Source organism: Bombus flavifrons, chromosome 16, assembly GCF_040668555.2.
Source record: "Bombus flavifrons isolate JBK064 chromosome 16, iyBomFlav1_principal, whole genome shotgun sequence".
In the NCBI taxonomy this organism is placed as follows: Eukaryota; Metazoa; Arthropoda; class Insecta; order Hymenoptera; family Apidae; genus Bombus; species Bombus flavifrons.
The window spans coordinates 1,254,019-1,326,107 of record NC_138457.1 but is presented as its reverse complement, the minus strand read 5'-3'; the positions used below and the strand labels follow the sequence as shown (position 1 = coordinate 1,326,107).

The 72,089-nt window shown below is 34.9% G+C and overlaps 1 protein-coding gene, 1 long non-coding RNA gene and 1 other non-coding gene across 3 annotated transcripts; 2 read left to right on the top strand and 1 right to left on the bottom strand.

Moving 5' to 3' along the window:
• Nucleotides 1-21,050: 21,050 nt before the first annotated feature.
• LOC138188565 (U2 spliceosomal RNA) lies at nt 21,051-21,241 on the top strand. The gene has a single exon (XR_011175554.1). It is a non-coding gene; the product is annotated as a U2 spliceosomal RNA (small nuclear RNA).
• A 17,522-nt stretch (nt 21,242-38,763) lies between these two features.
• LOC138188047 (B1 protein-like) lies at nt 38,764-40,731 on the top strand. The gene is made up of 5 exons (XM_069129448.1): nt 38,764-38,891; nt 39,446-39,521; nt 39,595-39,686; nt 40,304-40,412; nt 40,533-40,731. Exons 1-5 carry the CDS (start codon nt 38,844-38,846, stop codon nt 40,616-40,618), a joined length of 411 nt encoding a protein of 136 aa, XP_068985549.1. The 5' UTR covers nt 38,764-38,843; the 3' UTR covers nt 40,619-40,731.
• Nucleotides 40,732-56,752: 16,021 nt separating this feature from the next.
• Nucleotides 56,753-57,859, bottom strand: LOC138188048 (uncharacterized). Its single transcript, XR_011175334.1, has 2 exons — nt 57,707-57,859; nt 56,753-57,664 (listed from the first exon to the last, which is right to left on the bottom strand). It is a non-coding gene; the product is annotated as an uncharacterized LOC138188048 (long non-coding RNA).
• Between the last annotated feature and the right edge of the window lie 14,230 nt (nt 57,860-72,089).

Sequence of the window (72,089 nt, the reverse complement as noted above, 5' to 3'; positions counted from 1 at the left end):
ATATTTACTTATTGATATGTATTTAATTATCATTTATTCAGTAAGCAAATATGTTCCAAATTATATCGTGTTTGGTCTCATCTGAATCAGAAAAGTGTAACAAATATGTTGGTAAATGATTTCATTTACTACAATGAATCAAAAATAAAAAGAGTTTGATTTATGAGTTTAAGGTCTCAGCAGCGTCAAAGTAAACAAGCACTCACAAATAGGAAAAGGATAAAGTGACAAAAAGTGTCAAAAAGCGAAAAACATTGCAGTGACATCATCGTCATAAATAAAAATAAAAATTAAGTTTATAAAATAAAACAAAATTAAAGTATATAAAAAAATAGGAGTCATCGCTAATGAAGCAAAAAGCAAGGAAACGGAACCCGCCAGACTTAATAAAAAAACAACAAAAAGAAAAATTAACGCGCAAAAAGCAGTCATAGATCAACAATAGCTTAAGACTTTCCGCGCAAAAGATGCGGAAACTCAACCCACAACCAAATCTGGTTGCCAGGACGAAAAGACTAGTAAACACAAACGAGGAATTTCACTCTACACAAGAAGAAAAGGCTGTAGAAATAAAAATCATGAGGGGAAATCATAATCAATTAACAGGGACCATCAAACTACTCAACGCCGAGCTCAACGTTAGAGCAAATAAAAAAAAACGATACATTACGAGGCAAAATGGGTAAACACAGTCCCACCATATCGCCAAAACATTCGTCACCGGAGGGGCGATAGGCCCCATCAAACAACCCTGGAGGCCCAGCGCCACCATCATCGCCACGGGGGGTGGGGGGGGGGGGCACCGGACGGACACCCCACCAGACACGCCGCGGAGGAGCGTACGAACGCCCCTACCACTACAAGGGAAATGAAACCGCCGCCCATCTTCATAACAATACAAGACCCAAAGGACACGGTAACACTCATAGAGAAAGTATCAGACATCAAACAATTCCACATTAAAAGAATACACACAGGTAAACATGCGCTCTACCTCCGAAACATACCCGATTTTCACAAAGCTAAAGAAACACTCCTTGCAGCAAACACAACCTTCTATACCTATACACCCAAAACAGAAACACACCACACATACTTGTTAAAAGGCTTAGACAATAGTTACTCTGAAACAGAAATACTCACAGACCTACAAACCTTACAAATAAACGACGTCCAATTTACAAAAGTCTCACGGTTTACGACAAAAAGATCAAGGGAGAACAATATATTACTCCCAATTTATATAATACAATTGTCCCCCACAGCAATATAAGTAATCTGTTAAAAATTAACCATTTTAACTACTTTAAGATAAAATGGGAAAAAATAATAAAAAGAAATGATGACATAACTCAATGCCATAAATGCCAGCGACTAGGTCACACTGCACAAAACTGCAACCTAAACTATCGCTGTGTAAAATGCACAGAGCCCCATGGTCCAGGCGGCTGCAAAATAAAAAAAGAAGACGCAGTTACTAAGGACAAAATATTCTGCGTAAACTGCAGAAACTACGGACACCTCGAGTCATACAAGGGGTGCCCCAAACTCGTAGAACTACGCAAAAAGCTAGCCGAAAAAATAAAAAAAGGCAAAGAAACAAAGACAAAACGAATTGCCCAAATTAGCCGTAAATACGTCTCAGAACTAATGTTTTCTGACGTAGTGAAACAGCAAACAAAAATAAATCAAATAATGGAAAACACACCACAAATAACAAACTTAGATCCGCGCTCAGGCCAAAGCTCAATTACAACCGATAACACCCCCCAACTAAACATAATAAACGTTATTGAAGACTTTAAAAAAAGCATACTCCAAGCGTTAAAAGAACATCAAATACAATTAAATGATATAAAAACAACACTATCAACGCACAAAGAAAGGATCGACGCCATCTTCACCACTTTCAATAGTATAGATGGCAAATAACCAAAATCCACTAAACCAACAATTACAGCAAAAAATTAAACTTAAAACATCTGAAAATAATTGCAATAAATGCCAACTCTCTAATTTCAAACCAAAAAAGATACAGTATGCTAACCCTAATAAGTAAAGAAACCCCCGACATCGTACTCATCTCAGAAACAAAACTAAATAAAAGACACAAAGTACACTTCAAAAACTACTCCATGATAAGACAAGACAGACCGAACGCCAGCCAAGGAGGAGGAACAGCAATCCTCATAAAAAACCCTATAAAACACAAAACATTTCTAAATGACAAAATAACAAGTTTCAAAATCCTAGAAACAACGATCATAAAAATAAAAATAAGCAATAAGGAAAACTTATTTATCACTGCAGCCTACGCAACCTACGGAAACCGGAAAGAATTGAGAACCGGAACGAATTCAATAAACTTTTCGAACTCTTACAGCTCAACAAACCGGAAAACTACTATATAATAGCAGGCGACCTTAGCGCAAAACATACAAGCTGGAAGAACGAAATAAACAACACGAGAGGCAACTTCATTAGAAACTGGCTAGACAATAGAAGCATTCACTTAAAAACAAACTTATACAGCTCCGAGCTACCCTCTTACCCAGAAGGAGGCTCATACCTGGACATATGCTTAGCAGATGCGCGACTAAAATTTGAAAACCTACGTCCAAATAACACCCTTAAAACCTTAGCCTATGACAGTGACCATAACGCCCTAGTATTTCACATAAACAAGAATACATCGGACCTCCTAACACTCGAAACACAGACCGAGGCACCCAGGTACAATCACAAAACGACAGACTGGAAGAAATTACAAAACATACTCGAACAGAACTGCGACCTAAAGATCTACAACAACGTCAACCTAACAAATAGTCAAATCGACTCATTCATAGACGAAATAGAAAAACATACACAAATCGCTCTCCAGAAATCCGTGCCAAACATAAAACAAAAAAATTCATGTGAGCCCTATATCAACAATAAAATAAAAGAACTACAACGAGACAAAAGCTACATACTCTCCAAAATAAACAATATAAAATACAACTATTCTTACGACAAAAGAGAAGAATTAGAATTCCTAAAGTACAAAATTCCTTCTATACAAAATAAGAGAACATATGAAACAAGAATTCGCAAGCTCCATAAACCATTACTGGACAAACAAAATAAGAAACATCTCCAAAAACGACCCAGCCAACATGTTTCCACAAAAAAATCAAATCTTCTGGCCAAAAGGACAAAACCCCGTCCCACCTCTCAAATTGCCCCCAGAAAAAGCCTCCCTCATCCAAGAAGCAGGTATAACGACACACAACACCACCAAAGACACCGAGGGTAACTTCATAATAGCTAAAACAACAGAAAAACTAGACATTATCGGCACCCACTTTTCCAAAACACACACACAAAACGAACACCTAGGCCGAGAACAACTAAACAGAATTATCATCGCCGAAACAAACAAACTCAAAAATGAAATGGAACAAGACATAACGCTAAACAAAACAGTCTGCACATTCTCAAACGAAAACACCGCAGACAATCCCAAACAACCGGAACCAGAAATAAACTACTTCACAAACTACAATCAACTAAACAAAATCTTCTCCAAACTAAACGACAAAAAATCCTCCAGCTTCGACGGCATCCCAAACATTTTACTCAAGCGCCTCCCAAACAAAATAAAATGGTACTACACAGTACTCTTCAACAATGCACTAAACAACACATATTTCCCCAGAAAATGGAAAAAAGCCAAATTGATAGCTATAACAAAAAAAGATAAAGACGGCTCATCACCCGCAAACCTACGACCCATAAGTCTCCTCCCCAACATAAGCAATGTATTTGAAATAATCATAAACAACCCCCTCACCTCCTTCTGCTAAAAAAATGACATAATCCCAGAAAATCAATTTGGCTTCCGACACAAACACTCCACAATTCACGCAATAAACAAACTTACGTCGGACATCTGCTGGGCGCTAAACGCAAAACAACGAGTAGCCGCCTGCTTAATAGACCTCGAAAAAGATTTCGACACAGTCTGGATCCCAGGTCTCGTATACAAATTAATCAAGAAAAACTTTCCCAAATACCTAATCAAAATAGTCTGATACATGATCACAAACAGAACATTCGTAATGATTGAAGCTTCACACGCATCAAGCAAAGAATTCTCCATAAAAAACGGTCTGCAACAAGGTACAGTAAATTCCCCGTTACTTTTCAGTATTTACAATAGTGACTTACTAAACCTCTTTAATCTCAATACATCCAACCATAAACGCTCCATAGCCTTCGCAGATGACCTAATCATCTACGTAACAGGCCGCAAAACCAAAACAATAAAAACGGAACTGCAAGAACTTTTTGAGAAAATTAACGATTACTACAACACCTGGAAACCAAAAACCAACGCAAGCAAATGCGAAACCATACTGTTTAGACCCAAATCAAGCAAAATCGATCCAATAGAAAGAGAACACTGTAGAAAATTTCAGCTAAGGGAGAAAGCAAACGAAGGGGAGCTCATTCCACACAAAAACTGTGTAAAATACCTAGGCATAAATATAGATGAAAAATTAAACTATAAGCAGCACATCGCAATACAACTCTCCAAAGCCCTCAAAGCATTCTGGCACACAAAAAGATTATTCTACTCCAAACATCTCAATAGCAAAGTAAAAATCCTGTGCTACCAAGCACTAATCAGACCGATCATAACCTACGGCTGCCCAATCTGGTACAACATATCAGCCTCCCTAATGGAAAAAATTCGCATATTGGAAAGAAAATGCGTCAGAGCTTGCTTGAGTACTTACAGATACGAACACAGCGGATTCAAAAAATATGTTAAAAACAAAATAATCTACGACCTAGTCAACATTCACCGCATAGACTGTCACATCTTAAAATTAATAAGAAACCACTTCGCGCAAGCGGCAAAGATACAAGAAAATAGCTTAATCTTCAGTTGCTTATTCCCAAATGACGCATATTACAAAAACACTCTGGCAACAGGCTATGTAGCTTTCCTGGCTATTCCATAAATATAAATATGGAACCTCTTGATGGCAAGAATAACAGCTAAACATTCCAGGTCGAAGCTGCAATATTTTGACTCTACAATAGTGGTTCGTTTACTAAAATAAAATATAGATCGAAAGAAACCGTTCGTTTGTCTTTGAATTAATACCGCGCCGAAACCACTTGCGATGGCATCACAATGCAACTCTGTTTCAAAATGGGGGGAATAGATAACCAAAACCGGTTTATCAACTAATTTACCTTTTAAACAAGCTGGAAATTCGTACCCTTCCTTAATAATTCATATAGGAATTTCGCTAAAATAGAAAAATTTGGAATAAAATGCCTAAAATAACTTGCGGGGTCCACAAAATGCAGTACGTCTTTCGCCGTTCGTGGCATTGGATAGTCTCGGACAGATTCAATGCCGTCTCGACCGGGGCGAATACTAGATTTATTAAAATTAGGTAGCCAAGATATGTAACTTCGCGGTATAAAACAGAAAATCTGTCTTAATGGAATTGTAAATTGTTTCGTACAGCTAAATGAAAAATTTCTTCAAACATTCAAAAAACCAAAATATGTTTTTCAATCGTTTCTGTAGCGACTAAAATATCATCTAAATATAATACGACTTTATTCTTTTTACCAAGATTGATAAATAGAGAATTAATATATTATTGAAAAACACGCGGAGCATTAATAAGCCCAAAAGGTATTTTCAGGTATTCGAACTGTACAAAAGATGTATATTTAATAGATGATTTTGAAACCCTCATGTGATGAAAACCATTCTTTAAATTGAGTTTAGTGAAATACTTTTACTTCGCAACTGATCCAAGCAGTCGTTGACAAGAGGCGCCGGAAAATTGTCTTTAACGGTGATTTTATTTAATTCCCTGTAGATGAAGCAGAGATGCATTTTCTATTCTTTTTCCGCACTAAGACAATAGGGATTGTGTATGGCGAATTGCTTGGTCTGATAATCTCTTTCTCGTACAAATCGCTCAAAATATTGCGGAACTGTTCTTTTCCGGTAAAAGCTCAACATCACGGACGAAATCATACTGACTGATAATTTTTAAGCGTAATTACATGTTAGGTATCGCTCGACCAAGAATTCGAATTACGAGATGCAAACATCTCGTCGTGAAAAATTCTCTTAACCGTCGATAACATGTCAACATCCACTTCGGGATTGACATCTGAATTTTCGGCTACGCTCTTCGCTTTCTCTACGTACTCGATTTGCATAATTTCGTCTATGACAGAATCCGAACTAGCCTTCTCAATCTTAATCGAACGTCCGCGTCGACGATCACTCGGACAATCTTACGGTATAACTCAAGGCGCATATCCACAGGCACATCTTTGCCTCCTTGGTAAGTGTGTGCTTAGTGTTTTGTAGTTCTAATATAATTAATTCATTATAGAATATTTATTTTCCTTCCTCTTTCTTTCTTATATATATGAGTGTATATATGCTTATATATATGTAGTATCGGGAAAAGGGCCTAATAAACATCGAGTTAACCATGAACAATGTCACGAAAGCCGAGGCGCCGTCGGGTCCATAAATGTGTCATCGGTCTTTTCAAGTGCATAGTTTCGTAGAAAAGGCCTACGTGACCCTGGCCACGAGCGTCTGCGGAACACGCGGGTGGTGGGCCTAGGAAAAGACAAAGGGATGCTAGAACGGCCAGAATGCGAGTGGAGAAGTGCAGTTTGAGTTGAGAAGTCACGGAGTGTGAATCGGGAAGTCAAGGCGTGTGTGATAATGATACACGTACGACGATATTGTAATCGGTTTTTGTTACTGAGTATTGCTTATTAAACTACACTAAACCCTAATTAAATCATCATTATTTGTCCTTACTCTAAGATCCATAAGTTACTACATATATGACGGCTCCGCGATAGCCCTCATCGCAATACCAAACTCCTTGGCTACCGAGGAATGCATAAGGCTACACGCACTTCCGTCCCTTTTTTTTCTTTTCGCGAGGAGGTGAAAATGCTATTACGCATACCCAGTGACTCGTGTTACTGGGTTCTGTGGGACTCGGCAGGTGGAACACCATACCTACTAAAAATCCCTCCTCTATCCTCTTCTCTTGAGATACGAACCAACCTCCGGACCACCTTTCTGCATTACCTCAAGGTTGGCCCTAGCACGTACCCTTCATTCGTTAGTTCCTCTCAATTATTACTACTAGCTCCAATTCTTCTTCTTCTACTTCTCTCAATGTTCATCTCTTGTATTCGCCTTGCAAACATGATATTCTTACAGAAAGCCTGGAACTTCGTTCAGTTGTCATCCTTCTTGATTACTAGGTTAATAATATTCTCCGTCGTCAATGGCATGCCGATGAAATTCTCCAATATAGTCCTCTCGTGGATCCACTTCAGGCAGTAGAACAACCTATGCTCTACGTCGTCACCTTCTTCGCCGCAATCCTACGGTACACATTAAACATTCGTGTCCGGTCCAATAGTTGCATCGTCCAGTTGTCAATATTTCTTTTGTACTTTTTAAAAGTACAAGCGCCAGGTATTATCTTTCTCGTTCAATTATCCTCCCTGTACAAATCCCATTCTTCCCTCCACTTGTCGTCGATACGTTCTTCCACTGCGCTTGTCACGTAAACTTGAGGGTTGGATAATGAAATAAAATAGCTGGGTCGTAACACAACTATTAATTTTGTTTTAGTTAAACTTTATTACGAATTCAGCGATCACACCGGAATACACACTGAATTAACATAAATCACAATTCACTCCAACCACGTTACGTAAAACTTAGTTACAATGATACGTTAAGTACGCGACTGTTATAAGGGTAAAGACCGGTGAAGATATGTTGACTATTCTAAGGATACAGAATAAGTGAAGTTTTACTGACGATACTGTGTCTGAGGAAAGCTAGGGATGGGTGTGTCTAAGGACACGGGACTATCGGATTTGTTGATGATAGTTTTGGTTAAGGAAGTGAGGGCAGTAGACACCGTCTCCGATTGGATAATAAGACAGTTAGTGGACCAGGAAGGGTTTTAGCCACCTTCGCGAGAAAGTTGCTAACGGAACATACCAGATGTGAAGAAAACCAACTTTCTATGCTAACACGTGGTAGACAATAAACGTAAAGCAAATCTAAGACAAGAAATACTCGCTTGGTCCGAAGGACCTTAAGAGTGAAAATTCCAAGACCTCTGGTGGGTACTTAAGACTATTGAGGGTACGCGCCAAGGATGTGCAGACATCTGGGTGCCATCCCGCCCGCGGTGTGTGGCCTGGTATCTGATGTGAATTGACGTTACACCCTCATCCTCTTCACGAAAATTGAGGCTGCTCCTACTCTAGACCGTGTGTCGTAATGATTTTGTTGGTATTAGGTTGTCCGAAAAGTTTGTTTCGTTTTATGAGGAAATAATAGACGCACAACGTTTTTTGTTTTATATTATTTTTTCGAATTACGTACGTCCATTTTGTTCTGTTGAGATAAACACCGCGACATTTCATAGACTTGATTTCACATTTGTATGAAGGTGCACTATTGTAAAAAACACGTTTGCGAAAGAAAGACACTTTTCGGACAACTTAATAGTTTTTGTTTAGTTCATAATTCTCGGCCCGGAGCTCCGCTTTATAGTATATCGGCATTGTGTCCGTCAATACGCACAGCGCTGCATGCGACATATTTCTATAGGCCATAATCTTATGAATGCGGCCTCTTCAAGAAGTTTCTGTTTTTCTTAATTGACAAAGCTTTCGCCCATACAGGGGACAGATACAGCACCACCGACTCCCATACTCCATAGTACGGCTTGCTGACTGAGCTGGTGGGCTCGTTAACGTTAGGTAACAACGTCCTCAGCGCCCCCATAAGTGCATCGGCCTTACCGCAGACTTTCTCAAAGTGAGCCCCGAACTTCCTGCAGTTATGCAACTGCATCCCAAGGTATCTAATCTCTTTCTTGGTTCTCACTGGATTACCCTCAATCTGGATGTCCATTACTTGTTTTTTTTTCTTTTTTAATCGAGGAGGAGAAAATACTACTACGCATTAGCTTTATTCGCAAGCTTAAGTCGCAACTTAAATGTAAAAAAATTTCAGAAATTTTATCCTTGCATGTAATGCTGTAAGACCATATTTATAATTTTGTTTCATATTTTCTCCAGTATTACCGAAATCTTTCGAATTTTTATGACAAATTATATACATTGAACTGGAGTTGGGACTTGTTAGATATTGAGCATCTTTCCCATCTAATATCGTTAAGTGCATCTTGTGGAACACTAATGATAAGTAATGTTTCCTTTCCATGAACTATATATTCTATAGGCACTAAGGAACTAATTTGATTTTTTATAGTCGCGACTTCGGTTTGAATTAACTCTTTTGTTTCTTGCTAATATTGAAAGTTTATCATTCTACAAAAGTATGCTGACGATGGACGTGAATTTTTCTATAAAAGTTTGTCCGTGCCACTGTCTCTAAGCGAAGAACTGACGATATTACGAAGAAGTCACTATGTTGCTGTCGAATCTAAACTGTTGTCGTTAATCTTCTACTTATATTTATTCACTTTATTCTGAGGAACCATCGCACAGTGGTCGATTTTCATCTTTTTGTGGATAAAATCAATGTTGTCCAAAATCTTACAAACAGATTAAATTTATTACCAGCCAATGAAGTTCGATCTGTATCGAGTAGTAATTTTATATTTGCATTGATTGTAATCGGCTTCTATCGGCAACCTAATAAAGCATGTTATAGCAGGATCTGATGTTACATATGAAATAAATTCTCTATATTTATTTTTCTTGGAAATTTTCGAGTATTATATTTTCGAAACCTTTTACAGCCTTTGTGCCGCGATTCAAGTGCTTTCTCGGACAATTGTTCAATTGGAACAATGAATGATTTTATAATTTTTGCATCACGGATAAGTACTTGATGTATTGACTTGATTGTCTTAGGCATACAATACCGATTATAATGTTGCACATATATGACGTTTACCCGGAAACTATCCTTTCTTATGCTGTAGCAGAAGAAAGACTCAATTTTGATCAATAAGGACGATGCCCCGTTCAATGTGCTTAGACAGTATATTCCTGATTTCTTAACATTTTTTCTAGCTGCTTGTCTATCTAAGGACTGCCAACTTTTAACAATGTACAACATTGTAACAATGGACGCACATCCTTTTGATTGTTCTCCCTCTTACATCTTTTTCTGTAAGTAAGCTGTGTATTTTATTTGTTTGTTTTTCACTGCCTCTCTTATTTGGAAAACACAGCAGTTCAGTTGCCAACAATTCTCAACAGCTTGATATTTTTATTCTTTTTGTTATTTATAATGTGATATATTATATGTCTATTCAGACATATCGGAAACATTTAGGCTTCGAATGAATAAATTCATGCTGATCACTGCTCGCATCACCTGCAATCACATTCCTTTTTGATTTTACAAGCATCGTAATGACATTGACCAACATAACTGCAAGCACTACACTGTTTGAGCATAGACAATACTGTCGCTGACCTGCCAATGAATATCAGTGATATTTTGAAACGCAAACATTAATTGGCGTAACGGTGTAATGCCAATCTCATACGTCGATACGTAAACATTAGCCCCCATACACATTCAATATCGATAGGTGATCAACATGTTAATTTATAAAAATTATGTCTATTCTTCCATTTTTCCAAAGCAAGGCATAGCTCACTTGAATTGTGCATTCAAAGAAGTTAAGTTCTTCTTCGTCTTGCTCTTTTACTAGCAACCACATTATCCATCATCGGTTTTCCTATTTTTATAGCTTTGATAGTGCTGGTAGTTGGCTAAGTATTAACTACATCTAAGATGTGACGAAAGTCGAAAGAGCCTTTGCTCGGCATTTGTCAACAAAAATGTCCGCAAAATGCAATGTGAATTATCGTTATTTTCATTTTGATTTATATCAAGTTTTTCTAATAAGGCAGTTACAAATAAAATTCTGCTTTTTCTTTAAAGTCGTAGAGCGATTTGGTCGTTGCAGAAGGGCTTCGACGTGATAATACATACGATAAAACGATTGCTGAGACAGCGTACCAATGATTTTATGTTCTTGCACTTCCGAACCTTCGAAGCAAGCAAACACATCTGATTTTTCCCCACATATAGCAAATTTCTTTTTACGATTAGTATTTTGGTTCATACATACCTGAAATATAATTACGATGTAATTTTGTTAAATTGAAAATCGCGCTAGCCTGCCACAGATATTGGTGAATTATAATACAATTATTCAATTTTTCTACAAACATTGTGGCCTTTTTCCTACTTAGTTCGGTAATTTTCAATTTTAAGGTATTGAACAATTTCGCTTCGTTGTAATTTAAGATTTGTTAACGATCACTTTTCACAAATTGACCGCTATTACTTGTCTTTGGATCGTTGGTTTGTAAATACAGTGAATGTAGGAATAAGGAACAAGAGAAGCAATTGAGATACAGCACGATACCTTACAGATTTTATATCTAGACAAATAAAGTTCAAAAAAATAGAATTTAACCAGTGTCTGGATCCATTCGGTGCTAGTCAGCAAATAACGGAAGTTGTGTAGCTTAGTGTCATAAGAAGCCGAAGGTATCTCTAAACGACAGATTTAGTATCAACATTCATTGTAAATTCAAAGAGCTGTGTTAGGCCTAGGCATCGTCTTCTGTGCAGTTGACCGAACCTTGCGCATTTCGAGAGTTTAGCTATGGTCCAATATCATTTTGATTGTAAGATTCTCCAAAATCCAATTAAATCGTTTTATAACAATAAAATAAAAAGAATATAAAAACTTCGTTTTTCTCATTTTGGCAATTTATGAGTAATTGCGTTATCATTGGAACAGATCAAAGAAAACACCGGAAACTGCTTCCAGTGATCAGTTCCGCGAAGTAGTGGGGATAACTCGTATCCGCTTAAAATTTGAAGAGACAAATTCTCGACCTTCTGAGCGACATCTATTTCGACGGGACTATCAATTGTCGTCTGCACGTTCCATTAATTTCTCTAATGTAATTACGCGTACCTTTAACTGTAACTCAATTCTTTCGGCACTTACCGATAAGCCGAAAATTTCGATGTTTTAAAGTTTGGCGATCTCGATAATGGTTTATTGCGTAATTTGGTGGTCCTGATAAGGATCGATTACTTACAATTAATATGCATAAAGATAAATATAAATATTGTTAAATATGCCCGCCTTGATATTTAGTACATGTATTATTTCTTCGCAACATGTTTCTAAAGAAGCTTAATATCTCTTAATATCTCTTAATATCTCTTCACTTATTTGTAACACATGTCTTTCGATATTCTCCTCAGCGGCTTCAATTTACACACATCAATCTCTAACATCCAGCAGAGGAAGAAATTCGGAGATGTTAAATCAGTATACCAATCATATAGGCCAGACTACCATTTGAAATGTTTCTTCGCCAAAAAATTCTTCCATCATCGTTGCCCACGCCGTATATGTCGATTTGGGAAGGTTTATATGGTAAAGCTTGGTCCCTCTGGAGGGATTATCATCGGATGCCTATTATATGTGGCTATTCTGTTATTATCTCGTTATTGCTTCGATGGCTGTGGTACGCAGGATGTTTGTCAGACGTGGTTACCCCATTACTACTTTCCCAATCTACACCAATCTTAGTCGTATGCATTGGTATCTCCCAAATTTCTCCAAGATTAGTAGTGGTAAATGTTCGGCTATTCTACGAGTTGATATGTCCATCTAGATGGAACCAAATCTTGTCGCTGAAAAATAACATATCTAAAACATGGTCATTTTTTTCTTAAGAAATATTGGGAATCATCGATAATAGCGAATATGTTGCTTTTTAGTTGTTTCGCACTATCGGCGTTTAGTTTCTCCATTGCTGGATCTCTCTTGACTGAGGTTTCTATTTTCTTCATAATCCTTGCTGTATTTAACATAACAACTTCCAAAATTTTAACGAAGCCCTTAATATTCACAGGGCTTATTGCCTGAAGATAATAAATCTTCTTCTTCCGAGAAGGAGGATATTTCCTCCGCATACTCTTCGGATTTCCCATTATCGTACCTCAGTTTTCTAACAGGGTAACTTTTCGTTGATACCTCTGTTGTTAAGTATTTCGTATTTCTTTCTGCGTATGGAGTAAGGTAACTAGTCTGGTTCGTTATCTCAGCCGGTAAGTCAACGTCCATTTCGTTCTCGTGTCCCATTTTAATTTTTCGAACTAGACTTTGTGCCAGTCTCCGACTCGGCCTGAACGAGTCCACCTCCTTTACGTTGCCCTTTCTAGTTATGGGAGTAATCGGTATCTCCTCCAACGTATTATCCGTTTGAAGGCCTATCCTATTCTCCCCTTTCTCCGCTTTTTTGTCTGACGTGTTTTCAGCGAATCTAATTACTCTGGGGCGAGTACTCCCCGCATCTACGTTACTCTCGCTAAGTGAATGATCCCCGACTACTGAAGATTGTGTATTGATAAGGAACGATACGGATGTATGTGCCAGAGTCATTCGCGTTGACCGGCTTCTAAAAGATGTGCGCATCGGTCTTCTCGGAGCTTCAGAAAAGATCCAAAAAACGACCCTTCTTCTCCAGTTAAACTTTATCGGCTATCGAAAAATGGTCTTTCACGAAATATTTGTACTTCTTTACTTTCTTGGAGACAAAGATGACTGGGATCATATGCTACTGCTCAGAGGATCTCGATTCGAGAGCTTTCAGCCTGGCACGCACCGTACCTAGAGTGGTCTTGGCGGAAACCAGCTTTCTGAAATTCTCGTACATGCGCGAAATACGATGTAACAAGACGCTTTGTTGTGCGATAATGTCGGTAATGATGACGCGTACTCGATTGTCGTGTCGCAGAGATCTAGAAGACTCGATTTTATTGTATGTACAGACCGGAGACCCGTCTCGAAGAAACATTAATATTCAAAACATATCGTTGGTGCATTAAGCGAGAGTTAGAAAGGAGAGTACGATATGAAAAGGGCATGATACGAAGACGAAACTGAACGTGATCAAAACTTCTGTTTATTGTCACACATGTACAGTCACAAAAATAAACTTTAAAAAATTAAGAAGAACAGAAATTATCTTAACTTTTAGGCTCCACAAATTTTCACTCGAAATACCAAAAGCGACAAGGTAAAGGCGTATACGAGCATGTGTAATTAATTTCGATGACCAAACCTTAAATGCTGAGCACGTCTGTGTGAAAAAAACTGAGTGACGCGCAGTATAATCACTAGCTATCAGAATTTTCATTTTTAAGGTATTGAACAATTTCTTCCACATTGTAATTTAAGATTTGTCTATCAACTATCGTTCGAGCTGTGGGACGCACAGTGATCCACAAACTAAACGACGTATGGCCGGTAGCTTATCTCGTACAAGTCGTAGATGACTATGATATTCAGAGATGTAAATGGCTCTGCGCAACGTTTTGCAAGTGAAAACATAGATTGAACGTTAAAGCAACTTACGGAAATCCGTAATGGCATATCGAAAACCGGCCTATGAAATTTCCAAATAGAGACGATTAATATTGCTTTCAATCCTTTGATTCTATAATTCATAAATAATTCATAAATAAAGATATGTATTGCTAATATTCATACATGGTTCACATACCGCGATTGTCCCGGCTGCGAATGTCCATAGCAAAATTATACAGACACCACGATTGTCCTGACTGCGAGTGTTCGCTGAAAATACAATAAATTACAGTAAGTTTTCAATATGACTTTCGTTTCCCTACGAACATAATTCGACTCTTCTTTTAAAATTTTGTCGTATAGTGTGGAAATTGTCTATCGCATTCTGTGCTACATCCACTGCAGAGCAAATACGGTGTTGTAATTTCTAGCTCTGCAAGACCTATTGTCGTCATTCACCGGTGATGCGTACACACTTCTTCATGTCTCGCCAAAAGTAAAAATCAAGAGGATTTAGATTTGAAGACCAAGCACGTGTCACGTCGATTCGGGGTAATTTCACGTTCCGCACGTAAGGTGAGATATTCGTACTTCAATTATGATCGTTTTTACAAAATTTATTAGGAACTGACAGAGTAACGATACAGAACGTTATAACAGAACAGAATAGACTATCGGATACTGACTTTGGAGGTATTTTTATATCAAGGGTTTGGTTCCTGTGGAGGGGTCATCGCTGGATGCCGGTCACGTAGGGATCCTATTACTGCTTAGTTACTGTTTTGATGGCTAAGGTATGTGAGATATAATTATCCTTTCGCTGCAATTCTCAGGGCCACCGTGACATTCCCCCCTCCTTAGCTTCGCTTTGCTCCGCTAAAGCGTAAGGCTCTGGTGGGGCTTCTAAGTCGAATGATCCCTTCATCTTTGTCTTCGGTGATATTTTGGAAGGTAACCGTCCTTGGTACTGTTGATGTTTGATCGATTCTGTTTACGCGAGCGGTAGGGCAGAGTATTTTGATACATTTTGATACATTTTTAGGAAGTGATCGGCGTAGACATTCGAAAAGTTTACATTTGTACATTACATATATTGTTCCTAATCCTAGGGCTACGATTCCTAATATTTGTAGTGTAGATATACCATATTCCTTCAGTGAATTTATGCGTCGCTCAAATTGCAGGGTACTGATTTGTGTTTGTAATGTATCGAGGTTGGCTTTATATCGGTTAAAATTGTGAGTTACCTTTGGAGCTGTTTCTAATATTTTCTCTAATATTGGAACATCTGTTTCTTCGAAGCTGTATATACTATTCTTAAATTTGGTTTCGTAAGAGATATTTTTATGTGATCCTCCTATTTTCATGATATTATGATCGTATGTGATTATACACCCGATTTTACTGCTAATTAAGCTTGGTTGTCTAATTTCTAAGATTTTATGTGTCTTACATAACGCGTCGATTTGTACATTTTTCGCAGGAATAATAATATAATGGTTTTCCGTCTGCAAAGGTACGAACGTCAATTCTTCCAGCTTGAAGACATCAGTCGAGCAAGTTTTGACTGTCTGTCGATTATTAATTAATTCTGATCTGCATTCAGGTGAATTGATTCTATTGTGACTCGGTTGAGTTCTTTTACAAATGTGGATGATTGCTGTTTGTTTACAATATTTGTTTAAGTAGTGACAATCGGCAAAGGTGTATTGTTCTGAGTCGGTTAGTATCAAGTCAGTTTCTATTACAGGCGCAATGAATACGGAGTTTTGTTTGGAAGGTATCGGATAAATTTTAGTTATTTTCCATTCGTTGTTTTCCAAAAGCGGCACAGTTATTGTATATATAAGTTTGTTATCTCTTATCCATATCTTTAGTTTACTTAGATCTAGAATTAGTTGAAAGTTTTGAACTGAAGGTTCGATATGGTTAGTCATAAAGTTTTTTCTCGTTATTTGGTCAAGTGTTTTTAAGAATTGTTCAGGTTCTATAACTTGTGGGTTTATGATTCCTTGTTTCCCTAACATGACAGTGTTAAAAATTTCGTCGATGTTAATATGGAGTTCTGATATGGTAGATTCGATTTGAATTAGTAGGGAGACTAATATTTCGTTTCTTTCATTGTGGTTTTCAATCTTGTGTATATCGTTGACTAAGTTTTCAAGTTGATTGATTTTGGTGTCTTCTAGCACGTGTTTGATGAGTGCGGTTTGGTTACTAAGGATCGTTTTTATTTTGTTGTTGGAATCGAATAATGTATCGATGTTTTTGTTAATGAGTTCTAGATCCTTTTCGTCGAGAGTTCCGAATAAATTCCGCGGATCGCCCGGGAGGTGTTACGACCGCGTTGATGCCTCGACCTGTTGGCGTCCTGTTGATATCGATCTGCCACAAATATTATAGGCTTCTTTGTTATTTGGCTTTTCCTTTAAGTCTATAAGGAATAAGTATAGCAGGTTTCTTGTGATTCTATGCCTTATATTGCTAATGTTGGTTACTTCATGGCTATGATTTAAGAGTTCTAACTTCACTTCATCTAAGTCAGCTGAGTGATGGACGTTGCGTAGTACCACACGAAAAGATCTTTCTTGTTTCAGTTGAGGTTTCAGGGTTTTTAGTAACTTTGTTAGTTTTCTATAGGCGTCTGGATTGGCCAGCAGGATTTTAACCTGATTATTTTTCATTTTTAGTATGTAATCCTCTTTGTTAATATCTTTCTCGATGGACTTTATCATTGTTTGAATGTCGATAACATCATCAATGAAGATTGGTACGGGAGGAGGATTTTTTTGTGTATGTTGCTTTGTCGATGTTTCAACTACGTCCATAGAATCGTCTGTAGATTCTAATATTGCGAATCTGTTATAAGTGGTTACATGGCTTGTTGACTAATGTTTGCGTTTATTTTAACTGTTTCTAGCTTACATTTTTTTATCTTGTTAGTGTCGTTTGAAAGAAGGGATATATTGTCCTTTTGCCACGGAGGGGGTAGAACGGTGCGGTTATAGTTTTGCTCATGAGAGCCTGATCTAGTTACTTGGGCCATTTCGAGCTAGTTGATTCAAATTGAAATAACTAGTCGAGAAGCTATGATTTGGATTGGAGATTAGAAGGCTTGGATTTCCCACGAGTAAGTTTAGAAAACCCATTTTTATTTCTGTTTCAACTCACTTTCGACGGAGGGTCGTCACTTGTTGTATTGTGAACTTCACTGAGCACTAGACACACGTCTACACGCTTCAGCAGTCGACGGTAGACAGTTGACAGCGAAGGGTGAGACTGACGTAGAGAACCAGCGTATCGAAACTCGGCCCGATAGGAGAGAAATAGATGCAAGTCCCAAACCTGGCAGGACGTCAGTTCATAATATTTTTAAGGATATGCAAAACAGCATATAATGAAAGGACAAGTAAAGACGGCATTTTATGTTATCATTGATCACCGTATAAGGGATCATATAATATAATGTACGGAAGAAGAAGCATTTAGAGTATTGAGGACTAGGTGGAAGCTAGATACAAGAAAACTAGGTGCATTTATTGCTCTGCTATATGCCCATGGTGCATATCAGGCAAAGAATTTAGATGTCACATGTTTGTGGCATAAAATTTAGTTAACTGCATTTTTTTCAGAAACAATGAGCAGGAATAACTTTGCTGAAATTATCAGGTTTATACAATTTGAGAAGAAGAGCGAAGGAAGCCATCATTGGTTTACGAATCAATAAATTTGCAATGGTATCTACAGTATGGGGCCAATTTACAGAGAATTCACAAAATTGTTATAAACCTGGTGCATACATTACTTTTATATAAAGAATCGCGAGAAAAAAACCATGCAATAAAACTATCAACAAGTTCAGATTCATTACTACAAAAAACTTGTCAAGTAAAAGATCGTAAAGGTTACAAAATTGCGAAAATTTGTTTAAGACGCGGGAAATATTTATGCGGCAAATGTACATTTGATAATAAGATAATTTCTAAAAAATGCAGCAAAGTTGAATAAGATATATCTCTATATAAATAAAAGTGTTGTTCTATTTAAGTCTATAATTGAAATTAAACAAAAGTAAATTTGGACGAAATTCTATGAAAGTTTATCATTTTATATACAATTAGTTATAAATTAACCATTATCTAAGTTAAATCATAAGAACTATTATTTCTTTAATCACCAGTCATTTTGACCGCACACGGTAGGAATAGGTATACACGAAGTGTTGGTAGGTTTAGTGTTAAATCGTAGGGCAAGGGGTTAAAGCAACATACAAATTTGCAAATGAATTTTTAATTTTATGTAAAAAATTAATCAAACGAATTCATCAAGCAGTCGCGTATAGTCTGTTCGTAGACTCGGAAATGTCGAACTTGCGTGGTTTTACTTTGACGTTCATCCACATTGACAATTGTGCAAAGAATGCCCGAGTGTCCTTCTGCGTCTTGACATCGCAGCCGCGAAGGTCAAAGCCGGCTGGCCGTTGTGCTAGAGAGGGAGAGGACATAGTTTTTGATATCTTCAGGTGGCTTCGCTATCTGTTTCTAGAACCTACGATGATGTAGCAATCGCTGCGAGCGTTCGAAATCTCGCGTTTTCAGGCGTCGCAATCACTAGACGCGGGAACGCTAGCCCACACACCACGCGGTTGAGGGCTTAATTTATGTCGCTCTTCAATGTTGACGCTTTCTCTTTTCCATAGCCGAAAGTAACGAAGGACAGGTGATCGCCCGGGGCGTTCGACTTCGCATTTTCTTACATTTATAGACCACACTTAAATATTGTATTCGTACGTTGTACACGACGAATTTTCACTGTACCTCAGTAATTTTCATTTCCTAAAATAATATCCAAATTCATACAGCATTTGATCAGATTTTCTTCTTCTATACTTCTTAGCTCTCGTATGTTATATAAAAATCTGAATATTGAAGGACAGTGGCCAATTTATTTGAATCTAATAAGCAATCTATGAGAAAAATAGTATCAGGATTATGTGAATGTGAATCTTTTGCTTCATGTACATAAAAACGTTTCTGCTTCTTTGATCTGACTTCTTTAAAATTTAATGAAAAATCGTTATCGTTACACTCGCAAATTTTTTTATTTAGTAAAATCATTTACTCGATAATTTATAAAAAAATCTTTTAACCCTCTTAAGAGAGATATTTTAAGAGCTAAACTCTAATCAGTTTCGATTTTCTGTGAATTATTGTTAACATTAGAGATAACAAATAGCAATTCATAACAAATAATTGTTGACAATACATATTGAAAATTAATTTGATTCTGAAACAGAGCCTGCGAGTCACTTTTAATTTGAGGATCATCTGCTGTTTCACTTGATTCTTCTAATAATGCATCTTGTATGTTATCTAAGTTATATGTAACTATTTTAACAAAGTCAAATCAACATTCCCGTCACGTTTGTGAAAGTATTTTCAAAGTAAAAATTTCTCAGTGCTTTATTAAAATATTTCACCTTTGTGACGATCCAGAAAATATTACGTACAATCTTTGAATTGTTGCAACATAGGATATTGTTGTTGGAACAGCCAAAACCATATTACCTAATATTTAATTTAACCTATATACTATATCAATTAAACTATTACTAATATAATATTAATTAAACCTATATACGATGCATGGTACAAAGAAGGCTTTAGAATTTTCTGATAAAATACTAGTATGGACGCTATTTTCTTTTCATCTATCATATGAGCTTCGCTATTATGAGATTATCCTCAATAGTCTTTTTAATTAAATATTTAAATTTCAAAGTTCGTTTGCTTAAGATATTACGATTATATTCATCTACATATTATCAAATGTGGAAACAAATAACAATAAGTGCATGGCTCGGGACAAATGATCCACTTGCCCGGTGTTAAGAACGATATTGTCTATAATATATCAGTCGTGTATTTTAGGAGTGTCGGAACTAAAATAATTCAGCTTTGTTGTTCGAAAAACATCAGAACTGTTAAAAGACGATTTCAAGGATTAAGGATGGAAAATTACGAAAACAATATCCGATCATTGTTCCTTAGACTCTACTCTTTTTTCCAACATTTTTCAACAGAAACTGTTGAAACCTGCTAGCCTTGGTCTATGGCATAGTATAGAAGAGAACTTGATTTATTACATCCTCAAGTGCTTTCGCTTGCTCTGTCCAGAATCCATGGTGACAAAGGTGAGTATTTTACGAAATTAGACACAAAACAGGAAGAAGGATCAAAGGCACGCTTTGTTACCAAAGTCAACGAGCAAAATATAGGATGCGATTTAAACGAATATTAAAATGAATTTCATCGTCTACAAACTTGAGCTTCAGGATACTCTTGTAATTTTGCCATCACAAAAAGATCGACGTTGTTCATAGTATATAAGAAGATGGAAAATCACGCTTCGCGGACGGAATAGACTGTACGCCGAAAGTCGCTAAATGTCAGTACAGTAAGATCAGGCTAGAGTATTTGAAGGTACCACCGCTAGATGGTTTTTTCAAGGTGCCGTTTCTCGCTGGAAAATTTAGGGGATAGAGAGGTTATATTCGTAAACAAAATTGAAATTGTTATCGCTTCTCGGCCTTATGGCTAAGATCAAAGTGTAGTATCTGTTCTTATCAGCTTAATATCTGATACACTTCCCATTGGGAAGTCAGAATATTAAACTGATTTTTGGAATCTGACGGAGGATAGGAGCTTGCTTCGCCTCTGTCGTGAGTCGACCTAGCCTTGCAGTAGGGTTGGCTTGATAATGCATATATAAACACATAACAAACGGTTTTTTAATTTATTATTAACATTATTTTGAGATTGGTCATAACTAAATACTGTATCACTGCGACGTTATTGTACCTGAATGTTGCTTAGTCTTAGTTCTACTTAATTAAGTGAGTAAGAAATAAACAATTACAATCAAGTGTATTAATATTTTGTGCAAATATTTTGTTTTTATGCAGAATATATATTTTTTCCTTTTTACATGTTACATGATGCACTTTATGATGTATTGTAGTTTGAATATCTTTATTTGTTTCAATATAGAAGAACGATGTACAGTTTAAAACTACTACAGAGTACAAATAAAAGTACAGTATAATAATTTAACCCTTTCGCTGCGAACATCGCCTTTTGACGCTTAGCCACATAATTTCTTTGTGCATCGTGCCATCCGCGCGACGAGCTCCCACTGTTACGACGGCTGCTCAGAGAGCAATTCGTTTTTTTGCGCTCCGCAGGGAAAGGGTTAATCATACTAAAGATAGTCCTCATCAAGTCACCAATATCTATCAACATTTAATTTATGAGAATTAGAAAAATCATTAAGTCAGGTTGGACATGACTTAGGTCAGCCCAATAATAATCACCCAGAATCTATACTATGTTTTCGTCATAAACAGATCTGTAATGATGATAAATGCAAAGATCAATAGCATTGCGAATTAATACGTTCAATACGTTCAGTTTTTTTATTTATTTATTTGAATTTTACAATTTGTCCAGTAAGACATTTGGTAAAATATTATAGCTTAGTGGTATAATAATATAACATGTGGATGGTTACCCCCAGCAGGGTTCCATCCTCTAAGTTGTTTATTTTATTTCTATTGTGAGATCTGCGGGATGCTTCTTCTTCAGTCTTCTTTCTATTATGGTTTTATTCGTTTCAGCAACCAGCTGGTTTGGGTGTGTTACAAGTCTTTTTTTATACTTTTTTGCATATCTAGCGATTTCCTCTTTGACTGTTGGAATTTTTAAATCTTTTCGTAAGTCTTCATTTCTGACGTACCATGGAGCGTTAACTATTGTCCTTAAAATTTTTGTTTGCTCTGTTTCTATTTTATTTATGTGACTCACTGCTGCCGTCCCCCACAGTGGGACTCCGTATGTCCAGATTGGTTTGATTATTGTTTTGTATATATTTAGTTTATTAATTATGCTTAATTTAGATTTTCTATTGGTTAACCCGTATATCTGCTTCCTTTTTTCACGTATTCTGTTTATTATTGATTTTATGTGATGCTTCCATGTAAGGTATGTGTCTAAATGTATTCCTAGATATGTAACTTGCTTTGTTTGTGCTATGCGGGCGCCGTTCAGTTGGATATCTGGTGTTTTTCCTTTTCTAAGTGTAAATGTTATGTGATTGCACTTACTGGTGTTCGCTTTTATTTGTTTGTTTTGCAATCACTTTTCTATTTTTGTAATGTGTTCTTGTAGTAGAGCGGCAGCAGTTTCTGGATTTGCGTGCCTCACTAGTAAGGACGTATCCTCCTGCCATGATATCCTTAATTTCAGAATATGCATCATTTATTTTTACTACAAAGGTTCTATCGTTTAAGTAAGATAAGTAAGAGTAGCTTGTAGATTTGTTCTGGAAATCGCTTTTTGAATGTTTGGAGAAGTTTTTCATGGTTAACTTTGTCAAATGCTTTTTCGATGTCCATAAAGAGTGCCGTGTAATATTGTTTTGTTTCCAGATTTCATTGACGGGTCTGTGCATTTGTTCTATCGTGGAGTGTTTATTTCTGAATCCAAATTGATGATCCGGTATTAGTTTTTCTTTTTCTATTGTTGGTTTTAGGCGGTTATATATTATTTTTTCTAGTAATTTGGAAAACGCAGGTAGTAATGATATTGGCCTGTAGGATGCAGTTAGATGTGGGTTTTTGTTTGGCTTGGGTAACATTACGATCTGTGCTATTTTCCATGGTGCAGGAAAGTACTGTATTCTTAGAATTGCGTTGAATGCTATCGTTGTTAGTCTTATTGCATTTGGGAGAAGGTTTTTTAAGATTTTTCCATTGATCAAGTCAAATCCTGGTACTTTACTTGTCTTTGTTGCCTTAATTAAGTTTGTAAATTTTTGCGCTGTTGTGCTGAATATGGTGCAGCGTTTATCAGTTGTGTTGCTGGCATTTTCCACTTCTTCATTTGTTTGCCATCTGGGGATGCTGTTATTAATTTCGTACGGTGAAAATATATTTTGCAGGTGCTTCGAAATTTCTTCTGCCTACTCTTCGTTGCTTCTGGTCCATGTGTTGTCCATTTTTCTGATTGAAGGGATTGATTTTATTGTTTTCTTAACTTTGTTAGTGACTTTCCATAGGGTGTAGTTGGTATTCTCATGCGCGGATAGTGATTCGATGAGTTTTGAGAATTCGCTATTATGAAGTTCCCTTATTTTATTCTTTAATTCCTTTGTAAGTTTATTTAGGTTTTTCTTGTTTTCTCGTGTTCTCTGTTTTTGCCACTTTGCTTTCGCTTTTCTTTTTTCCCTGATTTTATCTAGGACGTCCTGTGGAATAATTTCTGATTGCCTGCTATTTGATTCATGAGTGGTGGTTGCCCACGCTGCTTCCTGTATTATTTCTGTCATATTTGCTACTGCCTGCTCAATGTGTTCAGGTGATTTTAATGGGATATTGCAGTTGATTTCGTTTTCGATTAGCTCTTTAAAAGTTTGCCTCGAGCAACTTCCCCTGGAGGGCGGCTAGCATCTTTTTCTAACCACCGATATGGAGATTGACCAATTAGCAGCAACGTCAATTTCCTTTACTTTCTGAACGAAGACTATCCTCGACGAATCCGATGATCTCGTGTCCTTAGACACACCCCATCATAGTTTTCCTCTGCAGCATCATCGCGACGAAAAGTCATTCTCTCGTGAGGTCGTATTAGCGAGTTATTTGGCGTTGTACGCTCGATGGATATTCCACGTTTTAACAAAGAGTCCGACTTAGATTTCGTGAGCATGTTCATCCATCATCCCGTTGACCGCGAATTCGTTATTGAACCTAGGATCATTATCATCCTATAATAATCGTATTTGCACTAGTCAATGTCTTCTCTATTGCATAACGACACTGTGTAACCCAACGAAGATTCGTTTCACGCCCCTAACTCTAAATTCCAACCTTCTCCAACATATATATATATTGTTATTTCGTAAGTTATTTAATAAATTTACATTGATAAATTTAATTAATTTTTTACTACGATTTTTAGCTTCGGGATTCCGAAATATTAAGCTGTGTAATTTTATGCTTTTGGACTTTTAAGTTTTGGCATCTCAAGCATTAAGATTCTAAATTTGTCGATCCCAAAGTTTTGGTATTTTATTCCTTTACAATTACAATCCTTCGTACTTAGTAAGACTTCCAAAATCCATGGAACAATTATAAATATATGTAAACGTACTCGAAGTATTATAATGTTCCATATATGTTTCACGCTAACTGCCGAGTTCCAGACGCGCCAGAAGTTCTATCGCGCAAGCGGACGTCGCCTAAAGCGCGAGGATTATCGCACAACACTCAGCTGACGTCACAAAAGCTCGTAGCGAGACCAGTCGCGAAATCTATGAATATTTCTAGATCGTAAATTGAAAGAAGCATATCGTATAAATACGAGAAACGATAGGCGAAGCATGGCAGGGAAACAGGAGGAGCGTCGGTAAATAATTTACCAAATTGTTATAATTATTCAGCCGATGATAGTCGTAATGAATTAGACGAATCAGTGCAACTATTTTGCAAGGAAAAACGATCTCAACCGGCAATCTTTTGGCCAATCAATATACACCGGATGTTCGTTCCGACGTTTTTCATACGTTCTCACTTCCACTGTTCCTCTTCTGCGCTTTTTTTACTTTATCATCCTTTTCTCTTCCTCTTTCTATTTCGTGGATAAAAGACTTTTTAATCCGATATAACGATAATGTTATGTATCCACTAGTTAAGAAGACTGTTACAAAATTATAGTCATAAAATTTGGGAAAATTCTTTTGGACTTACGTCGATTAAAATTTGCATGACTGAAACTTGTTTTCCAGTTATTTCAACTACACTTCTGTATATCGTGTTTTTTTATAACTTTTAACACAGAAAATGTTGCTTCCTCCAAAATCGCGTTTTCCCTAAAAAGAAATTGTCTTGGTTCCTAATTGGCGTAGAACAAAAGTTTAGGAGGCTGCTGCTTGTTAGCAGCTGTGTTCAGCAAGTAGTGAATTCATTCTAATCACAGGAGGAACTAATACCTTATTCCGAGATCATGTTTATACTTCATACGAACGCTGGTGTTATTCGAAATAATTGACAATAGCCGAGAGCAGCCTGTTTTCCATTATTCTCAACATTGCAGTGGCGATAACTGTGCGAAACGCATCGTATCAAATCGTATGTTATCCAACAACAATTTTCTTATATATATAGCACAAGTATAATAGTACCGTGTTTGGAGCTATTTTAATCAGGAGAATCTCATCCATGTGTTAATGAAATTTTCATTAACAAAAGATTTCAAATAAAGAAATTTCGTCGCTGCGTTAGTGTTTTACTTCACGAAACAACGGGGAAATGTGCGGCTCCATTGTACGACTCTTTAAAGCTCCAGATAAGATCATATTGAACATTTAACATAAAACATAAAAAGCAACATAAAAGGATTACGATTTTTAGAACATTCGCGGTGCGTGTATGATTTTGTTCTACGCACTTGAGAACCAATGTGTGTATGAAATTTGCATAAACGTCGCTAATATGAACTTCTGCTTATTAATTATTTATAAAGATAGATGATTAGAGGAAAGATTAATACACTGTAGCCGAAAGATCCATATAGCGCTTTTTAAGCAGGTTTAACGCTTAGTAGGATTTGTTTACGCAGGATTATTTACGTGCTCAAGTGTCAGAGTGTTGCTCTATACGACTTGTACGAGGTTCTTTTCGTTCATGCAACAAGATACTCGCGCAAGGAGATATCTAGGCCGATTTTTTAACACAGCATCATTGAGTGCACTGTGTAATATGTAGAAGTCAAAAATATTTAAGTAATTATTTAATGTAATTAAATAAAATACTTACAGAAAACATTAATATATCTGAATCGAATGATTTATTTACTACTTTCTTTAAGTACCAAAAATTTATAATTACACTTGTGTATTCTGCAGATCCAAGAATAGTCAGAATTGGAAAGCTTTATTGGACGTCAACTAACCTTATGCAATTCAAGTAAAATACAATAATGTGCGTTTCCACATTAGGATAGGAGCTTGCTCCACCTCTGTCGTGAGTCGTCCTAGCCTTGCAGTACCGCTAGGATTGGCTCGATAATGCATATATAAACATATAACAGACGGCTTTTTAATTTATTATTAACATTTTTTTAAGATTGGCGGTAACTAAATATTATATCACTGCGACTGTATTGGATCTGAATATTGTTTAATATGAATTGTAATTAATTACCACTTATCCAACGGAACGGTGATTTCGCGGGTCTGTGAAGAACATCGCTTCGCGATCGAACGGGAAGATCTCCCTTTCGGACTTTAGCAACGTGTTTTCTTTTCTTGTTTTTTATTAGTTATTTATATTATCAGCTATTGTTTACTTGGATTTGTTCCCAATTAATTGCGGCGCTTTTCTGATTTTATAAAGTACGGTATATGATAAAATACACCAATTCAGTGGTGCTAAAATTAATTAAAAAGTTAGACTATCAATTATGACTAAATAAAGTTATAATCGAACGATGCCACACTGTAAAAAGATATTAAAATGCATTATGAATTTTTAATTTCACGTTCAAATCGTGTTATTTATCTGTAGTCATTTTAATGTTTTTAATTTTACCTATATTTTTTATACCTTTAATATATACTTTTAATTTGATGTTTTGTATGAACAATATGTGAAATCGTTAAACAAAATCATTACCGCAATATATAATTGACCACTTAAATAATTTTTAGACTTCTTTGTTTTGCAATTAGTGAATATTAGTCCTTGTTACTTGGACAGATGCACGGTAGACAGCGTATAGATTGGCTTGTCTAGTGCGGTGAGTAGCGTATAGCTTGCTCTGGCGCGCGCGGTTGGCTAAGTGTTAAGGAAGTAATAAACAAACAATTTCAATCAAATGTGCAATATTTTGTGCAAATATTTTATTTTTATGCAGAATATATTTTTAACTTTTTACATATTGCATGATGCACTTTATGACGCTGCGTTAAAGAATCGGCCAAAATGTCTGTCTTCTCTAACAAATTTTGCTACACAGACTAAACTAGGTCGGTTCGAACAACGAGTAGTAATGGGCATTTGATTCTCACTTTCGAAACAATTTCGGCACATGTTTTTCACCATTTCATGTTTATTTGTTTCGTAAGATAAATCGCGCAGAACCGTAGCCGTAGAGCCTCTACTACGTCGTAAACATCATTTACACTGCCAAATTATTAGATTATTACGAAAAATAAGTGTGTGTGTGTAGTATGTGACAGCAAAAATTATTTAACATACTAACAATAAATTATCTTTAAACATAGACTGTAATACAAATGAGAAAATGATATAGCAAGCAGTTGTTTAGTATGAATAGACGGCGATATTTTTTCCTTTCGTTTTGTTACTGTTGGTCAGTCTTGAAGAATTCAATCTAAAATATAGGCGTGCCTTCATCGAATAACAAATAGAGTAATGGTTTCATATATAACCGATACTAATCCTCAAACCAAGTGTCGAATATCCTGCAATCAAATTTCCAAGGCAATTGAGACTCAAGAGACTTTAAACGCTCAAGACTTATTAAGATTTGAGATTGTTCAAGATTTTCAAAAGATTGTCGTCATATATACACATTTGAAATGACTCAATCAATATCAGCGGACTGCACAATGATTCTCAAACCGAACGACACATGGGCGGCAGTTTATCTTATATAAGCTGTACAGAAGAAAACTGTGTCATTCGACGACGTAAACGATCCTGCGCGACGTTTTGTAAGAAGATTCGTAAATAAAACGTTAAACCTGCTTATGCGTGCAAATCCATAACAGCATATCGAAAATCGCCCTATGGAATTCCCGAGTACAAAGAATTAATGCAACCCTCATTGCTTTGTCTCCATAAATTAATGAACAAAATTAATAAACAAAATTAAATTAAAATTAAGAAACAAAAGTAAATATGAACAATGTTTATACACGCACTGCAATTGTTCCCTTTGCGAGTATGCACAGAAAAATTCCACATGCATCGCGGACATTCACAGAAAAGTCGTAACAAATGTAGCGAGCGTTCATTCAAATCATTCGTTTCAGTAAATATTCAATGCGGTCTTATCTCGGACACTTGATATAGTTGTACAGCTGAGCCGCACATTTCGTCGTCATAACGGGGAGATAAAACACTAATGCATCGACGAAATTTTTTAATTTGGAATTTTTCGTTGATAAAAATTCCAATAACGCATTGGTGAGTTTTTGCTGATTGAAAATCCGTAGTGACCATTCTCAAAATAGTGTTCCCAGATCACAAAACACGGATAACTTCTCTAGACTCGAAGAATTAATCGAGAAACAATCAGAACAAATTAAAAACTTAGTATCATTATTAACACTTATCATGGATAAATTAATATGCCCCGACGCAAAATAAAACCAATACGCATAGCTCACTGGAATGCCAACGATCTAGCTTAACACAAATACGAACTAGAATTTTTCTTAAAACAACAGCAAATCGACGTAATGCTCATATCTGCAACTTACTTCACCGATAATAATTACCTGAAAGTAAACGGTTATAACTTCTATCATACCCAACATCCCAGTGGAAAGGCCCACGGCGGTGTCACGTAAAATTGATACTTGGGTTGTAAGAGGAAAGAAAGCTGAGTCGTAACCCAACTATTAATTTTCTTTTATCGAACTTTATTTTAATTTTGGCACTTACAATAATAGAATAACACTGAACCGTAAAAAGGGTGTTGTACAAGAACAGCAACAAGAACAAGAACTGCCCGAGCTGGGTGAAGTCTAGGTTTATATACGTTTTGGTTTTAGGATGTCGAGGGGCTAGGGGTAGGTTTTGATGTGGAAAAGTGTCCGAAGGTCGGGGGTCGATATCCTATCTCTGATGTGGACTAAGATGCGTCACAGCCTTGGTGTAGGCTATGATGATAAGGTGGTAATGTGTCCAAAGGAGTCGGAAGGTCGGGGGTCGATGTCTTATCACTGATGTAGGTTGAGATGTGATTGATGTCACAGCGGCACCGGAATTATTACCAAAACCAGCATTAAGCATTATGAGCTTCCATCGTTCCAGAAGGACTACCTCCAAGCTACAAACGTAGCGATAGAAGATTGCCATGGTACAATCACCACTTCAGCAGTATATTGTCCTCCTAGACACTTCGCTTCTAAAGAAGACTTTGATAACTTTTTTGATGCTCTGGGCAATAGGTTCATAGCTGTAGCGGATTTTAACGCGAAACATACAAAATGGAGCAGGAGACTTGTCACACTAAGAGGCAAAAATCTCTTGAATAGCATAAACATCAATAGACTCAACTACCTCTGTTACGACCGTTCGCGGAGAGACGCGGTCGCTAGGAAAACGCGTCAGCGAGAGGCGTAAATTCTCGCTACGATTCTGTTAATCGACGCCGCGAAGTAGTCGTTCCTCTGTTTCGATTAGGATAACAGAGGTGGTTCAATGAATGTAACATTGTATTCACAGGTTAACATAAAATAATATATTTGATAATAATATAATGAACACACCACAAATTGTTTAACAATGAATATGGTAATATGCTACAGAAATTTGACTCGACTTTATGATGTCTCTGAATGTATTCGTTAGATTTTGTGATTTTGATTTTGCTCGTCAGACCTCTCGATGTGTAACGTTTGACTCGTCAGAAGGGACTGATCGCCTTTCGAACATTCCTTTGTCTTGTTTGGAAGATGACCCCCACTATGCTCGGGTCACGCCACCGCTCGCGCCTATGATCACGTATGCCGCCTTCTTGTGTGGAAACGTAACGGACAAAAAACGACGTTTCTAGAGCTCGCTGCTTGGCGACAACTATGCGCTCGTCGATACATTGTATATGATCCGCCTGGCAGATAAGACGATCTGCCTACGACACTGTAGGACCGCGAGCGACGGTTAGAAAATACAGCCTGTGGTAAGCCTCGTGGCGTAACAACCTCACCACATATGAACACACATACTGGCCCATTAACACTAACAAAACACCTGATTTACTAGACTTCTTTATAACTAAAAATATCTCGCCAAGATATGTCCGAATCAACTCCTCGGTGGAATTCTCTTCAGATCATCCCCCCGCTATTGCAACCATTAACTCGACAATTATTGAAAATCCACCTAATGGCTTTATTCATAACCAACTCATCAGCTGGCAGCTCTTTAGAGAAGTCTTGGATCATTCAACATCAGCCTTAATTTCCCTAAAAGCAAATGAAGATATTGAAACAGCCACAGAATACTTAAACACCAGCATAATAAACGCTATCCGCTCCTCCACGCCTACTAAGAGTTCTATCAATAAACATGAATATCCCCATCACATATTAAAAAAAAATCGCAAGAAAGCCTTAGAAAATTATGGCAGAGTCACAGAACACCTGACGACAAACGCAAGCTAAATAGCGCAACTAGGAATTCAACAAAAATCATTAAAAACTATAAAAATGACTGTTTCCAAAAATATCTCGCCAATCTGTCTCCCACAGCTGATTCCAACTACTCACTACGGAAGGCTTCCAGGAAACACGCGTCTCCCGCAAATAATTCCTCCAATTCGCTGTCCGCAAGGTGGATGGGCGCGAAGCCCTATAGAAAAAGTCAACCTGTTTGCTAATCGCCTATCTAACGTATTTAAAACTCATTCCTCCAATATTGCCGCGGAAATAACGGAATACCTGCACTCTCCTTTCCAAATGTCTCTTCCTATTGAACCTTTCACTTCTCTAGAAGTTACGGAATTAATCCGTCGCCTAAATCTCAGGAAAGCATCGGGGCATGACCAAATATGTAATAAAGCAATCAAGGAACTTCCCATAAAAGGGATTGCACTCATTACATCAATTTTTAATGCAATTCTTCGCCTTGAATACTATCCTAAGTCCTGGAAAATATCACTGATTACTCTCATCCCCAAACCCGGTAAACCAATACACGAAGCTAGCTCCTATCGCCCAATTAGTCTTCTACCTACTTTGTCAAAACTATTCGAGAAGATTCTAACGAATCGAATCCTTCCACTCTTAGAGGACTTGAAAACACTGCCAGATCATCAATTCGGTTTTCGGAAGCAACATTCTACGATAGAGCAAATTCATCGTATAACACATAATAGCAGCCAAAACTTAGAAAAGAAAACATATTGCTCTGCGGTATTCCTAAACATTCAACAGGCATTCGACGATGTGTGGTATGAAGGACTTTTGTTCCAACTAAAGAAAATCCTACCACACACCTACTACTCCATCCTAAAGTCCTACCTAACCAATAGACAATTCATGGTTAAACACTTAGACGCCACAACAGCGAAATTTCCAATAGAAGCTGGCATACCCCAAGGCAGTGTCCTGGGACTCCTGCTGTTCTCCATCTACACTGCCGATTTACCAACTTTAACAGAGATAACCACAGCGACATTTGCTGATGACACAGCGCTATTAGCATCCCACGCAGACCCGATAATTGCATCCTCCACTCTTCAGCGATGTCTCGACTGTATGGAAAAGTGAATCCACAAATGGGGCTTCAAAATAAACGAAAATAAATCCACACATGTAACCTTCACGCTGCGAAAACGAACCTGCCCTCAGGTGACCATTAACGATATTACAATTACTAGTAAGAGTTCAGTCAGATATAATACAAGAGTTAACAACCACCAAAACCCATTAGTTACCCAATTACTTGACACGACGGGTCAGATCCGCATATTAAAAAGACAATACCCTTTAGATTTAAGCATTAGATTCAACTAGAATCAAACATGCTATAAACTTATAATCCAAGTTACAGTACTACGCCGAAATAATTTACTTATAATTCTCAATGAGAATTGATTGTAAAAAGTCTACCAAATAAAATGAAAAAGAACGTACGATCTCATCAGCGAGTTACACAGCGTCTTTACGATCAGTGAATAATCTACGTTTCGACAAAGAGTTAGTTGAGTAATACTTGCACTGTGAACAAGTAAGTCGAGTACCACTTACACTAATTCGAGTGAAGATTCGTTACACGCCCCTAACCCTAATGATAACTCGACATATATATTTGTCGAGTTATGGTTGGCATTTTGATCGCGTAACAACTCTTCACGTAAATTAACCATTGTTTTACACAGCCGGGATTATATCTACACGTATATACAAGTCTACTACAAAGATTAACAAATAATAAGTCTAGTGAATAATAAGCTTAACAATTAATAAAGTTAGTGGATAATAAGTTGAACGAATAATAAGTCTAACAAATAATAAGTCTAATGAATAATAAGTTTAACGAATAGTAAGTTTAATGAATAGTATGATTTGCGAATAATAAGTTTAATGAATGCTATTAACAATACTTTTTTATTTGTGGGTTCAAACGAATCCACGGTCAGCGGGATAACTCTCTACTAAGCGTAAAATGATCTTAAGCACGGAAATACGATTGTTGTAAATGCTCGATGTGTCACTCTCCAAGGCAATCGCAAGAATGCCAGCCTCGTGGAGATTTTTCTCGCTGTACGATTGCATTTGTTATTCTATAACCGTTTGGAAGCATCGAGAAGGTTCCAAACGCCGTTGCTAGGCAGACTCGTTGGAAGCATCGAGGAGGTTCCAAACGCCGTTGCTAGGCAGTTTCTGCCTGGAGTTTCTGCCTGATTAGTAATACAATGTATGACCCATGGTATCAGCACCTCCGAGGCAGCATCACACGTGGCTAGGCCTGCTCCCGAGGCCGCATGCCGCCACAACCACATTTCTCGGAAAACCCATACAATCACTCCAGACCTCCGTTAGGCAAAACGTACATCCCGTGACCGTGGCTACGTTCGGCGACCAACTGTCACCTCGAACCCAATCTCGCTATCACAAATCTCGAACAAATACAGCTATGATAAAATCCAGGCTAGAGTACTAGAGGATGTTCCCAAAATTTCCAAGGAACGGCTTCGGCTTTCCTTTCATCTCCGACATATTAATTTATGTATGTGATGTATGTGTCGCGGTGGTTTTTATGCGCTATCTTATTTTACGCAGCCATATGTATTTGTGAAACTTATATGGACTACCTTTTACTTGTAATATTTTTTTTTTATGCTGACAGATTTTATTTTTGCGATTGTCATTCGCGTAAAACGAATCCACGTGGAACGGATACTACACGTAAATTGATGGACGAGTGTGTTGACCTCCTACTAATACTCGTCTGGTGTCAATCGAAACATTAACTGGAATGATTTAACTGAACATAAAAAAAATTTTATAGAATTTATAGGTACAGTTATGTGATATGGACAGAAATTTTTCTGTCTGCAGGAGATTCTAAAAGTATAGTTTTTATTTTGCATATTTTGTATATCGCATATGTCCATAAAATTTGCATGTGTGCATATTTGGTTGATGAAAAAACGTCTTACAAATATGTACATGACTCAAATATTATACTTTTCGAGTTATACATGTTTAAAGAAAATGTTTGATGAGTCCGCCTCGTGCCTGAATATGCCGGTGTATGTCTTAACATTGAGCTCGAATGTATAAGATATTCTTCGAATAGGCTCCAGTTTATTACATATTTTTTCTCACAAGTCGTATACATTGTTTACTCACGTTGAACACACAATATATTTTAAATGATCCCACAAAGAAAAACCTTATAGATCCATCTCATGGTGACCCTCGCGATTGATTTGTGAAAGTTCTGTGAAGGAATATTTTTATTGCAAAAAGTAAATGAGGAGAGTACTTCCAACAGTTTCTTCATATGACATCTTTTACTTATTAATGTGTATTCACACATTAGTATTAGCAGGTATTTATGAATTAACCTGTATAAAAAATACACCCGGTGATCGTGGACGTTAGTTTTGTAAACATTAACACACGTATAAACATTTTATAACTCATATAAATATTTGACTTTTTTCAAATCATGCGTAAATTTTAAGTTGTATTATTAAAAAAAAAAATAATGTAATTTTGTGATATAGTGTTATTGCAAAAAAATTTATATTAAGTTTAATCGACAAGAAGCACAATTTCATAATCGATAATTGAAAAATAATCAGTTGCAATATACGATAGGTTAAATTACAACAAATAAATTCTTTTGCATGTATTTTGCATATTTCGATCACAAAGACAAGAAAAACAAATACAAAAGTAGTGCCTTACGTCTTTCCTCTTCCTTCATACGACGAGTTTTACAAAATAAAAGTTAATAAGTTGTACTTTTTAATAGTTTTTCGACGTAAGCAATTTAACAATTTTTTATAGAGAATATAGAGCTGTTGCGATTCGTATAGAGAGAAACTTTTTGTTTACCATAATATTGACCATTTCAAATCAAACAATTTTTTCTTTGACATTTTTGCGTCAACTGCATTAATGATTAAAAGTAGCAGAGATATCGCCTTGTAACAGAGTTAGTGTGACATAGCTTGCATATTAAAACTCCGGCTATCATGGACAAAATTTCATTCCATACGAAATTTTGTTTAATACTATTGTCTCGTAATATTATCATAATATTGTTAATAACCGTAATCGATAATTTTTCTATTTTTAACAATAAAACGTTTAATTGCATTCATTTAACTTTATTGACTCTGAAATAAAAAAATTAAAAATATATTTTGGATTGATTTCCTATGATGATAGCTTTTAAGGATTAATATGACGTAAATTTGCGTCTGAGCTTTATAATTTAATATTGACGTAAAAACGTACAATTATTATATAAATAATTTGCAGTATAAATTTTAGTGTTTCAAGGAAGCGAGGGTACAAAAGATTAAATATTATGTGAAACTATTTAAGGGAGGAAATATAGAAAGCAAACGAATTTCTATATTTGTAACATATAATGTAGAAATATGAAAAATATAAGCTTATGAGTAACTTTAATATATACTAATTATACATACACATGTCGGTGTTTATATGTCAACGAAATTTTTCTACACACAGCATCAAAACATAATAACACATGCTATTTCTTAGACGCAAAAATCATATCTCAAAGTATATATATGCACATAAATTTTGTATATATAATTTTATATATTTGGTATTAAATATATAATTTTTTTATATATTCGAGGTGGCACGCTTTCAAATGGGGAACGTATCCTATCGTAACACTTAATACGTCAATGCCGTCAGTAATCAGTTTTGACTAAAGATGATTTTCTATGAAAATTTCAATCTATAATAATATTTCGTTCGTTTAAAAAGTTAATAAGTCAATTAATATTCGCTAACTTTCGATAATATAAGTTTGTACTGTGAAATATGAAAGGATGAATATTAGTGATGATAAAATCATTTTTATCAGTCATTTGTATACAGAAGAAATGGTTACGTACCGAAGCAATAATTTCTTAGTTTTATTTCTAATGTTTATAAAGCACTTATAAAACATTGTATTACAATTATACTTTCATACTACACATGACTAATGTATTATTCTGTGACGCAATGATTAAACATTTTTAATGTGTTAGTGCATGTATGAGCATAGACGTCCTAATGCATCAAATAATTAAAAAACCTCAATATTGATGGCAGCATTGTCTTTTGTCATTGAAAGTAATTCCATTTTCATATCCCGTAGATTTATTTTATAAACAATGCAATGGAAAAAATCTTCGACGAAATAAAAATCTTAATATCGTAATTAAATCACAAATTAATCATGGTACTAATGTTTCGTTTAGGCGAAAGAGATTCTATTAGGGAGATTCTATTAGTTGAAGAACAAAAATTATTCATAAAACAATAGAAAGTTGGAGAGTAATAACAATGATAATTAAGATAAAAACATTAAACTTTGATCTATATTGACTTCACAACAAAAAATATATATAAATCACACGTGCGATAACCTTACTCGTGTCATTAGATAAAATACTTTATTCATTGGAAACATTACCAGAAAAAACTAAACTAAATATCAATATGCTTTGTGTATAGAAAATGACAATTGATGTATACATAATTTTTTAATGAAATAAAAATCTTTCGCAATTAAAAATTTTAATTCCCTAAATTGTAATAAATATGTACCAATATTCATAGCTTGCAATAGGCATTAGCATAATTATAGGCAACGTGTTATTCTTACAGAAACAAATTCTGAAAGAAATAGTTTTCTATCATAATCTTTAAATGTAAATTTATTGTTAGTTTTTGTTTCACGTAATGATTATTTAGTTTCCTCAGTTTATCGTTTTAGTCACTTCTTCGTTATTTTAATCGATTCGATGATGAAATAGAGATAACATCCTGCTTCATAGAACAGCGTTTTATATATAAGACTATCCATATAGTTTCCTCGTATCAATTTTTTAATCGAAGGTTCTCATCACCTTCTTATAACAATAATTTTCTAATAATTCTAAGATTATTGTAATAAATGTGAAATTCGTATTTGAAATTTTGTCGTTTATAGTTTAGTGCAACTGATTCAAGAAACTATTTAAAACGCATGTCCATGACATTGTGTATGGTCGTTAGTTATTCACTGTTTTCTTGGTGCTTACTCAGTCATAAGGCATTAAAAGTATTAAAAATATAGCAGCATAACCAGATTATGCCATCTGGAATTCATAAATGGCCATTAAATCATGGAGGAGTTATAATTATAGCACAGCTATATATGTATATGTTTCATTATTATCGTACGTAATTGCAAGTTTATAATTCGTCTCGTTATCTCGACGAGAATGGTAAATGTAATTTCTGTATTTTCCAATTGGAGAGAAGGAAATAGTTTATACTGTATCATTATATTTATCATTTCTCCTGTGCAGCAACTGACCCTCGAGAAATCGCGTCGAACTCGCCTTATCGTTCTCCAGCTTGAGTCCTCCTGCATAAAAATAATATAATATTATTCTAAAACAAAACAGAAAAATTCTTTTTGGTGTTATTCAGTGCATAGTTCCATTCGTCCTTATCAGTTACGAGTTTAATGTCGCATAGCAACAAGAGCTACCAATTCCCAATATAATTACATATCAGCGTAATTAGAATTGAATTAATGTGAAATATTCTCTGGTAGCACCTTAACCTTGCCCTTCCATTTGTTTCAATCTATAAAATCATTGACTCACATTTAATATAGTAATGAGAAGTATGAAAATTCATGTACCACCAACACCTTGATCATTCGCCTATTTAAATTTTATCTAAGTGTTATTAAATATTATTATTTCAATGTTGTGTTACTGGAAAAAGACCATTATACTCGATTAATTAAAACGTACAATTGATTATACAGAGCCACCAACAAATCCTCATACGTAGGATCATTATGAACCGCAGCGTAACCTTCACTTCGGATAGAGAATAAAGATCTCGTGTCAGGTAGATCCGGCAATGTCATTCAGAGAGGTATACTGTACAAGAAATTGATATACGAAATCTGTCGATTGTGCTCATTAAGTATTATGATTTGTAGATTTTGAAACGGGCTTTTGCGAATGTTTTGATTAATGATATATACTCATATTTTTCGCCGAATCTCCTTCCTTTTGGAGATAGAACATTTAGTGATTTGTTGTTTTTCAATCATATTGTGCGATATTATAATATTCTTTGCTAAGAGCTAATGTAATTTATATACGAATATTATATATATTTTTAATATGAACATACTATTGATAAAGAAATTAAATTATTCTAAATTATATATTGCCCAAACTAAATGTTGTTAATCAAGTATCATCAAGTGTATTAATCAATCAAGTATTAAACTTTCAAACTTAAAAATTTTATGTCTAACTACAAATTTATAATACAATTTGAGCAAGATTAAATAGTATACTTATTAATCTGGCATTCCATCGGACTTATAAATTTTAATGATATTTCAAATAGATTTTTCTGTATTGAACATTAATATTTATGAGTTTAGAGGTACGAATCTTCAAAAGACGAGAATTTATAGATCTATCTCTATTTATGCACGTCATCATTCTGTCTAAGAATAACCACTTTTTTACTCTTGAATGTTTCAAGAACGGAACGAATTATCTCGATATATCTTTGTCCTTTTTTAGATACTAACAAGTACTCTCTTTTATTATATTCTGATAGATGACCGGAGGCGAAATATCGATGAGCTTCCATACGGGAAATACAACAGCATTTGCCAGCACCCAATGGAGGGAGAAATCATGGGACGTGCCATCGTCAATGATTGTAGCTATAACTATAAAAACTCGAGATACATTTAATGCGTGTTCAGTTCTTAGTGAACATCCGTACAGATCGTGTTTACTCGAGCTCCTCAACAACTCCTAAAGAAAGATGCGCTCGCCCGCTATCATCTTTACCTTCTGCCTAGTCGGTGCTTTGGTAAATTTTGAAATCTTTTACCCTTCTCATCTTTTCTGTTATCATTTTAACTGCAATTTATATAATCTTTTTAATAAATTTCTTTCTTTTACATATAATATTATTGTTTTGAATTCTCTGAATAAAGATATCTTTATCGTAGTCTATATGTAGTATGTATAATGACTTTATTAATTTTAACCGTGCGACTTATCTATCTTACGTCCTGGAAATGATTAAGAAGATTTTTAATTGAATTGAACAATAATTTCGAAGCTTGTTATTATATGACTAAGGCGATGTATAAGAAAGAACTCAGTGGCTGCAAAAACAGAATTGTGTTAACATCAAGGATAAAAGAAATATACTAATTGAAATATAAAATTTCTTCTTTTTGAATCTGTTGAAGGAACTGATAGCTCTAAAAAGTTAATTGTCATATCAAAAAGAGAAAAGAAAGAATTCATATGTGTATTTTATACATACAAATTGAAAACATTAATCATTTAAACTACTAATAACATTTCACTAAATATTTATTTCAAAGTCTTTACAATATATACTGATATTTTCAGGCGCTCACAGAGGATCAAAAAGCCAAATTGGAGGAATACAGGACAGCTTGCACCACAGAGAGTGGTGTCGACCCACGTAAGGAGCAAACAACGAAACAAATTGCGAACAATCGAACAGTGAACTTTAATCAATATTATTCGATTTTCAGAGGTGGTAGAAAATGCAAAGAAAGGCAATGTTGCTCAGGACGATGAAAAACTTGCTTGTTTCTCCTTCTGTATGCTGAGAAAGATCGGAATCGTAAGTAACGAAATTGTGTAAATTGACTTATAAAAAATATTTGAATCTATATTTGTATTCTTTGAATCAAATTATATAAAACAAAAGGACTGAGACTTATAACAGCTACTAACATAGATTTAAAAATCAACCGTTCCGGTGAAGAGCAGAAAAATATCAAGAGCGTATCTCTGGCCTGACAGATAGATATAACAGTTCATCGCTTTCTCGTTCATAAGAAAAAATACCGTCCCCAGTAATACATTTTTCCACCTTTCATATTATACGAGATATACAGCTTATATGCATTATTTCTCGTCGCAAGTTAATTACGTTGTTTATCAGTGGTAAACAGAGACAAATTTTTAGATGTTTTCGTAGAAAGAAATAATATTAGATTTTCTCGTGCTATCATGAAAAGTTCGATTTAAACCGTTTCACATTAATTAAAAAAGATTATAAATGCATGGAAAGGAAATGAATACATGGAAAAATTTGAAATCAATTTCAAGACTTATATATTGATTAAGTGTCGCTTATTCCTTTCTATGAGTTATCTGAAATCCTAAATTCTTTTCGTATGACACCTTATATATAGAAGAAAATAAAAGAAAAATGTTTTTATTTCCATTGCACAGATGGACGAGGATGGAGACATCAAGGAAGACGTTGCCAAGGAAAAGATGATAGCTGGCGGATCGCCCGCGGACAAAGTTGATAATGTGGTCTCCAAATGCAAACACACCAGTGAGTAGGACATCGTTGTTAAAAATGTTGAATCTCTTTTAAATATTAAATAACAATTTTAGTAAAGCATTTACGATATGAACAGGATTATTTAATGATTCTTATTTTTTGTCATCACAGCTGGTCCCAACAAGTGCAGGAAGGCTGGTAACTTGATGAAGTGTTTCTTAGAGAACAAGAGCTTCAACGTACTTGAAAGCAACTAAAAATTAAACTGTTGAAAGAAAATGATTTAATTCGTAATTCAACACATTTCGTATTTTAAAAAACACAAAATATTTGTAGATTTATATTAATAAATTATAATACTTTAACACTATTACTTGAGCTCTTGAAGCTTTGTTCATCTATTCACTCAGAGAAGCAAGTTGTTTCTCCATTTTGCTCACGTATCTCCAACTGTTATATGTCTTATATAATTATTTATCTCTGTTACGAAATTTATGTTAGAATATAAATCATTCTGCTAATTATGCAAATGGTTACAATGGAATAAAAAACAGAAATTACAATTTGGATCCATAATTTAAATATTGACATTTTATTGAAATATAGATAAAAGTATAGCTCTCCTGTTTTTCACGATAAACGTAATAAATCATGGTTCAAAGTTCTATAAAATATAAAATCTATCTTATATTACATTTATGGTTGTTAGATCTATGCTATTTATATGCTTATATGCTTTGAAATATCTGTATTTGAAAATTGTAAATTGTAGCTCTAACACACATATTTTTAATAAAATGAATAAGTATTTATTTGAATAACATGGAAATTAGACTATTCTTTCCTATTCCCTTGTATTATATATAACGTTTCTCACTCCTTACAAATAAAACTTCCTATGATTATATTTCTAATATAATTTTAAAATTTTAATATCAAAGTGACATTACTTTCGGTTAGATTACACAAGTATTATCTTGCTGTATTTTGAGGTATTTTTTGAGGAAGCGCGTCAACGGGAGTCGTAAATTCCCGTTACGATTATAATAATCGACACCACGAACAGATCGATCCCCTTATTTCTTTTGGGATAATAGGGGTGATTGATGTGGTATAACATTGCGATTAACGTGTTATAATATTTATATTTTCGACAACTTATTACAATGAAGACTTTACGCCGTTACGTGTGATATAAATGTCGTAGACGATTGTTTGATGGATGAAGACCCGATAGAGATACCTTGACTGATCTGTAGGTGAGATCAAGTACGAGTAGATATGTTGATGACTTGTCAGTTTTCAACTGGATGCCGGAGTATTGACTGAACTAATCTCGGAGAAACAGTTGAGTAGACTCTCCTTGTGTCGTAGAAGAAGACGTTGACTTTTCTAGTGTGGTAGAAGAAGTAGTTGACTCTCCTGGTGTAATAGAAGAAGTAAAGTCCGTTCTCGTGTTATTACGGAGGAAAGCTCGGTGTGGGTGTGTCTTTTGAACTAAGAACGCGGATTCGTGTTCACACTTTTCGTCAGGAAAGTGAGGGTAACGATCCGCGATGCCCATTGGTTATGACCCACGTTAATGAATGAAGATAGGAGGAGGAAGCCTCCTACCGACGTGGCTCGTGGGTGACTTTGTTCATGGAAGAAACCTGCTTTTCTGTTAGACGAATATCCGCTTTCTCCGTAATTTGTAAGAACGTGCAATAAACCTAAGGATTGTTCTAAGGACCATCCATAAACCGAAAATACTTGCAGGATTAGAGTTTAAGTTAAAAAGATTCTGTTTATGATGATTGCTTAGGTTTATCGAGGGTCTGCATAACGCCAACCGGACTTCAATTGAAATTAAGTATTATAGCTTTCAGTTTCCGAATACTTTTCAAGAGAATTTGAATTATTAACAAATAAATAAAATTTTTATTTATTTGTAAAAATAAGATTTCATAAACCAGTGTGCAGTGAACACTTTCATAGCCAAGGGTTTTGGTAAATTCATTGTTTATAAAATTTAGAAAAAATAATTTTGAGTCAGCAATAACCAAATCAATAAAGGTCTAGATTGATTTAAGTGCGAAGAGGGACGTTGAACCGTGTGATCGGTAAAACGACTGTATCTCCATATCCTGCGATGCGCCTTTCATTCTAGTTATGAAATATAATATATAAATATATTTGAGGTGATATTGGGTGTAGTGCGTTAAATAATCACTCGGTGTTTAGGTCAACGATATATTTATTAACAAGTGTCTTCTTTTGATCGCGTCGCGTATGCTCTCGGTTTCGCTAGTCAATCTCGCTGCTCGGTTGTAACTCGACTGTCGAACAGATTCGATTCTTTTCTTTTTGTCGTCCCTCAATATCGCCACTATCCACGCGTTTGTTAGGCGTCCATGACCGTTGCTACCCACGCCTTCTTCTCGAACATTCGGCGGAAGGACCGTTGGGATATTGATGACTCATTAGGCACTGCACTTCGGGGATATACACTGTTGTCGAGTGTCGCTACATATTTATATGTCGGAGATAAAAAGGACACCGGGACCTTCCCTTTGAAATTCTTCGGAAAACCCCCAATATTTTAGTCTCTATAATTTAACTCGATTATAATTGTCCGAGATTTGTGACGATGAGCTTGGGCCCGAGGCGACAACAAGTCGCTGAACTTAACCGCGGTCACGGGATGAACGTTTTGCCTAACAGAGGTATGGAGTAATTCTATAGCTCTCTTTAAAAGAAATAGGTGTAGTGGCACGCGACAGTAAACATTCCCACGGCTTCTGTTCCGTGGCTCGCCACACACAGACCCTATTCTTCGGGCAAGATGATTACCAGATGTAGATGCATCTCCACGGTACATGTTCAGTTAGCCTGAGGACCCGCTATAAATCTTAGAATTTAGTTAACTAAGGTCCTTCAAACGGACAAACAGTCGTTATCCTAACAGTCCCTAAATCTATCACCTACTACGGGAAGATATGGGAAATCTGCTTTTCTGACAAACGACGCTTCCCGCTAGCAACTTTCTCTCAAGGGCGGTTAGCTTCCTTCTTCAACCATCAAGATAGAAATTAACCAATTAACAGCAACGTCAATTTCCCTCACTTTCCGGGCGAAGGCTTTGCTCGGCGAATCCGATGATCTCGTGTCCTTAGACACACCCCATCATAGTTTTCTTCTGCAGCATGATCGTGGCGGAAAGTCATTCTCTCGTGAGTACAAGTTGAGTACAACCTGGACTTTGGAAGAAAGCGCATTTTGTTATCCCGTTGACCGCGGATTCATTATTGAATCTAAGATCATTGTCATTAACATCTCGAGTATCTAATTACCACGATTACTTGTCAAATTCTGTAATAATCATATTTGTGCTAGTAAATATCTTCTCTATTGCATAGCAACAATGTCTAACCCAAATGAATATTCGTTTCACGCCCCTAACCCTAATCATAATGTGAATCCGACATATACATATTATTATAATAATATAACGATCTGTATTATAAATCTAGGAATGAAATGAGAGTGGTCACTTTTATGGACTTGGTTATTTCAGGACTAATGCTGCACTACGCGGCCAAGTGTTGAGGTCAATTACAGTTAGCATATGCAAGAACCCATAAAATTAGGGATCTGACCCGTTTGGTTGCAATTTAGCATAGACAAGAACGGATAGAAATGTACAAATAAATAGGTCCTTGCAGCGTAGAACTCAATAGATTTTTGTCTATGCTAGCGTGCACCCAAAGAGAGCAGATTTCTAACTTTAAGCTAAAGTACATTGCTTCTTTTATGTGCTAAATTGCGACTAAACACAGCAACATATTTTATAGGTTCTTATATGTGCTAACTTTAATTGACCTCATTATTTAGCCACATGGTACAGCACCTGTACTGTGAAAAAACTAGAACTACGGGTGTGAGCACTCTCATTTCCTCTCTGCTATTATCAATTTTTTTTATTAAAAGTGGCAAGAATGAAATAAACAGTAACCTTTTCTATTATATTTTATTAATATCTAAACTATAAATACTATTAATATCTAAATAATATCTTTAAAAGCTATTAATATGTAAACTAGAAGTAACTCCAAACTAATAGTTTGTACTTAACCATTTAAACATTACTGTAAATCATATATATTTCTTAAAATAGCCGTTTCTGTTTTTTCCTTATAGTGCACACCTTTTTCCTATTCGCAGAAATAGTGTCGCCAACTTTTATTCAACTAACTAAGATACTACCAACATTATCAACAGTATTCTATTTGCAGGTAGTTGCCTGATAATAGTCGCTTTCTATGTAGCACAATTTAAACCAGCTTAAACTTAGCTCATTAATGTGTTGCGGATTCATATAGATTTGTGGACTATTATTCATATTGATCGCGTGTTCTTATGGACGAGCAGATCACATGGAAGAACAAAGGATAGGACCTGAGGTATCGCATTCTTTCTCTCTCAAGCAAAGCAACAAATCGTTCAAGATGTAAATGCCATAATATTATGCTTTATCAAAACCCTCCTACTATTTTAAGGAAAACTATTACCTAACATTTAATAACATTTTATTCATCATTAATGTTAGTATTTTAATTAATAGTTAATTATAATAATCATTAGAAAATAGCATGCAGTAATGCTTTTGTAAATAAAAGATATTGTTACTCTAAAAAAATGTAATTTCCGTAGTTGCGTACAATGGCTTAAATGACGCTTATATAGTAATTTTATATTATATATATATTATATAGTATATATATTATATATTATGTAGTAATTTTAAAAATATAACCCAAAGATTTTCTTAAGAACAATATAAATCGACTGAATTTTTTGTTTTAGAATCTTTCGACAGTAAGCCGCATTTCAAAGTTTTTGTCGCATTTCTTATGTCCCGGCTCTTTTGCTTGTCGTGTCTATTTTTCCAACATGTAAAAATCGACGGCCACGTTTGTGGATCTCCGATATAGTAGATGCCCACGCTCCGGATAATTCGGTAATTTTCGGCACGTTGAAGTTCTTTAACAGATCATCGATTCATCATAGCGACAAACGGCGGGCGGTAATTGTTTCTGCTTTCGCATCCGCTGTTGATTTCTTGGCCTTCGCCTTGTCTGCCGAAACAGTTTAAACTGCTGTATATTGAAAAATCCAAAAGCTACCAATGAGATGAAGAAGACGCAGCGGTATGAATCAGCGAGACGCCCTCTGCTTGAGCATTCTTATCGCAATCGTATACCGCTTACAATCGCGATCTTGCTGCACGAAACATCCTTTTCAAAGTACGCGATCGTACTTGATTATCTTTCATCGTCGCGCTCTGTTTTTATACTTTATATTGTCTTTAAGATTAAGTTAAGTGTTAATTGTTTCGTTAGTTAAGTTTATAGTTTTAATAAAGTCTAACTTTATTGCAATCTTTTTGTCACAATATTCACTAATACTTTTAAAATACGATTATGTTCAAAACTGGCGTAAAACCACTAAAATTGACAAACTTTGACTCAAATACGACATGGGTTCCCGTTATCCAATCATTCTGATATCACCAAGTATCGCAATTTAGAAGAGTAAGAATAGAAAAAGTCGAAAAATATGGACTATCCTATTGACCAGTTTTATCTAATGTATCGTAAGAAACAATTTTCAATACTTTTATTGCATTTGGATTACATGAAGATCAAGGTATTTTAGACTTAGTTTTACCGAGTCGCTTTTTATTAAATGATCTATATTTCCGCGTTTTGCATCAAACGTTCGTAGACAATTTTTCCGTTTCTGTTTGGATATATACGTTCGATACTGTCCACTTCATTGTTTATACTCATTAAATCATCTTAAATTTTAGGAGCGCATCCTATACTCAAACAATCAATAAACGAATCGGTGTAAGTATTAAATATTCAACAAATTTTAAATCTTTAGCTCAGCTATTCTGAAATTTTTATAATTTCGACAATATTCTGCGTTTTCTAATCAATATTTTCGAGCACTATAGTCAAAACTGTTAATTGATGTAGGTTTGGGGTTGATAATTAATCGATTCACACAGATTCGATTTTTCTCTCTATATTTCTCCGCCTCGTACAACACGTCTTAACACACAGGATACACTTAGTCAATTAACACGTGGTCGACTTCTAAGACAAAAGAGCGTCGCTAGAAGTCGTACCAACTTAGCTTGTAGTAACTAACGATCATACCAACCTAACTTTTCTCAACAAAAACTTTATCTCTGATCGCGTGATAATTTTCGTCGCGATACAAGCATAGAAGTCCGATACCGCTTCCGTTTGACACGTAAAAACAAGTAACTTTTTTCCGATATCATTACGCAATTTACGACATAATGAGTTACCTATCGGTACAAAATGGCTATGCAAGGAATTATTAAGACCAAACTTTTCAATTATTAATTTTGCCTCTTTGTCTTCTTTCGCACGATTTTTAATCGTAATACCACACAAACAACACTTACGTGATAAGCTTTATCTCTACGAGCGTTTTAGCTCAAACAGTCCGCCTATTCAATGCACTTTACTTTGCGATACCTGATAATATAATCTAAATTTTGTAAATAAATTCAACATCGATATGTTCGCAGAAATAAGTCTCGTTTCATATTTCTGATTTTTAACGTCTTGTGATCAATCATCAGTGTGAATTCGATGGCTAGCTAAATATACTTTACGTTTATAATTCCTCAGAATGATATCGCGATTCTATTGCTATATATTCGTTGACTAAAATAAGCAGCCACGCGTGGCTCTCTCCCGTGTATTTGAAATCATGCTATGTATTTTTTTTTGGCCCGAATTCCTAGGGATCTAGAGGACCATTATCATTTTCGTGTCACCCACAACGTTGCCGATAAAATACAAAAACAGAACCTAGCACTTGCTGTACTAAGAATTATAAATTCCATGGCGGGTTCTATGAACGACGGTCACTTTAAAATAATACAAATCTGTGACATAGTTAACAGTAATAATATTTGGTGGAACAAGAACGAGTTATAGGCAAGTAGGTAAGCAGGAGGTAAGTCTGCTAAAATAATTTTCTCCCCTTAAAAATAATTTTCTGGTAGCTTTCAATTAACTCCCTTGTTATTAGTTAGTTAATTTGTTTATAATTAATTAATTCCTTTCTCTACCTTGGGATATTGACCACCAGCCCGTTTCGCTTCCCTCTCCTTTCCAGACCGTATGTATCAATTCCCAGACCCGCTTCATTAATCCCACTCCCGAATTTCCCGCATTACATCGGAATTCCATCCTGTCTTTCTGCTTTCTTTCTCTTTGATCTTCTCACTACCTCCTCTATTTCCTTCTCACTTATCTTCTTCTCCTCATTCTCCTTATTCTCCTTCATTTCTGTCCTATTGCCGTTCCATCCACTCTTCCTGTTATAATGATGAAGTATCGCCTCCATTTCTCTACGGCAACCTTTTCCCCTCGTCTCCTTTTCCTATCTCTTTCCCTATTTATTAGTTTCTATACACCTTACTTTTCCTACTCACCTCTATCTTGACCACTGTATCCTTCTTTCTCCCTATGTTAAAGTATTCTCTAGCTTTCCCTCCTGCCTCCCAGCTCTTTCTTTCTCATCATTATGTTACCTTTTTGCTGCGAATTCTCCCGTTTCCCTATTGCTTTCACCTCTTCAACTTTTGTATCTACCCTTATCTTCTCCTAACAACTCTTCTCTTTTTCTCCTCTCTCTCTCTCTCTCTCTCTCTCTCTCTCTCTTCCATTTTCCACCCTTTATAATTATATTTAGTCCTCGCTCCTCCAACCACACATATTCTTTATAGTTTTTTCCATGTCCTCGCTATCTTTTTTTCCATTTTCCTAAATCTCTAGCTCACTCACTCTGTAGAAAATCGCTTTCATCTCCATTCTCCTCGTCGTCTTCTTTAGGTCTAGTTCTCCTTTGAACAGCTTTACTTCCTCCCTTAACATTCTACTCTGCATTCTTACCTCTCCCGCATCCTTTTCCTTTCTCTCCATTCCTCCTCTTATTATTTTCCCCTGCTCCTTCATTTTCCCTAATACCCTCTCCAAATGCTCTCTAAGTTCCTCTATCATTCCTTCCATTCCCCCCGCCCCGCCGCCCCATTCTCACTGCTCCGACTTCAGTAGCGATCTTTCAATCAAAACACTTTTCTTAAATGCTTTCTTTTCTCCCCCTTAGCCCACCGTCTCTTCGTCCAACGCCCTTTTTGTTTTTCAGGAATTTTTCTAACTTTGTTCTCCTCCTTTCCTATCTTCTCCATTCCATTCTAAATAAGCTCCAATGCTCTACTGTATCGATTACGTCGACATATGAAACTATTTCGACTATGAACTAAACAACAGCAAGATTCAACATTTTTAAAAATTTAATATTTGTAAGAATAAAACAGGGGCAGCCAATGCAAGTAGTTATACTTAGTTGATATAGATTAAATAAATTAAATTCAACTGATAAAATAGGATGGTGTTTACGCGAGATAAACGAAATCTTATAGACACTTGAAATTACATTAACATAGACACGCCCGTTAAGAATTAAGGTTTAAAGTTAAAAAAAAAAGAAAAAATTTGTATAAAGTGCATTTATGTGGACATCAAATGTTAAGAAGGTCGACTTATGCACAGTGACAAAATTGATCTCTCTGAGTTCTATTATTTTGTCCTTGGTATTTAGTCCCAGTCTACAGATCGTCTACAGATAGAAAATATTTAAGTTTTAGCTTTCTTAAGAAGTTATATGACGTCACTTGTTTACTTTTTGGCTTAGTGTTCAAGCCCTCTTATTTTTACCAGGTAATGCAACTAATACAGTAGCAAAATTCTTAAAATTAAATGGATTTTGTTTCCTTATACAGGGTGTTCAGCTACAGGTATACAAAAATTTAAGGGATGATTCATGAAGTCAAAGTAAGATGAAAATCAGGAATAAGAAATTGCGTTTTCGGTATTTTTTCAGTTATTGATAATTAAAAACCAATCGCGACCTAACCTTCTTACACGAACGAAAGTAGGTCACTAAGCAGCGGCGTGTACAACGATCCACAAATCGAACGATGGACAGCAGCTTACCTCGTACAAGTCGTAGAGAAGATGATTATGATGATTACGACATTTGGAGACGTAAACCATCCTATACGACGTTTTGTTATTTGTTAAACCTACCTACACCCCTTAAATTTTTTTACATCTGTAGACGAACCCTGTAGACCCTATATATAGGGACCTGTATTTTCAGAACACATGATTTCCTGAATCTAAGATTTTACGTTTGAAGTCATTTCACATCTCAAATAATACACGCCAAATTTCATCTCGATCAACCACTAGGGACATTTGGAACAATATTCTAAATATTACAATATAGTGTAAGTATAAATTTCGCAGAGATCACAAGAGTATTTAAACAGTAGATTATTCATTATATTAATAAACTGTAGTACTGAGTGGGATTATACCTATTATTAATACTTATATTTTATTATATTAATATCATATCCTTAAGGTGACTGCTCATTCTGAATACTAATTTTCTTACTGAATGTATGTTTGCCATAAATGACTTGCTACTTCGGTAGGGGTGTCTGGAAAGGTAGATATGAATTTAATAATACACTCGGTTCGGATTTGCCTTGGATTGTCTCTTCATAGCCAGACATCTGTTTTATTTCCTCAATTTACGTACACGATTCCACACATGCGCACGCATACACGTAACGGTGAAGGCAACCAACCGTTCTGTTGACCGCGCTCATAGCGTGAAAGGATGCCCAATATGGTTGCCGACACCTCGACTGTCAGGCTACGCACGTGCCAGAATGCACATGCGTCCTAAATTTCCATGTACATTCTTAGATTGGTTCAAATTTTATCATGACAGTTATGTCTCTCCACAGTGATAATGAAGTTTCAAAGTGTTTTATATAGCACATACAACATAGGCATTGAAGTTTTCTATAATAAGTGTCCAAATACTTTCATATCACATACGAGTAGTATGCACAGCATACATCTTTCTTAGTTTCAGATTTTCTTCGGACTTTTGGATCATTCCTACGAATTTTAGGTCAAACGTGCGTTAGGTTAAGCTTGAGTTCCAGCAAGGTGGGGCTATTTGAATCAACGAAGTACTTATATGAGAACTAATAAAATGAATAACAAAATAAATTTAAATATGATAAAGTAATATGCACAAGCTATTGAATTATGATAATTACAACTGTTAATATTATTAACATTCAGCAAACTTCTATCTTTTTATTGGATAGAAAACATTGTCAATCGAGTTGCCAATATATGTATGGGATATATCATCCTACTTATGGTTCCAGTAATACTGAGGTAAATAGTCTGTTTTCGAAATTTAAGGTGCTTAAGATATTTGTAGCGCGATAATATCTCTTTTAAAAGTAAAACACACTGAAACCTAACAGTCATATTCTTCGAGCACGTCTGAGATTCTCCCGCTAGGAAGAAATTTCTTGGCTGTCTGTACGTCCTAAATAACATTGTATGTACTAACAAATAATTCAAAACTGGACAGAACGACATTTTGAACGACGAATTTACCGATATTACATATTTCGCATTATTTTTATTAAAAAACGATGAAATTACAACTGGATTTTTCCCTATGATTCTTCTAGTCATTTTACATAACAAGAGAAGAGAAGACAAGAAATCATTTTTGCAGTAGCTTATTACAAGAATTACGTGTTAAAATTGTCAACTTCGAAGATGAATATTTGCATTTTGGTAGAACTAGGCTCTCCAAAAATTGAATCACGTACAAATAATACATCAAATAACGTATCGATAAAATTTCAAAGAAATGGTAAGAAAGTTAATTGACGTTACAAATACCTTAAAAATATTTCATAACCAAATTTGGTGAATTGTAAGCTAAATTATTTAGCTTGGCTCAAATCATACAACCCTCCTGTAATTGGCATCTCATTTTTGTTTTCTTTAAATTAATTTAGAGATAGTATCTGCATGGTACTAGTACGATAACAATGTGAACCTAATAAAGACATGGAAAGAAAAGAAGACGCAGATTCGAAGAGAACGGAAGTGCTATATGCGCTGTATGTATGTAAAATTGTTACATTATTTGTAAGAGAAAAGAAAAAAGGAACAAAAATGCAACGATAATAACTATGATGTTGATTATAACAAATTACCCACGGGAGAATGATTTTAAATTCACTGATTGCTATCGACAGAATCAAAAAGAATTTATTTTAAAACCATATGTAAATTTATCCATTTAAAGTGTTGAGGTTATTAGATGTATGAACAGAGGAACGCGTGGATAAATTGTAAAGTAGAAAATATATTTTAATACAGAAGTGTAAGTACAAGTAGGAATATAATTTGGGCTGATCTCGATCCGCACGCTAGCAGTGTTACCCTATAACTGAAAGCTCCGAAGCCATCGTCGCCTGTTTACTGTCTATGGTCTGCCTTCGTCCTAGTCCATTGTCTATACGTTGTCGATAGCTTCAGTACTTGAGAAAACTGCAAAGACCAGATATAGAGTTTTCTTAGAAGTGGTAACCACTTCAACATAAAGTAATGAGAAAATCACATTCCGTGAAAGTAATCTCCATTAATCAAGAGCGTCAATAATTATATGTTATCGGCTATTCACCACAGCTCACAGCGACGAACCGCATATATATAAGATTATTCAGTCAGCAAAAGTGTCATATAACCTCTGATAATCTTTGTTTCTCGATTTTTTCAGAGTAGTAAGTTATTCATCAGGGCCGGCGCAAGGCAGATTCAGCGCGTTCGCCGAAACCTGGCCCGGCGTTTTAAGAGACCCCGCCATCTACGAAAATTACCCAATTAAACAGCACCGATTTTGATTAACTTTTTACAAAACGATGATACCATTAACAGGTGCAAGACATTTTTTTAGTAGCGATGATTCAGTTTAAGGAAGTGGCAAAAATGATCAAAGTTCAGTGTAACTCCATAAAGTCCTCATATCCTGGAAACTACTTTAGATGAAAAAATCCAGGCGCTTTCAGAGAAATGTACTTTTTAGAGAAATTAAACTACATCAATAGTTTTTTGCAAAAGTCATACATGATTACAAATTTTGTACCTTCATTGAATTTTTTGCTCCTTAAAAGCGAATTATGGATACGAAAAAATATTACTTGGATTTGTTTAAAAAATTGCTTAAAAAAATAAAGATAAGGCTCCCTATTTTTGAAAGCCTGTCGACGAGTCGCAACTTCTATGAACCTGCGTAGGAACTGGGCATAGCAACCCCTGATATTTATTTAGTGGTTGTGTGTCAGTTGCCGTCTTGCGGTTCATATGTTTTATGCTGAGCTCATATGCTGTATGATGCTGACCGTTAGTCAATCTTTCGACGCGTGGCAAGAACTGTGACAGTTACTTTTCGGTAAATTTAAGACGACGAATATTTTTCAAAGTTATATTGTAGCGTAAACAGTGACATATACATTTTTAAAATTTTTGATTTTTGGTAAGTATTTTTTTCAATTATTTCCCCTCTTTTAAGTTAAAATCAACCCTAACCGAAATCGCGTCGCAGAAAAAACGTATGGCAGTCATACAAATAAAATTCAATACATGTAACTAGTTGAGAATTTGAATTCGTTATTATTAAATTAATTTCGCCCCAAATGTTAAAATTTCGATAAAGTGAGCAAGAACAGAGAAATGTTTCAACTATATACAAACTAATGAAATATGTAGTTTATCCTATCTTGCAGTAAATGTTTTTTGGTACGCGATTTTATTCATTTTTGTAACAGACAAAATTCATACACAGAAGTATGTTTTTTTAAGAACCGTTATGGCTAGCAGGGATAGAGATCATGGACTGAAATACTTAAGTAGAGCTGAAAAACTAAAACGGAAGAAACAGCGAAACGATTATATTAAACAGCAAACAAACATTTTAAATTATGTAATTGAAACTACTAGTCATTTAAGACAGCCAAACGAAGGTGAAGAACATACTACAATGAATCAGATCCCTCTGGAAGAGGAAAACCAAGAGTTGAATACACCTATGAAGGAAAATGAAGAAGACACCAACGAAACTGAATTGGAGGAAAATAGAAACAATAGAAAAACGAGCGATTGTGAAACTTATCAAGAAAAAGATATTGAAAATATGGAAATTGAAGCACAAAAAGAAGAAAACAGAAATTTCGACACTGAAGACCCTAGTACGTGGCCAATTGACAGAACACAACAAACGGTAAATTTAATAGTTCAACATGGTCCTGTACAAGTTACTCAATTTAACTTCTCTAAAAACGAAAATAACAGGAGTTTTTCTGCAACATATTTTACGAAAATACTGACGAATGGACAAAGGACAACACGAAGATGGCTAATTTATTCTAAATCTAAAGACAAGGTTTACTGTTTCGCTTGTAAATTATTTTCCACTATTGATATTTCATTGGGGGCAGACGGATTTTGCGATTGATCCCATTTAACACAGCGAATCAAAGTGCACGAACGATCTGCGGTACGAGCTATAAACAAGTGGCTTCAAACTGAACAAAATTTTCGCACTGGCAATCTACTTGATAAAGAGTGCGAAAAATTTTTAAGACTTGAAACGACACGATACGAATAAATTTTCCAAAGAATAACTGCTGTTATTTTATATTTGGCGCAACATAATTTAGCTTTCCGAGGAAGTTTCGGTACTTTGTATACACCGCACAATGGTAATTTTTTGAGTTTAATACAATTAATTACAAAATTTGATTCTGTTCTAAATGATCATTTAAGCAAAACAACCATAAAAGGGCATCATTATTTATCGCATTCGATTCAAAGCGAATTAATAAGCACAATGGCAAATAAAGTAAAGAAAGTAATTATCGATGCAATAAGGAGAGCAAAATATTATTCCATTTTATTGTATTGTACACCAGATGTGAGCCATCAAGAGCAATTATCGGTTATTCTTCGTTATGTCAACATAACAAACGAGGAGGTTGAAATCAAGGAACACTTTATCAAATTTGGGTTATTGAGTTGGCAACGAAGTGATTGCGGATTTTGTCATTAGGTGGTATTGACAAAATTCGCAATCACTTAGTTGCCAATACAATAGTTCACGATGCAATAGGAAGGGGACTATCTGAAACTATCATGCTCATTCTGGATCAGTTGAGAATAAAAATATCCGACTGTCGCGGACAAGGATACGATAATGGTGTCAATATGAGGGGAATATCAAGGAGTACAAACATTGACACGTATATTACGTGTAAATTCTAAAGCGTTTTACGTACCATGCGGTAGTCACAACTTGAATTTGTTAAAGGGAGATATAGCAAAATCATCAACCCAAGCACTACATTTTTTGGTGTTTTACAAAAGATTTACACGATATTTGCAGCATCGACATCGCGTTGGGATTTTTTAAAAAAATACGTTGAAAAAATTACACCTAAACCGTTATCAGAAACTAGATGGAAATGCCATTTTGATAGTGTAAAGGCTATTTGATTTCATGTTCGCCAATTTCGAAACGCTTTAATCGAAATTGGCAACCACGAATCTGACAATAAATTGAAAATTGAGATTTTGTCTATAGTGCGCAAGATAAATGAATTTGAATTTATTGCCAGTCTTATCATTTGCTACGAAATATTATCAAAAACTAACATCGTCAGCAAAGTATTGCAAAATCAAAAGATGCGAATCGATTTAGCCACGAAGTATCTGAAAGATCTTAACGTATTCTCTGCGTAATATAGAAGTGAAGGATTTAGCAAAGCTATGATCGCAGCAAATGAAGTTGCCAAGGAAACGGACATAACACCAGATTTCAAATCATCATACGGGGGCAAAAAATAGAAATTATTCGATTATGAAGGACAGGATGAATCATCGATGATCAACGATAAAGAATAATTCCGTGTACATTACTTTTTCAAAATAATAGATACTGCGTTAGTATCCTTTAAAAGTAGATTCGCATTATATGCAAATCACCAAAATATTTTTGGTTTTCTATACATGAATGAGATTGGGAATTTCGATGATGAATATTTATTAAGGTGTTATCAAGATCTTCACTTACATTTGGAAGGAGATTTCGAGGGAACCGAAATGTTTGAAGAAATTAAGATGTTACGGCCAATAACGAAAACCAATTATTCGGCTTTAGATTCGATGAATTACATTGTAAAGAACAATCTCTCGGAAGCATATCCAAATTTATTAATCGCATTACAAATTATGTTAACGACGTCAGTAACCGTGGCTTCAGCGAAACGTAGTTTCTCGCGATTGAAACTAAGAAAAAATTATCTGCGATCATCGATATGCCAAGAGAGATTTTCATCTCTGGCTATTCTGTCAATAGAAAGTAAAGTAGCAAATTCAATCGATATTGATGTTATCATAGATTTGACGTGGAGAAAAGGCAAGAAAAATTATTTATTATTATCATTGGACTGTATTATTATTTAATATTCATCTTATAAAAAATTGATTGATATGAAATATGTTATATTTAGTGAAATGTGGATTTTGGAATATACCGTTATTTGTAAAACTCATTTACTTTATTACGAAACTTGTTATTATAATAACTAACAAACTATGTATAATGCTAGGATATTTATCAATGTTAACAAAAAGGTTTGAAACTAATAAAGTTTCACTAATAATTTTAATCGAATGGTGCAAGGGAGCCTTGGATTTCATAATACGTGTGACCTGTTTCGATGGACTACGTTCTTTGTAAGGGACTACACACTTCGTAAGGTCTTTAGAGAGCAAGCTATACATAGAGGTACGTTGTCGCAAGAATTCTACGGAAAATTAATCTAGCTTGTCTGAAGAGACAGTTTTATCGACCTATTAACGGTTCGACCTTTGATCTCCGATTACGAGGACCGGCAGTTACTGACTGGAGTCTTAAAAATCTTTCGTAACATATGCTGTTATTTATAAACATCTTTCAGAATGTACATAAACGAATTTGATGTTGAATAAACAGATTCCTAGAAAATGTGAAACATTCGGATGAGGTTGTAACAGAATCAGAGATTATAAACGTATATAAAGTGTGGCATCAATGGAATAGTTCGCAGAAAGACGTACAGTAACACGCGAGAGACATGTCTCTTAAAATCTTCACTTTTCTGTTCCTCTTACTCATCGTCGAGTCGTTTGGTGCTGCTGTTTATGGTAAGTTTTCTCTGCGATGTTTACAGTTTTCTAATTGCCATTTATTTTAATAATACAGTAGCGGACAAAAGTTTAAGACGAAATGGAAGAAATAAATAATTGATTTACTTTCCATAAAGAATATAAATACAGTGTTCTACCTTTAACTAATTAGACATTTGTTTGTACACTTACAAAAATAATTTCATTTTGATATTTTGCTCAGTAGCTAAGTTATAAAAAAGGAACGAAATCTGTATAATATTTCGTCGATCAAAAGCTTAAGACTACACAAAAAATATTAATTTTTGGTAAGAAAATATACACAATTTTTATTTAAATTTAATATTTTGTCCAATATCCGTTATTTCTTACCATTTCGGTACATTTTCTTGGCATAGAATCTATTAATTTTTTACATTGATCTACCGTAATATTACTCCAAGCTGTTTCAATTGTAGAGTAAAGTTCATTTAAATTTTTCGGTTTATAACCTTGTACTGTCTTTTTTATGATGCTCCACAAATTCTCGATTCATTTAATGTCTGGTGATTGCGACGGCCACGGCAACACGGTAACATTTTCTTCTATAAAGCACTGTTTCATAACCCGAGCCGTGTGCCTCGGATCATTATCATTTTGAAAAATAAAATCATCACTCATATTGTTGCGTGCGAAAGGCAACATTGTGTTCTTGAGTATGTCCAGGTATTGAAAACGGTCCATAATTCCATTGATACGACATATCGGACCAGGGCCGCCTCGAGAAAAACACGCCCACACCATAACGTTTCCACCATCATGTTTAAGCTTTTTAAAACGAACTGTGTTTTCAAACTTTCGCCAATTCGATGTTTAACATACCGTATCCCGTCAGAAGAGACGAGATTGAATTTCGATTCGTCTGAAAACAATACCTTTTGCCAATCTTCACTTGTCCAATGCTTATGAGCTTTAGCAAATGCAAGTCGTCTTTTTCGATTCCTAGAACTCAGCAGTGGTTTCTTTTGGGGTTTTCGCCCACTTAAGTTAAAGTCTTCTAATCTTCTCCTAACTTCTTTAGTTCTAGCACTAATTTGTGTATCGTTTTTATAGTTTCTCTCCGCAGCAATATTATTTGCTCGAAATAACTACGAAAACGATCCTTTTCGCTCAATCGATGAATCCGGCGATCCATTTTCGGCGTTGTTTTCCGTTTCTCGGTTGATCGCGATACATACCTGCCTTTAAAAATTTATACCAGGCATGCTTACAAGCCGTTTCTGACCTGTTCACTATATTTGCTATTTCGCAGCCTTATGATTTGTTCCCTTTCGTTTTCAAGTAAGTTCTTTGATGTACCCATAGTCTGTTCCTATCTAAATGAATTTTAAGCAATAAAAGAATACACTAAACAACGATTTTGACATTCCAGAATCAAAACTGTACTCATATTCACGTTTTACACAGATCGTCTTAAACTAATGTCCACTGTTTACAAGTGCTAAGCGGTAACGAACTGTTGTAACTCCTACATTGTTTGTATTTAACAACTGACGGTCTGAGGTTACGAAGGTCAAACATACAGCCATGTTATTCCAAAGAGACAAACCGAATAGAAGAACAATATGCGTATAAGATGTTTGTAATCCGATTTACAAATTATCGCCTTAAACTTTTGTCCGCTACTGTATATTATAATTTCTACTAATTACATTGACAAACTTTTTTCAGAAGCAAAACGAAATTGTATACCGGGTAAAAGTTACTTTGATGGATGCAATACTTGTTTTTGTCAAGAAAGTGGAGGTATAATCTGTACCATGAAATACTGTGAAATAATCGATCCCAAAACTGGTACTACGAAAATGGCAGAATACATACCCCCTCCGGACGATTTTTGGAGTAACTAACGATATTAATCATTTATAAGTACGTTAACACTTGGTCAGTCGTTCAAGCTGTCGTGGGCAGCACAAATTAGAATGTTATATGCTTTTCAACGAACTATTGTATATCTGATTAGTAACAAACAAGATATTTAAAAAGAATAAATTATCATCTCAAAAACTGAACTTATTATCTAACACTATTTTCCTTTGCCATTATCTCTTACATAAATATCATAAAAATGCACTAACCTAAACAATACTTTTTCTCTTTCTTTTGTTTGCCGTTGCCTAATTATATAATGAAACAAAACTACATTACTAGGATATTACAAGAAATAAGGATATATATGTACATATACAGTATATGTCACGAAAGTATTCGGACAACTTCTAAAACAGAATAACTTTTTAAAAGTTGCACCAAACGGCTTGATTTTTTGTCGGGAAATTAGTAGTAGTAAACGTTATTTTACAATTTTTTTTATTGGAGCTTGCAATAAAAATATAAGAGATACGTTTCGTAAATTTATATCAGTTATATATTTACAAGCCGAAAATTTCATCAAAATGGGTTAACATTGTCATGACTTGTAAGTTATAATTGTAACGGTAAAAAAATGATAATCCTTGATTTTCGCAACTTATAACTGTAATAATGAATCTAAAGATCTTTACATCTTCCAATGTTTGTCGCTTGTTTCTACATAAACCGATTTAGATCAAATTTTCAGCGCAATAATTTCTAAGTCATACAAACGATGTGTAATGGTTGAGATTTTACGATATGTATGATTTATAAATAATTGCATCATCACCGAAATAAATCACAGGCAACACTGGAAAATACTTCGAGCGATCAGTTTTGTCTCTAACAGAAATAACTTCCGTCATTTGTCAATCAATCCGAAGGAACTCAGGCATTGCAGTATCAGGAGTAAATTAAATTCTACTTTTTAAGCTACTTTGTCCAAATATAAATTCTGTGAGGTGTCTGGTTGCTTTTCAATTGTTCTCCTGGTCTTTATTTCTATATTCGACGTATTCATAGCAGAGCGATCCAAAATCAGGTAATAGCTGTCAATTAATAGAAAGTAGTTGTCAACGAATTTTGGAGTACGATATAGAAATATTTAATACATTAAAAATGAAAATTAACAGATGAAATAGAAAGAGAGCCTCAATGTTTGTAAGAAGATAAGTAATTTCATAGTGATTCGCTAATAACTGGCAGTTGTATGCAATTTTAAATAAAAAAAAATTTATTGTAATTAGATTTCAGGTAAGCACACTCTAAGATATCAGCCCTAAAGAAAAAGAAAAATTTAGTTACACCTGAGAAGAGAATGCGCAGGAACAAGAAATAATGGAGGCTCGCTTTCTTAGCGATTATCTTCTCCTTATTGTAACGCAAATTTAATCCTTTAGCAACAACTAAACCGCTCTGTGCTCTCGCCTAATTATACTTCCAGCAGCAGTTCATAGATGGTGATAATATTTGGTAATTTTTGATTGCAGTAGTAGTAAGCATACGTGTTACGATGTTATGATTATGTTGTGTTATTTTGTTGTGTTATTATGTTGTGTAAAGACGCTTTGGCAAAGTTCCTATTACTCGACAACAGCACTAGGAGGCCAGGAGCTGCACAGAAAAAATAAATAAACAGTGGCGAAGAAGTGGAAAAAGGTTGTGTGTTATGAAAGCCTTTGTTACGTACTCGTTTCAAGTCAAATTCAAACTTTTGATTTTAATTTGATTTACTTTCTGTTTGATTTAAATTTAGTCTGAAGGGAAAGATTTAGATTGATTTGATTGTATATGAAATATTGCTTACACGGTAGTTGCTGCCACCAGAAACAGTCCGAGGACTGTTTCGAATAGAGAAATTTCTTTATACTTATTTTCGAAATAATTTATTGATAAGTTAATTACTTATGGGTAGCGTTGACTAGTGTTAGGCTACTGATAGATAATTTCCACGTTTTCGGCTAACCTGCTATGTGCAGGGATACTGGCACGGGAGAGGATTAAAGTTGAGTAAAATAAATATTCGATTTCGTCGCACGGAATTTATTTAAACTTGAGTATGGAATTATTTAAATTATTATATGTATATATATATGTATATGTATGAATTGTTCGAGAAGAAGAAATTTTTATAAAATCAAGTTTCTTACCTTGAGGAGTAAGTACCGTCTTGGGCCATCACCTCGTAATGATCGTCGGTGTGTTTATTATTGGGTTTTATTATTCGACTCGGGTATAATTATTATTAAAACCTTTAGTTTTATTTATTTATTTTTGATTAAAAATACACACTGAATAAAGCTTGCAGTTTATTATTCGGACTAATGTCGCGGATACAAATATATTTATATATAAAGATATTTTGATCTCGCCAACGAAATGAACGCTTAGAAGATTTCTAATTTAATTGTGACTTAGACTGAGCAAGTAATGAGAGGCCGTCGAAACGCAATGCACGATAGACGACAAAATAATAGCGTAACGTAGAATTGACGACAAAATAATCAGCCGCAACATAACATACAATTAATGACAAAATAATGAGCCGAAACGTAACGTACAATTAGCGACAAAAAAATGAGCGATGTTCTGTGTTGCTGCGTTTATTTATAATAACATCCCCCACAGGGTGGTGGTCAACTGATAGTTCGCTTCCGTGGAAATCGGGATGTTGCAGTTTGGGGTTCCCGAACTCGTACGTGAGAGAATGTAAATTCTGTAATCGTTGATGTCTCCTCTGCTTCGTTATCTTGTCTTTGACTTCCAGATTCCCATCGTTGGTACGTGAGAGAATGCAAAAATCTGTATTTTGACTTAGTTCCCATCGGTCCTATTTTTCCGCTGAGGTAGCGTCTAGGAGACTTGGAGCCTTCCATGCTGATCTAGTCTTTTCTCGAGAAACTTTTATGTTAGTACTGTGGGAATATTCTATGTTCCTCGGCGCGTGGAAGGGCCGGCGGCTGGTGTCTCATTATTACATCGACACCCGCTCCGACAACACGCACGATCCGCCGCTCTCCCACAGTAAGGATTTCCTCCGATTTATCTTGCGTAAGTTTGGTTTTGATGAATATTTCTATGTTATGGTTGCTATCGGGGTTTGATCTGATTTTCGATTTTTGCTGTTTTCGTGAACGTAGATTTCGGTGATTTGGACTCCAACGTTTGAACGATGGTTGCGGAGGCATCTTCATCAGGTTTTCTTACGCGGGCCGCCCTAGTGCGTATTCGGTCTGTTTAAATTTATCCTTTTCATTTGTCTTTTATTCATTTGTTTCATTAAGTTACATTGTATTGTTTCAGCGCAAGAGGAAAAGGAATTGCGAAGAAACCGTGAGTGATTCTAAACGATGCATTCAACGCATGAGGTGTTGCGAGTTTTATCCTGAAGCACCTTGTTTTGATTTCGATTTGGTTCGGTGGTGATATTGTTCGCATATACATCTGTATGTGTGTGTCGGTGCGTTAGACATTTTACTTATATATATATATATATATATATATATATATATATATATATATATATATATATATATATATATATATATGTATATGTATTTGTTAGTTCGCTAATGGGAATCGTTTAACAATTTTAGTTTCAGTGGTGTAATGTCGTTCATTTTATTTCATTTATATATGTTGAGGTTATTCGATGTATAATCAGAGAAAACTAGTGGATAAATTGTAAGGCAGAAAATATATTTAAATATAAGTGTAATTATAAGTAAGAATACAATTTGAGCTGGTCTAGATCCGCACGCTAGCTGTGTTACCCAATAACTGAAAACCCCGAAGCCAACATCGCTTGTCTTCTGTTTATGGTCTGACTTCGTCGCAGTCTTTTGTCTACGCGCTGTCGATGGCTTCAGTGCTTGCGAAACTAAAAAGACCAGATGTAGAGTTTTCTTATAAGTGGTGATCACTTCAACAATTATACATTTCGTTATATATATATATATATATATATATGTGTTTCACAATATAGTTTCATATAGAATTCATATAATTTTAAAGTGTTAGTTAATGTTAGTTTTGATAACATATATATATATATATATATATATATATATATATATATATATGTATTTGTATATATAAAAATATAATTTTCATATATCACTTGTCTGTTAAAGTATAGTTTCGTATATGTATTTTTATTTCATTTATGTTTGTTAAGTTATGTATATGTGTATACATTTTTATTTTTATATATACATTTATATTCGTATTTTATAATGTAACTTCATATAGAATTTATTTAATTTTAAAATGTTAGTTAATGCTAGTTTTTGATAACATATATATATATATGTCGGAGAGGAAAGAACACCGGAGCCTCTGGAATGCTGGATAATCCCGCAACATTGTAACCTAGAGCCTACTATAGCTGTAATTAAACAATTGTAGTTATTCAACCTAATTGTAATTGTCCGAGATTTGTGATAGTGAGCTTGGGCTCGAGGCCACACTCGGTCGCCAACGTGCCCGCGGTCAAGGGATGAACGCTTTGCCTAACAAAGGTGTGAAGTAATTCTATAGCTCTCCTTAAAAGAAATATCTCTGGCGACACACGACAGTAAACACTCCAACGGTCTCTGTCCCGTGGCCACACGCAGTCCCTATTCTTCGAGTAAGATAATTGCCAGATGTCGATGTGTCTCCACAGTACGTGATCAGCTAGCCCGAGGGCCGTTATAAACACTAAGATCTAGTTACCTAAAATCCTTCAAACAGATAAACAGTCTTTGTCTCAACTACGGGAAGATAGGGGAGATCTATTTCTTTCAACGAACGGCGTCTCCCACTAGCAACTTTCCCTCGAGGGCGGCTAGCATCTTTTCTAACCACCGATATGGAAATTGACCAATTAGCAGCAACGCCGATTTCCCTTACTCTCTGAACGAAGGCTATCCTCGACGAATCCGATGATTTCGTGCCCTTAGACACACCCCGATATAGTTTTCCTCTGTGGCATCATCGGGACGGGAAAGGCATTCTTTCACGCGATCTCATCGACTAAAGGAGTAACGCCTTTACGAATTATTATTGTTCAGACTTAGACCTCGCGAGCACGTTCGTTCATCATCCCGTTGACCGCGGATTCGTTATCGAACCCGAGACCATTGTTACTAGTATCGCGGGTGCCTAATCACCATAGTCGATTGTCAAATTTGTATCATCCGTGCCTGTGCTAATAAACTGTGTCTTTATTATATCGCAACGATGGCTAATTTCAATGAAGACTCACCAAACACCCACAATCCTATCCGCAACGCCACCCCGACATATATATATATATATATATATATATATATATATATATATATATATATATATATATATATATATCTGCCCTATATTTGTTAGTTCTAATGGGAATCGTTTAACAATTTTAGTTTCAGTGGTGTAATGTCGTTCATTTTATTTCATTTATATACATTTCGATATATATATATATATATATATATATATATATATATATATATATATATGTATGTGTGTGTGTGTGTGTGTGTGTGTGTGTGTGTGTGTGTGTGTGTTTCACAATATAGTTTCATATAGAATTCATATAATTTTAAAGTGTTAGTTAATGTTAGTTTTGATAACATATATATGTATTTGTATATATAAAAATATAATTTTGATATATCACTTGTCTGTTAAAGTATAGTTTCGTATATGTATTTTTATTTTATTTATGTTTGTTAAGTTATGTATATGTGTATACATTTTTATTTTTATATATACATTTATATTCGTATTTCATAATGTAACTTCATATAGAATTTATTTAATTTTAAAATGTTAGTTAATGCTAGTTTTTGATAACATATATATATATATATGTTTCACAATATGATTTTAAGTGTATCCAAATGTTGATTAGTTTCGGTAGTATAAGGTCGTGTATTTTATTTCTTTTATATTTGTTAAGTATTTATGTTTGTATTTCATAGTGTAGTTTCATATGGAATTTATTCGATCTTAATTAAGTAATTTCATGTTTTGTATTTTTCCTCTTTTTTCAATAGAGTGGTGTCCTGCATTTTATGTTAGTTAGGTTATGTATATACGTATACATTTATATATATAAATATATATATTTATTTTTGTATTTCATAATAGAATTTATTTAATTTTAAAATCTTAGTTAATGTTAATAGTGTGTTTTTATGATTTGTATTTTTATAACTACTAGGTTATTGAGTGTTCGATTCAATAATATAAAGCACACATTTATACATATTTCTGACAGTGTAGTTTTCATATAAAATTCTTTAAGGTTGTGCGAATGTTAGTTAGTTTCAATAGTGTTATGTTGGGTGTTCTATTTCTTTTATGTTCATTTAGATTATTAGTAGTTTGGTTTGAAATATAGATTTCATATACATGCATGTTTCGTAATATAGTTTTCATACATAATTCTTCGCTGGAATGTTGGCTAGTTTTAATTATGCATTTTATGTTTACTAGTTTGTTAATTTGATTTAATAGTATAGAACACGCACACATATACATATTTCTGACAATGTGATTTTTATATAAGTTCTTTAATAATGTAGTATTGTGTATTTTAGGTTATGTATTCATTAGACTGTTAATTATTTGATTTCATATATACATATATATTTGTAATTTGATAATTTTGGGTTTGTTACATACTATTGAAAGTTTTGTTTCTAATTTTTACTAGGTTATTATGTGTTTAATGTGATTTACATATATGTTTATACTTGACGATGGAATTTCTGTATGTAATTCTCCAAGCTTGTTGCGGTGTTGATTGTTCTTAATCGCTTGATTCGTTAACAGGTTTACTTAGTCGGTAATATTTTATCTATTTTATTCCTTGTATTTGTTAATTAAAATATGTATTCCTGTTGTTTCAATTATTTCCCTTCTGCTATTATGTCATATGTAGTCATTCTTATTTTGATTCATCAGGACAGTTTACGGCTCGTTCAGTTTATTAATTAGTTTCTTCAATCATTTTATATATTTTATACTTGTAGATTAATTAAAATGTGTCCTCCTATTGTTCCATTTATTCTCCCTTACTATTATGTTGTATGTAATTGCTCTTATTTCTTGATTTATTTGTTGGGTTCGCGACTCGTTCAATTCATTAGTTAGTTTTATTCGATGATTTTATTTTTTGTTTTGTATTTTACATATTCCATCTTCGTTAATTGATTGTAGTATATCTTCCTGTTGTTCCGTTTCCTTTATTTTGCTAATTTGTCGTATATGATCCTTTCTATTCTTGATTTATTTGATCGGTTCGTATCTAATCCAGTTTATTAATCGATTTTATTTATTTTATTTTATACTGATTGTTATTGGTTAGATTTTTGAATCATAGTTTATTCTTCGTCGAGTTGTCGAATCATAGGTTATTCTTCCTTAATTGTAGTATTACATTATATGATATTGAACCATGGGTTTCAAATAGCGAGTCGGTTATTGGTAGGTTTATTTAATGTTATATACATATATTTTGTTTATTGGTTGATTTATATGATATTGAACCATAGGTTTTCAAATCGCGAGTCGGCTATTGGTAGTAGCGCGTGTTCATTTGTGTATTCGAATCCTTACTCGCGCGATTTGCATATAGTAGTTATCGTTTCTTCGTTCCGGCACGTGCGGAGCGCGGGACGAGACACCTTTATTACGTCTTAGTCGCTCACTTTTAGTATCGCTTTGTGTCGTGCAGTTTTCTTAATAATTTCAGTATGAATAATGTCAATTTATCGATTTGTGAAATTAAACATTTGGATAGTGGTAAGGAACATTCATTGACAAATAACGAGGCAAGAAGCAGAAAGCCGTGAAGAATTCAGGTATCGAGTATATAAACGAGTATGGCAAATAGAAACTTGTATCGAAGAAGCAAGTTTCCATCAATGTTCGGGACTATCATCAAAAAATTGGAAAGTTGGCTGTAACACAATTTCGATGAACACCGTTCATGGATTGTGCAGAAGATTTTGTTGAGAATTGTGTATCTTTGGAGCCGAGACAATGTTATAGGAACACTAAATTTACACTGAGGATTCATATTAAAATAGTAATATATTTATTTCATGGACGATTCCTTATATATTCATCGATACATACTTGCACGCGTCTCAGCACTTTGTTCCATACCCGACTCTTAACCGACTGACTAATTTACAGTCATCTGTTTCTTGGGACGCCGCGCACGCACACACACTTCCACACACCGACACTCACATACAAGCATCTCTACTACGCATTTGACCCAGTCCAGCACAGAAAATTACACATATCTCAACAGTATCAAATCTGGTTATGTTATTTATTGTTCTTACCTGGTGTCTGATTTTGGCTAATTCCTCGCATATGTTACTTGTATTTGTCTTTGGGTGTAATCCTCTGACTACTGCTTTGTAAGTTTTATCAGTTTTGAGTTGGTAAGTATGATACCCAGCGTCTTTTTCTTTTAGTGCTTTTGTTATTTTTCTAAAAATTTCTGGGGTATTAGGTTGTACTTTTACCTGATCCAATTTAAGTTGTTTAATGGTGTAATTTTCTTTTCCTGCCGTGCTGTTTAGCAGTTCAATGAGGGGGTCTATTATTTTGGCATCTATGTAGATTGGTGGTGGTTTGGCAATGTGTGTTATTGGTTTTTCAGCTGGGTCTGATTCCTTCTCTTCTGGCAGTGTGCTGAAGGAGTTTTGAAGAGGAATTTCTTGTAGCCATTGTTGCCTTTCTGTACCTATAGCCCTCCTAACATTTGTGTTTGATGTTATTTTTCGTTTTTTGCTGGGAGTTACAGTCTTCCAGCTTTCATTCTGGTGTGGTAGATCGTTGTTGATATTATTCTTTGCGTCATTATTTTGTGTAATTTCCATTTCTATTTCATTTATAACTGAGCAATCCTGATCTTCGTTTGTTGATTTATTTGGGTTTGTTTTATCTACAGCTCTGTTTATAGAATATGTTTCACCTTTGTTTAGTATTTTTATTGGTGGTATTTTTTGCATGTTTTCCATCATTTAGCGATTGGTTCTATTATAATTCACTTTGTTTTCCCACTTATCGCACTTACGGAAGCTCTGATTCACACGTCCGTATAGCTCGACTGCTCGGGCAGAACTGATTCATCTGAAGTGTAGCTGATAGGTCGTAGCTTTTACCTTCGATAACATATAGCAGATTCATCTGATGAATCATCGAATTTCATTTTTCAAATCCTAATGGGCAATTATTTTAACTGAAATTTGATTTGGAATTAAGGATATAATACATATACAAACGTTACATAATATATTATTTAAAAAATTTAAATATTGAGATATGTACAGAGCAACACCTCGGAGCAAAAGTATTACGCAAATTGTTATAGCAAAATATTTATTTTGTTATATTGCTTAGATGAATAATAATATTTAGTTTAGATGCAATTCTTACAGAAACAACAATATATGTTTTCATTTTGATTGTTTCATATTCATAGAAGATGGGCAATGTTTAAAAAAGTAGCATATGATTTAGTTCAAATCAATGCCGCCAGATTGAGGAAAGTACGAAAACCAAAGCCGTCCCACGGTGAAGAGCCTTCAGGTGCCGTCGTCAGCATGTTAAACCGCGCAGTTCATGTCTCGCGACTTACAATGACGAGCAAAAGCGTAAGCATACTCCGCTAGTTTCATGCAAAAAGCGATAATATGAGTAATTTTTTAATTAATCGGTTAGGATTAAGTAATAATAATTACAAGGTGAATCTGATTAACAAAACGTAACAGTTTATGTTCATTAATATTAACGATACACATTAACGATACATGTATGATAAAGGTTTATCACTGCGGCAAATTGCAGAGAAATGTGGTGTCAGTCATACGATAGTTGCGAGAACAAAAAAGACCTATTATGATAGTGCATCAATCTTTTCAAGAAACGGTAGACCATGACATATTTCAGATAGAACGGCACGTGAAATTGCACATCGTATTTCGTTTGAAAGTGACAAAACGCCAAAAATCGCTGCTCAGAAAGTAGGAGTAAATGCTAGTGAATGGGTTGTTCGTCGTTTTTTAAAGAAAATTGGTTCAAAGGCGAAGAGAAGAAGCGTAAATCAGGTCTGTCAGATAAAAATATTAAATTACGAAAAAACTTTGTTAATACGTACAAAGAATGGACGACGAAAGATCTGCAGGTGGAATTTTCCAGGAATCTCAAGTGTATTACTTTAACACGTTAAATGCCACGCTAGTTTTACAGGGATTGCCCGTGGCACCATGATGAATTTTTTAATATGGATATATATGTTGCAATATTACCTACACGAGATAATTTACGGTGCATAATCATATTTTTAATGAATTTATCTGACAGAGGTCACTGGTGATCCCCGTGGCGCTGAAGTGCGATTTCGCGCGATGAACTTATTTTTTTCGATTATCAATTATCTCGTGTTGTTGTTATTAAATATAGGTTTGGGGTTGATATTTAATAGATTCACACCTATTCAATATAGATTCACCTTCTATATTTCACCAGCTCATACAAAACTTACGAACACACCGGATACACTTAGATAATTAACACGAGGTCGATTCCTAACACAAAAGAGCGTCATTAGAAGTCGTACCAACTTAGCTTGTAAGAACTAGCGATCATACCAACTTAACGTTTCTTAACAATACGTTAACTAATCCTTCGAGTATAGGTTTAAACAATTTTTTTGTAGTTTTTTTCGATTTCTTAATCTCTTATTTCATGTATATGTATGTGAATATTGTTATATGCAGCAGATCAGTAATTTGGGTGGAAAATGTGTGTAGGTAAATGATTTTACTCTATTATGTACATCTATTATGTACCATATGTAATTTATTAAGTGTAATTATCAGTCCAGTTCTGTATCTTTCTCTGTGTATTATATACATTATAACCTAAAATGTTTCTACGTGCTCTGTGGTTTCATATCGACCAATCAGCCATTAACCAGTATTAAGCAAATTTTTTTAATCTATAAATTCAATCTCTTAGCAATTGAAATAAATTAAAAGATGTTCAATCTCTTTTCTTCCCAAGTTATCTTGCCAAATTATGGATTATTATTATTGGATTTCACTGGATTAATTTTCTTCCTTTTATTTATTTTTATGTGTACTATAGACTCATTTTTAGCATTTTCTTTTTTTACTTGATCTTTTATGAAACCCTAGAAGAAAAAGACCTTTTTTAAAATTTGTTGTTTTTAACCTACAGTGTGGTTTACTCTGCCTTGTGTATTAGAGATAGGGGTTAGGTTAGTCTTTGTTGACACGGTAGGTGTTATCGCTATAGTATTGATTGGGCATATAGTTTTCCGACCGGATATTCAAAACGATACCTACTAAATCAATTCTTATATTCTTATATTGATGATATTCATGTCCTTCTTTTTTCTTTTTACGCAACAATTTTTCTATCGCGAGCCTATAAATAGGTAGAAAATAGGCATAGAAATGTAAATTTTGTAATGGTGATCTTATGATGTTTTTTTATAACTAAATCTTCTTTATCGTTACCCATAATACCTAACGAAAAATCCATTTACGATTAATATCTTTATTGTTATTTTGAAGAGACGAAATTAAATTGAATATATTTTACATTGTAGATTCCGATGTTAGTCGAGGAGAATCTATTAGATGAGATATAGGCATTGTTAACTGGATCTTTTAAATCGTATCATTTATATACATTGTAAGTCTTTTGTGGAAGAGTTAATGATATGTGAGTTAGATGGCATGGTATTTAAATCATAACGATCTAAAAAAACGTTGAAAAAGGCGAAATTTAAAAGTGTTGTTGAAACGTAGATAAAACTAAGTTTCTTCTTCTGTAATTCAGAAATCCGTAATTGGATTGGGCTAAAAAAAACTCAGGATAGATTTGGGTTAAGTTCGGAATCTGCTTAGTTTTTTTTATATCTTGTGATGCAAATTTTAGCTGGATATTTGAGTTAATTTTGTTAAATAATCTAGAAAAAATAATATTATTTAGATATAGAATGATGAATAAATATAGAATATAATATATTCTGTCTTATTATCAGGAAATTCGAAATTATTTGACTATTTCTGTATTTTGTCGAGCAAATCTTGAAGAATGAGTTGAGTTGTGGTTATATTTCTGCCACTGCATAAAATTGTGGTATATAATCGGCATAAATGCAGAATTTAACAGGACGTGGAATGATAGAAGAGACTTTGTTGATAGCAATAAGAAAGAGTATGTTGTGAAGTTTCATATTGTATTCCCAATTTTTGGGGTTATTTTCCATTTATTTTGACATGGATTGATTGCAAACAAGATTTATGAAATTTAACATTTTTCAATCGACTTAACTAACTGTTCGAATTTTCATGACTCTATCCTTCCACACCGTATCGAAACCTTTTTCAATATCAAATCCTATTTCTATTAAGTGTTGTTTAGGAATAAAGACATCAGAAACAAATATCTCTATGTTTGATAGGTGATTTGTCGTACATCTGGTTTTTCTAAAACCATACTGATTAACCATACTGATAAAACCATACTGAAGTCAGAAAATTTACGTGTTTTAAGAACCATCAGAGTCGATTGTTAATTATTTTTTCTTACAATAAAGATAAAGTAGAGGTAAAAGCATCCATTTATCGAGAAAGGGTGGTCATGGGTCATTATTGGCCGTATGATCATATATATGTCGGGTTCACATTATGATTAGGGTTAGGGGCGTGAAACGAATTTTCGTTTGGATTAGATATTGTTGTTATGCAATAGAGAAGATATTAACTAGTGTAAATATGATTATTGCAGAATTTGACAAGTACCCGTGGTAATTAGACACTCGAGATGCTAATGACAATGATTCTAGGTTCAATAACGAATCCGTGGTCAACGGGATAACAGAATGCGCTTTCTTCCAAAGCCCAAGTCGTACTCGACTTGCTTGGCTACGGTGGAAGTATAACTAAACTAATTCTTTGTTAAAACGTGGAGTTCCACCGAGCGTAAAGACGCTAAGTAACTCGCTAATACGACCTCACGAGAGAATGACTTTCCGTCACGATGATGCTGCAGAGGAAAACTATGAATGGGTGTGTCTAAGGACGCGAGATCATCGGATTCGTCGAGAAAAGCGTTCGTCCGGAAAGTGAGGAAAATTGACGTTGCTGTTAGTTGGTCAATTTTCATGGTGTTTCTACCAAATGTCCAAATTGGACAAATTGTGAATGTAAACAACTAAATAAAAGAAAAAAATTCCCATGTTGGTGGTTAGAAAAGGATGCTAGCCATCCTTGAGGGAAGGTTGCTAGCGGGAAGCGTCGTTCGTTGAAAAAATAGATTTCCCCTATCGTCTCGTAGTTGGGACAAAGAGTGTTTGTCTGTTTGAAGGGCTTTAGTTAACTAAATCTTCAGATTTATGACGGGTCCTCAAGCTAGCTGAACATGTACTGTGCAGATGCGTCGACGTCTGGTAATTATCTTATCCGAAGAATAGAGTCTGCGTGTGGCGAGCCACAGACAGAAACCGTTGGAATGTTTACTGTCGCGTGCCGCTACAAATATTTCTTTTAAGGAGAGCTATAGAAATACTCCTTACCTATGTTAGGCAAAG

Bases quoted from the DNA above. Each gene is read 5' to 3' on its own strand.
- LOC138188047 (XM_069129448.1), top strand. From the start codon at position 38,844: ATGCGCTCGCCCGCTATCATCTTTACCTTCTGCCTAGTCGGTGCTTTG. The intron at 39,687-40,303 runs GTAAGTAACGAA...TCCATTGCACAG, and splicing joins TGCTGAGAAAGATCGGAATC to ATGGACGAGGATGGAGACAT. The intron at 40,413-40,532 runs GTGAGTAGGACA...TTGTCATCACAG, and splicing joins CTCCAAATGCAAACACACCA to CTGGTCCCAACAAGTGCAGG.